The following is a 72,089-nucleotide window of genomic DNA, read 5'->3' as shown; positions in this document are numbered from 1 at the left end:
GCTCCAATCTCGATTTGCTGTTGTCCGGTACCCTGCTTAGACCTGGTCGAAAGAACAAATGTGGGAGATCATGACTTGCTGTGTCATCTTGCACAACATGAACATCGAGAGCGAGCAAGAAGACCCAGTGTTTGACACTGAACCATACTACAAGCAGGGTCCTCTAGCCGAAGTTGATCATCAACTACCGGCAACCTGGACTACCTACCTCAGTATGCGTCAGGAGATCCGAGACCCCCACGTGCATCATCAGCTGCAGCATGATCTGGTGGAGCACCTATGGAGGCTCAAGGGCGACGCCGGGCGCGACGTGTGATGAAATATGAGTTTTTATTTGTTGAACTATATAATTTGTATTGAACTATTTGTTGTTGTACTATTTTGTTGAACTATTTGATTTTTCTGTGATGAAAAATGTGATAAAAAAAATTTATGTCCATAATTCAACGCCGAGCCACGGCGAACCACGCCGAATATGGGCCTATTCTCGCCCATATGGGCCCTTTATTCGCCGAAAGGGGGTTGAAAAGTGGGCCAATATCGGCGCCTGGGGGCGACGGCTGGGTGTAAAACCGCCCCCACCGCCGATTGTATCGCCGGCTCGCCCCAGGGGGTGATTTTTATGCGTCCTGGGGGGCCAACGGCTGGAGATGCTCTAACTATCATAGCAGATCAACCCAAGCCACGATGTACCTTGTGGTAAGAAACAAAATCATCACGCATAGGGGAGGCACAATTGCAGAATTGGAAGGAGAGAAAGAAAGAAAACACTCCTTCAAATTGCAGCCATCACTAGCAACAATTCAAGAGAAAGGCACCAGCACCATCATCCACCTGCTACCTGGATGCGATTTTTTTGCTCCTGTTCAAGCTACAGCCAGCACCTGTACACGGTCACAAATAGAGTTCAGACATCGGAGCTGGGGCAGCTGTAGGATGCAGCGGGAGATAGCAGCAGGAAGGAGGTGCACCAGCAGCTAGCAGCAGGAGGTCGAGGCCATCCCGGATGCGGCCGGCGGGGAGATGCTGGAGAGGAAGAGGCCCACTGCGACGGCGTCGGGGCCAGCGACCCTGAATGAGGAGTGCGGGGGCGGTGTGCGCTCTCCTTCCTTGTGGAGATGGGTGCGCGCTCGCCTTCGGAGGACGCGAAGGCGACCAACACGGACACGGCCTTGTCGCGGGAGGAGGTCGCCGGAGTCGAGCATCGTGGCAACGACTGCGGCAGGGAGCTGACGGATTCGGCGAGCGAAAATCTGGGGCGGGGGAGCAACCTGTCAGATCCGTCACCTTGGCCCCCGACGTCGGCTGGGGAGACAAGCAAGCGCTTGCGGAGTGCGGCGCGGCGGCCGGCGCCACGGATCAGCGCAGCGGTGTATTTGGGAGAAGAAGATGTCGTGGCTTGTGGATGGGGGAGCGTGGGTTTGGGTGGGGCCCATTGCCTCTGTGACTGTGGAACACCTGGCAATCGGCATCCCGATCGGACGGCCTGGAAGGGCGTATGCTCAGGACCTATAAAATGTGCAGCTGCACTTTTAGAATTTAGTTTAGGCATATAAAATTACCAATTTAATCAAAGGCTATCAATTTATGCAAATTCCTCTCTCCCATTTATTAATTAATTCTACAATTGGCCAACCCTACCCGTCTATTTATTAATTCTAATTGGCCAGAAATAGGGTCTGGAGAATTAACTCTCTTCCGAAATTGGGTCTTTTCCTCCCATTAAATTCCACACAAATCCCAAAATCAAGATCTCTCTCGAATTAAGAGAAGAATATTGTTCTCCCCGGGCATATAAACGCCACTCTTTACCATCTCATTATTTTTCAAGGCGGCTTTCTGATTTTAACTCGCAAACGCAAGTTTATGGGATTGTACACAAAGCATGACGGAGTAATTTTGGACCTATCTTCACGCAAACAATAACAATGGCCCTGATCTCTCTAGGGACCAAGTAACACCAACACACACGATGACGATCTCGGCTAGTAGGACTCACGTGAACTGCGACAGAATCATCTCAACACCGCCTACTTGCGCGCCCGAACCTGCCGATGAAGACGTGCATGCAATTAAAAATTGATGTCAATGCCCAAGAAATTGCATCACTGACCAAATTGTTTGAAAGCATTAATCCCAGCAGTGAACTCTCGGCTGGACTGAACAAGGCTACCTCTCATGCAAGATCAACTAGTAGAGGAGAGCGCGTTACCAACAAGCGATGCAGGAAAGGACCAAAAGCATCGTCATACGTACAGGTAAAGCTCACACGGAGCGGCTGTTGAGGCGAGATCTCCCCATACGCGTGCACGGAGCCGAGCTGCCGCTATGTGGTATGGGGAGATCTCGTCTCAACGGCCGCCACAGGGAGCAAGCCGGGACAGAGTCGAGCTGCAGCTGTGTTGAGGAGGAGGGGGAGGGATAGATTGTAGGGGAAGAGCGGCGGTGTGGCGGCTGTGAAGGGAATCACGGAGGGTAGGGGCAATTTATAGAGCAGTATTAGGGCTTCGTTTTGGGTAATTAGGGTTTTCTTTTGGGCCACTGAAAACCAGTGATGGGCCACGATTAGGCATGTCAGTACATGGATTGGATTTATAAAGCCTAAAAAAAACAGTACGGGGGATTGGTAGCATCGCTCATATAGCAATTTCCCTTTTATATACAAAAAAACAAAAATTTGAAACTTGCAATCCAAACAAAAAGTTGCCATGCTTCACAAAAGTTGCCATCCTCTGGTAACTAAAGTTGCCATCAAGAAAAGGTCAGGGCGGAATTGCTTTGTGCCACATGTGTGACACTTATCAGGGTCCTAAATTTAAGCCCTTCGGTGGAGGGGTTCAACGAAAGTATGATTCTATCGTAGTGTATACATTGCACTACTGCCATTCCGGTCCTATAGTCACTTCCCCTCGATGTCCATCGGCCTTATCTTCTTGCATAGTTGGCGTACTTGCCTGTCTCCCTCCTCCGACCTAGAGATCCAGCAATCGGCAAATCCTGTATAAGCATGGTCATTATGTACTTGGTCTTGATTGGTAATAATAGGAGCAATGCAAATAATTTATGCAAGTTCAACTTCTCTTGGTCAACGAAATTTCATAAAAATAATAGCTAATTCCTCTATGTCTCACATGGGTTTCATAATAGTAGGAATTGGTTTCATAACCAACATTAGACTCAACGGAGCTATTTGACAAATATTATCCCATGGATTTATTGGTTCTACACTTTGTTTCTTGGCAGGAACCACTACTGATATAATGCATCAGGGAACTTTATTATCGCAACGTATGATTTTTTATTATTTAAAGTGATTTTGACAATACTTTTGTAAATATGTTAAAAATCATATATAAAATTAAAAAGATGAAAATTTATGAAGCTACTGGGTTGTTAGCCCATATACCTGCCTTTGGAGCGTTTGCCTGAGTATAAATCATAGAATAAGAGAACTTATTAAGGATGAAGAAAAGAGAGCATCGAGGAGGAGCACACATGTACTTTAAGTGGCTCTTATCATAGAGCTACCTCTAGGGGGGGCATATTGTGCTGGGCATTGCGCGGCCCCCTAACAGGTATTTTTATATTTTTATAACATAATCTAAAATGTGTGTTTCATCAGTTGATAAATCGCAAAAGTGTTGACTGCAGGGATTTGGGTTAATAATGCATAAATTTTATATGTGAAAATGAAAAGGCTTATGTAAACAAACACAATTTTTCATATATTTTATGGATATTTGTGGTACCTTCTGAAATTGTCCTAGCATACAAAAACAAATGATCATACATTTCCATAATTTAATACATTGGATACTACGTGTTCATGTAATTTTAAAAGTGTTTACATGCTCCCTAAAAGGTGAAATCTAATAAAATATTATAACAAAAAGAAATGTGTGGCCTTCCAATTGGACCTCAGCCACCCGATGTCGAGGCATGCTAACCCTCGAATTGAGTGGTATATAACATTTAGAGACCATGCGAGGAGGGCTCATAATCGGCACCCATTGCACCAGTTAAGAAACCGGCGCTCCACTCACGCGGGCTAGTCCAACACATGAGCTGCACGCTCGCTTGATCATCCCAGCATCCTTCGACTGGACGGTTCACTAGTCGACCACTAATCGGTGAACTGTCGATCATAGACTTTCGAGAGAAGGAAAGTAAATACAAAAATTTGCAGATTTTAAAATTGGTTGGTGGGTTTGAAAAAAATCACAAATTTGAAAAGGTTCATCCATTTGTAAAAATAATTGTGGATTTGAAGGAGAACATGGATTTAATTTTATTTACACAAAATTGAATAAAGCTCATGAATTTGGAAAAATTTCATAGATTTGAAGAACCTTCACGGATTAGAAAATATGTTCCCAAAATTTTAAAAAGTTCACGCAATGCAAATTGTTCATGAATTTGAAACTATTCATGTATTTTAAGAATATCCATGAAAATGAAAACAAAAAGGAGAAAAAAATAAAATACAAAAAAATTAGAAAAAGTCCCCGAAGGAAAACCAAGAGAAAACCGCCCAGAAAACAGTGGTTCAAACTGCTAGAAGGTACCCAATGGGCCAACCAGTTTTGAAAATATGGGAACTGCTGTGGGCATTGTGTACTCATACTACTTTACTTGTATATTAATTGGCGCAATATACAACTTTAGTGGCTCTTATGGGGGAGCAACTAGTTGACGAGGGCTCCTTCAGGAGCCTCGCAACGATCACTTGCGGATGGGCTGAGAACGCACCACGTGTCGCGCTCTGGGTTTCCCTCCGGATATTGCTTTTTCTTTTATTTTTCAGCACGTGTTTTTGGTTTTTTAATTCCGATTGTTTGGTTTTCCACTGGTCTTTCTTAGCTTTTCTTAGCTTTCGCGAGACGCACAGCCGTGCCTCTCAGAAATGAAAAAAAATGCATTTTCTGTTTTTTTTCCTTCCGTGAGATGCACGGTTTTGCTTCCGCGAGAGGCACGGTTGTGCTTTCATGAGAGGCGCGGCCGTGCCTCTCGGAAACGAGTGTTTTTATTTTTTTTTCCTTTCGCAAGAGGCACGGTTGTGCTTCCGCGAGAGGCACTGCGTGCCTCTTTCATAAAGGAAAAAATCCGCTCCCGGCACGATTTTTTTGTCCTGTTTTTTTCGTCCGTTGTTTTAGTGAAAAATAGTTCGTCAAAACCTATCAACACGGGATCAAGTTTTGAAGATCTCGACGCGGGGAATCCAACGGTGAAAATGGTTCGAGATTTGGACGCACGGTTTAAGAGGTAAAACGTTTTCAATAAACGGATCTACGAAAAATGTAAAAACTCCCAAATTGTGACAAGTGGCGCACATGCAGCGCGCCACTTGTCACAACCTGAGGAGGTGGGAGTGATCTTTCTATGAGTACTCCTCAATTAGTGATTTCGCTCTTATGGGAGCGCCCCATCAAGGGATGGATAATTGTCCGCTACTATGAAGCCCATGAACACGTATATTTTTAGTTGCTATATTCTAAAAATATTGATATTTATTTGCATTAATAATGGAGATGATTTGTATATGAAAGAAAATCAAGTATTATAAGCATAATCAACACACACAAATATAAATTTTTATTTGCAAACAAAGTATTATTTAGTATAATAACTCAATTAACTAAAAAATACAAAATTATTTAGCATTAAAAACTATTAGTGAAAACTTAATTTAATTTGATATTCTCATTATTTTATTTTATTCTTTTTTGCATGATCTTTTAAGGATGGAGAAACCAAGAAAACGACCGACTGTATGTGTAGTGGTTGTGTTAGTCCTACTTGACATATGTTGTTTCAGAAGTGGCTAAGTTAATTTACTTGATGTTTTTATTGCAAACTTATGGAATAAATTCCTATCCCATGCAGTTCCACCTGAAGGGAACATTTCTCTACGGCCACAAGGTTCCCATTAGATGCCACACAAGGCTAAACAAAGAACTACTGGTGGAGGTTTATCCTATAGCATCCCTAGCATAAGAACTCATCTAATAGATTCATAATACAAAAACCAAATGAAACACAAAACTACTTCATTTCACAAAATAATTTACATATGGCTTAACCTTTTGGGAGACCCCAAAGGGATTACATAGGAAATAAGAAGACTACATTATTCCTACATTTCACCACACAATGCATTTAGTATAAGACTTTATTACAAGTGGAGAAGGGATAACTACTACTTATGAGTGGGAGGCTGATGTCTACTACGCAACCTTCTTCTTGTAGACGTTGTTGGGCCTCCAAGTGCAGAGGTTTGTAGGATAGTAGCAAATTTCCCTCAAGTGGATGACCTAAGGTTTATCAATCCGTGGGAGGCGTAGGATGAAGATGGTCTCTCTCAAGAAACCCTGCAACCAAATAACAAAGAGTCTCTTGTGTCCCCAACACACCCAATACAATGATAAATTGTATAGGTGCACTAGTTCAGCGAAGAGATGGTGATACAAGTGCAATATGGATGGTAGATATAGGTTTTTGCAAACTGAAAATATAAAAACAACAAGGTAGCAAGTGGTAAAAGTGAGCGTAAACGGTATTGCAATGCTAGGAAACAAGGCCTAGGGTTCATACTTTCACTAGTGCAAGTTCTCTCAGCGATAATAACATAATTGGATCATATAACTATCCCTCAACATGCAACAAAGAGTCACTCCAAAGTCACTAATAGCGAAGAACAAACGAAGAGATTATGGTAGGGTACGAAACCACCTCAAAGTTATTCTTTCCAATCAATCCGTTGGGCTATTCCTACAAGTGTCACAAACAGCCCTAGAGTTCGTACTAGAATAACACCTTAAGACACAAATCAACCAAAACCCTAATGTCACCTAGATACTCCAATGTCACCTCAAGTATCCGTGGGTATGATTATACGATATGCATCACACATTCTCAGATTCATCTATGCAACCAACATAAAGTACTTCAAAGAGTGCCCCAAAGTTTATACCGGAGAGTCAAGACGAAAACGTGTGCCAACCCCTATGCATAGGTTCATGGGCGGAACCCGCAAGTTGATCACCAAAACATACATCAAGTGAGTCACGTGATATCCCATTGTCACCATAGATACGCACGACAAGACATACATCAAGTGTTCTCAAATCACTAAAGACTCAATCCGATAAGATAACTTCAAAGGGAAAACTCAATCCATTACAAGAGAGTAGAGGGGGAGAAACATCATAAGATCCAACTACAATAGCAAAGCTCGCGATACATCAAGATCGTATCACCTCAAGAACACGAGAGAGAGAGAGAGAGATCAAACACATAGCTACTGGTACATACCCTCAGCCCCGAGGGTGAACTACTCCCTCCTCATCATGGAGAGCGCCGGGATGATGAAGATGGCCACCGGTGAGGGTTCCCCCCTCCGGCAGGGTGCCGGAACAGGGTCCCAATTGGTTTTTGGTGGCTACAGAGGCTTGCGGCGGCGGAACTCCCGATCTATTCTGTTCCCCGATCATTTTAGGGTGTATGGATATATATAGGCGAAAGAAGTACGTCAGGGGAGCCACGAGGGGCCCACGAGGGTGGAGGGCGCGCCCAGGGGGGTGGGCGCGCCCCCCTGGCTCGTGCCTTCCTTGTTGCTTTCTTGACGTGGACTCCAAGTCTCCCGGGTTGCTTTCTTTCCAAAAATAAATTCTCCAGAAGGTTTCATTCCGTTTCGACTCCATTTGATATTCCTTTTCTTTGAAACACTGAAACAAGGGAAAAAACAGGAACTGGCATTGGGCTCTGGGTCAATAGGTTAGTCCCAAGCCCATAAAACATCCAAGATGGATAATATAATAGCATGAATACTTCATAAATTATAGATACGTTGGAGACGTATCAGCATCCCCAAGCTTAATTCCTGCTCGTCCTCGAGTAGGTAAATGATAAAAGAAATAATTTATGAAGTGTGAATGCTAGCAGGTGCATAAGTTTGATCAATGATAATTTCAATCACCTTTTCTAGCATCATTATATGTCATAACAGTAGCTCAACTCATAGAACTTTGCATGATCAAGTAACAAGCTATTCACATGTTAAAGTATAGATCATAAACTATCTTGAAAACTAACAAACCATGTTATTAGTCATCAAACAATTACAATTCATCTTATTTTCAGGAAGAGTCTATGTCAGAGCTTTGATTCAGCAAACTTCACATACTCAACTATCATTTAGTCTTCCATGGTTGCTACCACTCAAAGCATATTTTTAGAACAAATAGTATTCATCGAACACAGAGAAAGATAGGGCTTAATGTTTCGCCTCCCAACCTTTTACCTCAAGGGTAATGTCAACAGTAATAATTCATGCTCAAATATGTTTGAATGGCCATATATGCTTAGATCTTTCCATCATATGATGCTTGCCAACTAAAGAGTACGTTGGAATGAGAAGGAATACTACTGACTCTAGCATAAAAGTAAAAGATAGGCCCTTCGCAGAGGGAAGTAGGGATTTGCAGAGGTGCCAGAGCTCGGAGCAAAAACAGAGAAAAATTATTTTGAGAGGTATGCTTTCATTGTCAACATAACGACCAATAGTTCCCAATATCTTCCATACTACATACATTATAGGCGGTTCCCAAACAGAAAGGTAAAGATTTTTACTCCCCCTCCACCAACAATCATCAATCCATGGCTTGCCCGAAACAATGGGTGCCTCCAACTAACATTAATCCTGGGGGAGTTTTGTTTGCAATTATTTTTGATTTGATTTCGATCTTTTGATCATGGGACTGGGCATCCCAGTTACCATCCATTTTCTCGTGAATGATGAGCGGAGTCCACTCATCGTGAGAATAAGCCACCTAGCATGGAAGATACTGCTAACCCGTAGTCGCTACATGAGCGATTCGGGCATAGAAAACAGATTATTATTTGAAAGTTTAGAGTTGGGCACATGAAAATTTACTTGGAACGGCACGTAAATACCGCATATAGGTAGATATGGTGGACACTCATGGAAGAAACTTGGTTCAAGGATTTTGGATGCACAAGCAGTGTTCCTGCTTAGTACAGATATTTTGGCTAGCAAAGGATTCTAAATAGCAAGCACAACATGTTAGAGGATCCGTAACAATATAACTTCTATACAAATATACCCAAGCATAACTCATTATGTTGTCTTCCTTGTCCAACTTCAACTAATTTGCTCAGGTTTGAAAATAATTAATGGGGCTCACAATCATAGAAGATGTCCAAGATAGTATATTTATATGTGAAATCTCTCTTATTTCAATATTCTTTCATGAATTCTTCAAGTGACCAATACAATGTTTGCTAACCTTCAATAAATTTACCACCTCTACTTCTTATATGTGAAGGCATTACTCCCCATGGGAAAGGCATATGAAACATGTATAATTTCAGATTTATGATATTCAAATCATTCAACCGTTTACTCATAGGATATAAGTGAAGCACACGAGTAAATGACAAACTACTCCAAAAGGATATAAGTGAAGATCAATGAATAGTTAAATAATTATGTAGCTATGTGAAGACTCTCTCTCATTTAAGAATTTCAGATCTAATGTGTTTTATTCAAGCAGCAAGCAAAACAAAATAAAATGACATTTCAAGGATAGCACATATCATGTGAAGAAGCAAAAACTTAGGTTCAACCGATACTAACCAATAATTGTTGAAGAAGAAAGGTGGGATGCCTACCGGGGCATCCCCAAGCTTAGATGCTTGAGACTTCTTGAAATATTATCTTGGGGTGCCTTGGTCATCCCCAAGCTTGAGCTTTTGTGTCTCCTTAATTCCTCTCATATCACGGTTTCCTAAATCTCAAAAGCTTCATCCACACCAAACTCAACAAGAACTCGTGAGATAAGTTAGTATAAACCAATGCAAAAACCTTATCATACTATACTGTAGAAAATAACTAAAATTATTATTCAACATTGAATACTAAATCCCTCTGCATATTTAATAGTCCTATCCTCAAATAGAATCATTAAACAAGCAAACATATGCAAACAATGCAAACATAACAGCAATCTGCCTAAACAGGACAGTCTGTAAAGAATGCAGCAAGATCCATACTTCCCTAGCTCCAAAAATTATGAAATAAAATTCCCACTGTAGTAAATTTATCAGAGCATATTATTCAAAAGGTTTCAACATTTTATCACATTCTGACTTTTCTAGGGAATTTTTGCAACAGCGGTAAACTTTCTGTTTTCAAACAGCAACATGTATACTTGCAAAATAAGCATGGTAAAAGCTATCCTTGACATTTTTATTGAAACTAGAGATGCAAAACATTATTCTAAATGACAGCAAGCAAATACTAACAAAAGTAAATGACGCTCCAAGCAAAACACATATCATGTGGTGAATAAAAATATAGCTCCAAGTAAAGTTACCGATGAACGAAGACGAAAGAGGGGATGCCTTCCGGGGCATCCCCAAGCTTAGGCTCTTGGCTGTCCTTGAATATTACATCGGGGTGACTTGGGCATCCCCAAGCTTAGGCTCTTGCCACTCCTTATTCCATAGCCCATCGAATCTTTACCCAAAACATGAAAACTTCACAACACAAAACTTAACAGAAAATCTCGTGAGCTCCGTTTGCGAAAGAAAACAAAACACCACTTCAAGGTACTGTAATGAAATTATTCTTTATTTATATTGGTGTTAAACCTACTGTATTCTAACTTATCTATGATTTATAAACTATTTTACTAGCCATAGATTCATCAAAATAAGCAAACAACACACGAAAAACAGAATCTGTCAAAAACAGAACAGTCTATAGTAATCTGTATCAAACGTATACTTATGGAACTCCCAAAATTCTAAAATAAATTGGTGGACCTGAGGAATTTGTCTAGTAATCATCTGCAAAAAGAATCAACTAAATAGCTCTCTCCAGTAAAAAGTTGAAGCTGATCTCGTGAGCGCTAGAGTTTCTGTTTTTTTTACAGCATGATCATAAAGACTTCACCCAAGTCTTCCCAAAGGTTCTACTTGGCACAAACACTAATTAAAACACAAAACCACATCTAAACAGAAGCTAGATGGATTATTTATTGCTAAAAAGAACCAAAAAGCAAAGAACTAAAATAAAATTGGGTTGCCTCCCAACAAGCGCTAACGTTTAACGCCCCTAGCTAGGCATGATGATTTCAATGATGCTCACATAAAAGATAAGAATCGAAACATAAAGGGAGCATCATGAAGAATATGACTAGCACATTTAAGTCTAATCCACTTCCTATGCATAGGGATTTTGTGAGCAAACAACTTATGGGAACAATAATCAACTAGCATAGGAAGGCAAAACAAGCATAACTTCAAAACTTTAAGCGCATAGAGAGGAAACTTAATATTATTGCAATTCTTACAAGCATATATTCCTCCCTCATAATAATTTTCAGTAGCATCATGAATGAATTCAACAATAGAACCATCACATAAAGCATTCTTTTCATGATCTACAAGCATAGAAAATTTACTACTCTCCACATAAGCAAATTTATTCTCATCAACAATAGTGGGAGCAAACTCAACAAAATAACTATCATGTGATTGAAAATTAAGATCAAGATGACAAGTTTCATGGTTATCATTATTCTTTAAAGCATACGTGTCATCACAATAATCATCATAGATAGGAGGCATGCTTTCATCATAGTAAATTTGCTCATCAAAGCTTGGGGGACAAAAAATATAATCTTCATCAAACATAGCTTCCCCAAGATTGTGGCTTTGCATATCATTAGCATCATGGATATTCAAAGAATTCATACTAACAACATTGCAATCTTGCTCATCATACAAAGATTTAGTGCCAAACATTTTAATGCATTCTTCTTCTAACACTTTGGCACAATTTTCCTTTCCATCATACTCACGAAAGATATTAAAAAGATGAAGCGTACGAGACAAACTCAATTCCATTTTTTGTAATTTTATTTTATAAACTAAACTAGTGATAAAACAAGAAACAAAAAGATTCGATTGCAAGATCTAAAGATATACCTTCAAGCACTCAGCTCCCCGGCAACGGCGCCAGAAACTGCTTGATGTCTACTACGCAGCCTTCTTCTTGTAGACGTTGTTGGGCCTCCAAGTACAGAGGTTTGTAGGACAGTAGCAAATTTCCCTCAAGTGGATGACCTAAGGTTTATCAATCCGTGGGAGGCGTAGGATGAAGATGGTCTCTCTCAAGCAACCCTGCAACCAAATAACAAAGAGTCTCTTGTGTCCCCAACACACCCAATACAATGGTAAATTGTATAGGTGCACTAGTTCGGCGAAGAGATGGTGATACAAGTGCAATATGGATGGTAGATATAGGTTTTTGTAAACTAAAATATAAAAACAGCAAGGTAGCATGTGGTAAAAGTGAGCGTAAACGGTATTGCAATGCTAGGAAACAAGGCCTAGGGTTCATACTTTCACTAGTGCAAGTTCTCTCAACGATAATAACATAATTCGATCATATAACTATCCCTCAACATGCAACAAAGAGTCACTCCAAAGTCACTAATAGCGGAGAACAAACGAAGAGATTATGGTAGGGTATGAAACCACCTCAGAGTTATTCTTTCCAATCAATCCGTTGGGCTATTCCTATAAGTGTCACAAACAGCCCTAGAGTTCATACTAGAATAACACCTTAAGACACAAATCAACCAAAACCATAATGTCACCTAGATACTCCAATGTCACCTCAAGTATCTGTGGGTATGATTATACGATATGCATCACACAATCTCAGATTCATCTATTCAACCAACACAAAGTACTTCAAAGAGTGCCCCAAAGTTTATACCGGAGAGTCAAGACGAAAACGTGTGCCAACCCCTATGCATAGGTTCATGGGCGGAACCCGCAAGTTGATCACCAAAACATACATCAAGTGAGTCACGTGATATCCCATTGTCACCACAGATACGCACGGCAAGACATACATCAAGTGTTCTCAAATCATTAAAGACTCAATCCGATAAGATAACTTCAAAGGGAAAACTCAATCCATTACAAGAGAGTAGAGGGGGAGAAACATCATAAGATCCAACTACAATAGCAAAGCTCGCGATACATCAAGATCGTATCACCTCAAGAACACGAGAGAGAGAGAGAGAGAGATCAAACACATAGCTACTGGTACATACCCTCAGCCCCGAGGGTGAACTACTCCCTCCTCGTCATGGAGAGCGCCGGGATGATGAAGATGGCCACCGGTGAGGGTTCCCCCCTCCGGCAGGGTGCCGGAACAGGGCCCCGATTGGGTTTGGGTGGCTACAGAGGCTTGCGGCGGTGGAACTCCCGATCTATTCTGTTCCCCGGTCGTTTTAGGGTATATGGATATATATAGGTGGAAGAAGTACGTCAGGGGAGCCACGAGGGGCCCACGAGGGTGGAGGGCGCGCCCAGGGGGGGTGGGCGCGCCCCCCTGCCTCGTGCCTTCCTCGTTGCTTTCTTGACATGGACTCCAAGTCTCCCGGGTTGCTTTCTTTCCAAAAATAACTTCTCCAGAAGGTTTCATTCCGTTTCGACTCCATTTGATATTCCTTTTCTTCGAAACACTAAAACAAGGGAAAAAACAGGAACTGGCACTGGGCTCTGGGTCAATAGGTTAGTCCCAAAAATAATATAAAAGTGCATAGTAAAGCCCATAAAACATCCAAGATGGATAATATAATAGCATGAATACTTCATAAATTATAGATACGTTGGAGACGTATCAGAAGCTATGGTGCTCTTGCTCTACGGGTGTTGTGATTCTCTGGAATCTAGTGTTCTATGTCTTTCGTAGCTCTCAGTCCCCCTCCTTTTACAGTGCACGGACACCGTACGGTCCCTTCTTTATTCCTCTATTGCTGGTGCACTGCTACATGACTTGAGACAGTTTCATTGGTTGACACATCATGCATGATCCTCTGTGAAAGCCGATGAACCAATCCAATATTTTATCTACCTTGTATTCATTGTAGTCTACACAATCAAGACTCGTTTGTTGCATAGTCTGGCCATGCAAGATTTTGATGCGTGACTACATTTTTGTTTTGGTTAAAACTTTTGTTTAGACTGGGGATTTTGTCTAGGCTGAAGACCTTGTCCGGATAGAAGATTTTTTCCAATTGAAGACCTTGCCCTGATAGAGGATTTTATGCAAACTAAAGACGTTGTCCCGATCGCAGTTTTATATTCTGGGCCTCTTGTGCCCTTGATTTATTTCAAGACTTGCATGCACCGTTGCTTGCCATGAAGTATTATGTAAGTCAACCATGCATGGATGAACATTTTAGTTCGCATGCATGGCTTAGTATTCTAGCTTGAATGAAGGACTTTTGCTTGATTGAGGAGTTTAACTTAACTCATCTTCTTTCCCTTTCCTGGTACGAGCGTTGCTCCTTGTTGACCTCTAGTTGCAAAAATAATCATGCTGTAGAATTTTTAGGTAGGAGTCTTCCCAGCCCATATTATTGATAATACTTTACCAATATTTAGATTATATCAATATGCCGGTATAGATCCTCTGCGGCCGAATAATTGATAGTCACATCAATTCATATTCAAATATATTTGAGGATTATGCTTATGATCTTCTATGCGATTGGTTTGCTGTGTCCGGCATTATCCATATGATCTTCATCGGAAAGATTGGGGTGATATTTTTTTAATCATATTCTTTCTTTAGATTTCAAAATTTTCATTAATTTCTAATCATATTTCTTTTAAAATTTCTTCTTTTAGTTTTGTCATCACCGATTTCATTATCTCTTATTTTTTTTCATTTATCTTCATGTCTATGTATTTCTTTTTTGCGAGAAAACTTTCGATCTATTCATCTTCAATCATGGCAGTGCAATACACCAGAAATAACAAAAGTTACATATAGATCCGTAGAGCACCTAGCGACGACTATAAGCAATAAAGCGAGCCGAAGGCGCGCTGCTGTCATCGCCGGAGCTGGGCAAAACTTGTTGTATTAGATAGCCGGGAAGTTGTCGTGGTGAGGCCCCATAGGACCAACGCACCAGAACAACAACCGTTGTATTCACTATCCAAGAGATTTGTTCCTTTCACAAGGCATTCTTTGTATGTCTGATATTTAGGGGAATCTTCTTTATTAACCTTCTAGGAGCTTGATGCTTCTCTCTTTGTATTTTTAGGAAACGATGGAGTGGTCATATTGTTAGCTATGCCTCTGTGAGTTTGAATATATTCTCTACCTTTTGTGACTATGTAATAATTTTCCCCTATTAAAATTCTTGCACATTTTTAAGCTTCAATGATATCATCATATCTTTTCCATTTTAAATCTTCATTCTTTTGTCTTGCATCAAAATTTTCTTTTAGAACATCTTCCAAACTCATGTATATTCCCGGTTTATTCCCATCAAATATTATATATAATGTCTTTTCTTTTTACACTTTCTGTTTTGTAGCTTTGGGTGTGCCTTTGTTCAACATGTTAAAGTATTTTGATAGGCTACTAAGGATTGCCAACATCTACCAATTGTCTTCTCTTTTACTATTATATTGAAACCATAAATTATCTGGTATGCATTGCTGGATTTTATCAATATGGACATGGCTCTTTTGTTTGAGATTGAATGCACCCTTTGCGGATATATTGATTTTATTTTCTTCACCAAATAGAATGCTTCATTTCCATTAGGAAGCGATCTTCTCTTTATTCTTGTAAAATTGACGAGCGAGAGAATATTCAGGTAAGCTTTTATCCTTCCCTTTCATATATTCAAATACTACTCTATAACCATTCCCTACTATAATATCTTCAAGTAAGACCCATCTTCTAGTCGAACTTTTATTACTATCAATCTGATTATAATATCTACATATCGCTTCATAGTCTATTTGCACGTTAAATTCCTTAAATCCTAAGTATAACTTTAAAGCGTTTATTGCGTGAACTACCACTAAGACTTCTCTATCAGTATTATTGACTATTTTTAATTTATAGCTTCTTGAGCTGTATATGAATATTTTTCCTTTGCTTTTGGAGAATATTTGTTAAGTTTTTTGGCTTTAATATAGCATCCCAACCTACTTTAAAATGATAGATTTCAATTGTGAAGTAATATAATCTTCCAACAGTAGTTCTAGAGGCTTCGAATTCTTGGCATTGTCTTTAATGGTCCTTACTAATTTTTTATCTTTTGAGTTGAAATACTTTTGACCATTCTTTCTTAATTTAGCATATAAAGGTCAAGCAAGCTTTGCTAAGTTATCTATGTAATTCTTTGCATCGTTTGTAATCCCTAAAAATTGCTGGAAAATCAAAATTTCACAATTCCCTGATAATATGAATGATAAAAATATTTTGCAGCAATTTTTAGGGTTTGCGAACTATGCAAGGAATTACATAGATAATTTAGTGAAACTTGCTTGATCTTTATACGCTAAATTAAGAGAGAAGGGTCAAAAGTATTTCAACTCAAAAGATCTAAGATTAGTAAGGGCCATTAAAGACAAGGTCAAGAATCAGAAACCTATAGTATTATTGTTGTAAGATTATTACTTCATAATTGAGACCGATGCATCTAAAGTAGGCTGGGGCGCTATTTTGAAGCAAAAACCTGACAAAATTTCTCCAAAGCAGAAGAAAAATATGTAGATACGCCTGGAGAGGCTATAAATTAAAACAGTCAATAATATTGATACAGAAATCATTACGGTAGTGCACACAATAGACTGTTTCAGATTATACTTAGGATATAAGGAATTTACAGTGCGAATAGACTCTGAAGCGATATTTAGATATTATAATCATATTATTAGTAATAAAAGTTTGACTAGAAGAAGAGTCTTATTTGAAGATACTATTGTAGGGAATGGTTATGGAGTAGTATTTGAATATACTAAAGGGAAGGATAATAGCTTACCTGACGTATTCTCTCGCTCGGCAATTTTACAGAAATGAAGAGAGGACTGCTTCCTAGTGGAAATGAAGCATTCTATTTGGTGAAGAGAAAAATATGCTCACACATGGCGCATTCAATTTGAAACAAAAGAGCCATATCCATATTGATGAAATCCAGCAATGGACACACGATAATTTCTGGTTTAAATATAAATGTAAAAGAGAAGGAAAAAGGTACATGTTGGCAATTCTTAATAGACTATCAGAATACTTTAACATGTTGAAGAAAGGCACACCCAAAGCTGCAAAAGGGAAGGTGTAAAAAGAAAAGACACTATATATAATATTTGATTGGAACAAACCAGAAATATACATGAGTATTGAAGATGTTCTAAAAGAAAATTTTGATGCAAGACAAAACAATGAACATTTGTCATGGAAAAGATATGACGAAATCAATGAAGCTTAAAAATGCGCAAGAAGCTTAATAGGGGAAAATTATTACATCATAGATATCCGACATCCAAAGAATGCCTTCTCAAAGTAACCGATCTCTTGGATAGTGAATACATACACTTGAACATAAATGAAAAATATAAAGAGATCACAAAATCAGTGAAGGCAAAACTAGAAGAAGAAATTTTTAAAGAATTATGATTGGAAATGATGGAAATTTTGAAATCTAAAGAAAGAATATGATAGAAAATATTACCCCAATCTTTTCGATGAAGATCATATGGATATTGCCGGACACGGGAAACCAATCAATTAGAAGATCATAAGCATAATCCTCAAATATATCTGAACATGAATTGATATGACTATCAATTATTCGGGTGCAGAGGATCTATACCTGAATATTGATATAATCTGAATATTGATAAAGTATTATCAATAATATGGGCGGGGAAGACTCCTACCTAAAATATCTGTAGGATGAATATTTGTGCAAGTAGAGACCAACAAGGAGCATCACCCGTATCAGGAAAGGCAAATGAGAGGAGTTAAGCTAAACTCCTCAATCAAGATAAAGTCCTTCATTCAAGCTAGAATACTAAGCCATGCATGGATGGCTTACATAATACTTCATGGCATGCAACGACACATGGATGTCTTGAAATAAAATCATGGCACAAGAGGCCAAGAATATAAAAATATGATGGGGACAATGTCTTCAGTTTGGACAAAATCCTCTGTCAAGACAAGGTCTTCACTTTGGAAAAAAGATCCTCTGTAAGGACAGGGTCTTCAGTCTAGAAAAAATCCCCGATCTGGACAAAACTCCTAACCAAAACAAAAACACAGTCACTCATCGGAATCATGCATGGCCAGACTATGCAAACATCGATACTTTATTATGCAGACTACATGGAATACAAGGTATATAAAATATTGGGCTGGTTCATCAGCTCACACGAAGGAACATGCATGATTCGTCAACTAATGAAACTATGTCAAGGCATGTAGCAATACACTAGCAATAGAAGAAGGGACCACACGGTGTCCCTCATGCACTGTAAAAAAGAGGGGGACTGAGAGCTGCAAAAGACACAGAACACCAGATTCCAGAGAATCACAACATTCGTAGAGCAAGAGCACCACAACCGCCCACTCATTAGTAGTAGTAGTAGTTTTTGTGCCATCTCCACTTGTAGTAAAGCTTTATACTAACTGCATTGTATCATCAGGTGATAAAGGTAGGAACAAGGTCATACGTCTCCAACGTATCTATAATTTTTGATTGTTCCATGCTATATTATATTCTGTTTTGGATGTTTATTGGGCTTTATTATACACATTTATATTATTTTTGGGACTAACCTATTAACCGGAGGCCCAGCCCAAATTGCTGTTTTTTTGCCTATTTCAGTGTTTCAAAGGAAAAGGATATCAAACGGAGTCCAAACGGAATGAAACCTTCGGGAACGTGATTTTCGGAACGAACGTGATCCAGAGGACCTGGAGTCTATGTAAAGCAATCGACGAGGAGGGCACAAGGTAGGGGCACGCGCCCACCTCCCCCAGGCGCGCCCTCCACCCTCGTGTGCCCCTCGTTGCTCCACTGACGTACTTCTTCCTCCTATATATACCCATGTACCCTGGAAACATCATATACGGAGCCAAAACCCTATTTCCACCGCCGCAACCTTCTGTACCCGTGAGATCGCATCTTGGGGCCTTTTCCGGCGCTCCGCCGGAGGGGGCATTGATCACGGAGGGCTTCTACATCAACACCATAGCCTCTCCGATGATGTGTGAGTAGTTTACCTCAGACCTTCGGGTCCATAGTTATTAGCTAGATGGCTTCTTCTCTCTCTTTGGATCTCAAGACAAAGTTCTCCTCGATCTTCTTGGAGATCTATTTGATGTAACTCTTCTTTTGCGGTGTGTTTGTCGAGATCCGATGAATTGTGGTTTTATGATCAAGTTTATCTATGAACAATATTTGAATCTCCTCTGAATTCTTTTATGTATGATTGGTTATCTTTGCAAGTCTCTTCGAATTATCAGTTTGGTTTGGCCTACTAGATTGATCTTTCTTGCAATGGGAGAAGTGCTTAGCTTTGGGTTCAATCTTGCGGTGTCCTTTCCCAGTGACAGCAGGGGCAGCAAGGCACGTATTGTATTGTTGCCATCGAGGATAAAAAGATGGGGTTTATATCATATTGCATGAGTTTATCCCTCTACATCATGTCATCTTGCTTAAAGCATTACTCTGTTCTTATGAACTTAATACTCTAGATGCATGCTGGATAGCGGTCGATGTGTGGAGTAATAGTAGTAGATGCAGAATCGTTTCGGTCTACTTGTCGCGGACGTGATGCCTATATACATGATCATACCTAGATATTCTCATAACTATGCTCAATTCTATCAATTGCTCGACAGTAATTCGTTTACCCACCGTAATACTTATGCTATCTTGAGAGAAGCCACTAATGAAACCTATGGCCCCCGGGTCTATTTTCCATCATATTAATCTCCCAACAACAAGCTATTTCTATTGCCGTTTATTTTACTTTGCATCTTTATTTCTCTTTATCATAAAAATACCAAAAATATTATCTTATCATATCTGTTAGATCTCACTCTCGTAAATGAGCGTGAAGGGATTGACAACCCCTTTATCGCGTTGGTTGCGAGGTTCTTATTTGTTTGTGTAGGTGCGTGGGACTCGAGCGTGGTCTCCTACTGGATTGATACCTTGGTTCTCAAAAACTGAGGGAAATACTTACGCTACTTTACTGCATCACCCTTTCCTCTTCAAGGGAAACCAACGCAGTGCTCAAGAGGTAGCAAGAAGGATTTCTGGCGCCGTTGCCGGGGAGATCTACGCACAAGTCAAGACATACCAAGTACCCATCACAAACTCTTATCCCTCGCATTATATTATTTGCCATTTGCCTCTCGTTTTCCTCTCCCCCAGTTCACCCTTGCTGTTTTATTCGCCCTTTCTTTTCCCTTCGTCGCTTTCTTGCTTGCCTTGTCGTTATGGCTAGTCCATTATCTTCTTCGTTGTCTCCCAAGAATGAAGTTCTTAATTTTAAGCAAAGGGAGGGAGAAAATCTAAAGACGCTTGGTATAGAATTTGCAATGCTCAAAATAGATCTACCAGGAAGCAATCTACTTCCATTCTTCTTCGCAATTTTTATGTTGGCGTTACTCCTTGGTACAGATATATTCTTGATACCATTACCAGAGGGAATTTCTTGGGTAGCCATACTTTTGATTCTTATAATGCTATGATAGATTTGTTTGGCTCACCACCTCTTTTGGTTAATGGAACTATGTTAACTTTGGAACATGTGATGCAAAGGCTTGAAATTATTGAAGATAAAGTTGCTACTGTAGAGTTGATTGAGAATTTGGATAAAAAGATCCACAACCAAATTACCCAGTATGGATCTAAGGTGGGAGTTACTCTGAAAAGTTTTAAGGAAAAAGAATCCATAGTTAATGAAAGAATAGATCAAGATTCTACTAGAATCGATAAACTTGAGGGAATTATCACCAACATGGGGTCCACTTTTTCTTCCGTTAAAACTACTCCAAATCCTCCTACCAAAATTGCCAAGCTTGTTTATGTTCCTAAAAATAAGGGTGAATCCTCTAGTAAGGAAACTGCGGATTTAAAATCAATAAGTGTTCATCCCAATCTTTTTGCTATCATTAAGGAACCGTTTGCTACAAATGATTTTCTTGATTTTGTGCCTAGGAGTTTGATAATTAATAAAAATAAAGAAAATCCTAGGGGTTATAGGTGTCTTATTGAAGGATTGCCCACCAAAGATGGCAATACTTAGATCTATCCTTGCTTTTATGCCTAGCTAGGGGCGTTAAACGATAGCGCTTGTTGGGAGGCAACCCAATTTTATTTTAGTTTTTTTCTTTTTGCTTCTGTTTAGGAATAAATATTTGATCTAGCCTCTGGTTAGATTTGTTTTTATGTTTAATTAGTGTTTGTGCCAAGTTAAACCTATAGGAACTTCTTGGATGATAGTTATTTGATCTTGCTGAAAATTCCAGAAACGTTCTGTTCACGAAAACAATTGTTAAAAATCACCAGAACGTGATAAAATACTGATTCAAATTGCAGTAGATCAATAAACAAATTATCTAGGTCGTCCTATTTTGGTAGATATTTCTGAGTTCCAGAAGTTTGCGTTAGTTACAGATTACTACAGACTGTTCTGTTTTTGACAGATTCTGTTTTTCGTGTGTTGTTTGCTTATTTTGATGAATCTATGGCTAGTAAAATAGTTTATAAAGCATCGAGAAGTTGGAATACAGTATGTTTAACACCAATAGATTCTGTTTTTGACAGAAGTTTGTGTTGTGAAGTTTTCAAGTTTTGGGTAAAGATTTGATGGATTACGGAACAAGGAGTGGCAAGAGCCTAAGCTTGGGGATGCCCATGGCACCCCAAGGTAATCTAAGGACACCAAAAAGCCAAAGCTTGGGGATGCCCCGGAAGGCATCCCCTCTTTCATCTTCGTCCATCGGTAACTTTACTTGGAGCTATATTTTTATTCACCACATCATATGTGTTTTGCTTGGAGCGTCTTGTATGCTTTGAGTCTTTGCTTTTTAGTTTACCACAATCATCCGTGCTGTACACACCTTTTGAGAGAGACACACATGATTCAGAATTTATTAGAATACTCTATGTGCTTCACTTATATCTTTTGAGTTATATAGTTTTTGCTCTAGTGCTTCACTTATATCTTTTAGAGCACGGTGGTGGATTTGTTTTATAGAAACTATTGTTCTCTCATGCTTCACTTATATTATTTTGAGAGTCCTACAAAACAGCATGGTAATTTGCTTTAATTGTGAAATTAGTTCTAATATGCTAGGTATTCAAGATTTGTAAAAACTTTCTTATGAGTGTGTTGAATACTAAGAGAAGTTTGATGCTTGATGATTGTTTTGAGATATGGAGCTGGTGATATTAAAGTTGTGCTAGTTGAGTAGTTGTGAATTTGAGAAATACTTGTGTTGAAGTTTGCAAATCCCGTAGCATGCACGTATGGTAAACGTTGTGTAACAAATTTGAAACATGAGGTGTTCTTTGATTGTCCTCCTTATGAGTGGCGGTTGGGGACGAGCGATGGTCTTTTCCTACCAATCTATCCCCCTAGGAGCATGCACGTAGTGCTTGGTTTTTGATGACTTGTAGATTTTTGCAATAAGTATGTGAGTCCTTTATGACTAATGTTTAGTCCATGGATTATACGCACTCTTACCCTTCCATCGTTGCTAGCCTCTTCGGTACCGTGCATTGCCCTTTCTCACCTTGAGAGTTGGTGCAAACTTCGCCGGTGCATCCAAACCCCGTGATATGATACGCTCTATCACACATCAGCCTCCTTATATCTTCCTCAAAACAGCCACCATACCTACCTATTATGGCATTTCCATAGCCATTCCGAGATATATTGCCATGCAACTTTCCACCGTTCCGTTTATCATGACACGTTCATCATTGTCATATTGCCTTGCATGATCATGTAGTCGACATCGTATTTGTGGCAAAGCCAGCATGCATATTATTTCATACATGTCACTCTTGATTCATTGCCCTTCCCGGTACACCGCCGAAGGCATTCATATAGAGTCATACTTTGTTCTAGTATCGAGTTGTAATCATTGAGTTGTAAATAAATAGAAGTGTGATGATCATCATTCATAGAGCATTGTCCCAAAAAAAAGAGAAAGGCCAAACGAAAAAAAAGAAACCCCCCCCCCCCAAAAAAAAAGAAAAGAAAAGAAAAAGGCGCAATGCTACTATCTTTTCCATACTTGTGCTTCAAAGTAGCACCATGATCCTTATGATAGATAGTCTCTTGTTTTGTCACTTTCATATACTAGTGGGAATTTTTCGTTATAGAACTTGGCTTGTATATTCCAACAATGGGCTTCCTCAAATGCCCTAGGTCTTCGTGAGCAAGCAAGTTGGATGCACACCCACTTAGTTTCTTTTGTTGAGCTTTCATACATTTTTAGCTCTAGTGCATCCGTTGCATGGTAATCCCTACTCCTCACATTAACATCAATTGATGGGCATCTCCATAGCCCGTTGATTAGCCGCGTTGATGTGAGACTTTCTCCTTTTTTTCTTCTCCACATAACCCCCATCATTATATTCTATTCCACCCATAGTGCTATATCCATGGCTCACGCTCATGTATTGCGTGAAAGTTGAAAAAAGTTTGAGATTACTAAAGTATGAAACAATTACTTGGCTTGTCATCGGGGTTGTGCATGATGAGAGCATTCTTGTGTGATGAAAATGGAGCATGACCAAACTATATGATTTTGTAGGGATGAACTTTCTTTGGCCATGTTATTTTGAGAAGACATAATTGTTTAGTTAGTATGCTTGAAGTATTATTACTTTTATGTCAATATTAAACTTTTATCTTGAATCTTCCGGATCTGAATATTGATACCACAATTAGGAGGGTTACATTGAAAATTATGCTAAGGAGCATTCCACATCAAAAAAATCTGTTTTTATCATTTACCTACTCGAGGACGAGCAGGAATTAAGCTTGGGGATGCTTGATACGTCTCCAACGTATCTATAATTTTTGATTGTTCCATGCTATATTATATTCTGTTTTGGATGTTTATTGGGATTTATTATACACTTTTATATTATTTTTGGGACTAACCTATTAACCGGAGGCCCAACCCAAATTGCTGTTTTTTTGCCTATTTCAGTGGTTCGAAGGAAAAGGATATCAAACGGAGTCCAAACGGAATGAAACCTTCGGGAACGTGATTTTCGGAACGAACGTGATCCAGAGGACTTGGAGTCTACGTAAAGCAATCGACGAGGAGGGCACTAGGTAGGGGGCGCGCCCTCCACCCTCGTGGGCCCCTCGTTGCTCCACCGACGTACTTCTTCCTCCTATATATACCCATGTACCCTGGAAACAACATATATGGAGCCAAAACCCTATTTCCACTGCTGCAACCTTCTGTACCCGTGAGATCCCATCTTGGGGCCTTTTCCGGCGCTCCGCCAGAAGGGGCATTGATCACGGAGGGCTTCTACATCAACACCATAGCCTCTCCGAGGATGTGTGAGTAGTTTACCTCAGACCTTCGGGTCCATAGTTATTAGCTAGATGGCTTCTTCTCTCTCTTTGGATATCAATACAAAGTTCTCCTCGATCTTCTTCGAGATCTATTTGATGTAACTCTTCTTTTGCGGTGTGTTTGTCGAGATCCGATGAATTGTGGGTTTATGATCAAGTTTATCTATGAACAATATTTGAATCTCCTCTGAATTCTTTTATGTATGATTGGTTATCTTTGCAAGTCTCTTCGAATTATCAGTTTGGTTTGTCCTACTAGATTGATCTTTCTTGCAATGGGAGAAGTGCTTAGCTTTGGGTTCAATCTTGCGGTGTCCTTTCCCAGTGACAGCAGGGGCAGCAAGGCACGTATTGTATTGTTGCCATCGAGGATAAAAAGATGGGGTTTATATCATATTGCATGAGTTTATCCCTCTACATCATGTCATCTTGCTTAAAGCATTACTTTGTTTTTATGAACTTAATACTCTAGATGCATGCTGGATAGCGGTCGATGTGTGGAGTAATAGTAGTAGATGCAGAATCGTTTCGGTCTACTTGTCGCGGACGTGATGCCTATATACATGATCATACCTAGATATTCTCATAACTATGCTCAATTCTATCAATTGCTCGACAGTAATTCGTTTACCCACCGTAATACTTATGCTATCTTGAGAGAAGCCACTAGTGAAACCTATGGCCCCCGGGTCTATTTTCCATCATATTAATCTCCCAACAACAAGCTATTTCTATTGCCGTTTATTTTACTTTGCATCTTTATTTCTCTTTATCATAAAAATACCAAAAATATTATCTTATCATATCTATCAGATCTCACTCTCGTAAGTGACCGTGAAGGGATTGACAACCCCTTTATCGCGTTGGTTGTGAGGTTCTTATTTGTTTGTGTAGGTGCGTGGGACTCGAGCGTGGTCTCCTACTGGATTGATACCTTGGTTATCAAAAACTGAGGGAAATACTTACGCTACTTTACTGCATCACCCTTTCCTCTTCAAGGGAAAACCAACGCAGTGCTCAAGAGGTAGCACAAGGTACTCTTCTTATTTCTTGTGTAATCCCTTCAGGGTCTCCCAAAAGGTAAAACCATATGTAAATTATGTTGTGAGATGAAGTACTTTTGTGTTTTACTTGGTTATTGTATTATGCATTTATGAGATGAGTTCGTACACTAGGAATCCTATAGGAGAAATCTCTGTTGATAGTTCTTTGTTTAGCCTTGTGTGGCATCTGATTCAAACCATGTGGCCGTAGAGAAGTGTTTCCTTCGGGTGGAATTGCCTTGGAAGATAGTAGTAATTTATCCCATAAGTTTGCAATAAAAATATCAAGTGAACTTAGCTACTTCTGAAGCAACATACCGAGTAGGACTAACACAACCACTACACAGACCATCGGTCATTTTCTTGGTTTCTGCAGCCTTAAAAGGTCCTGCAAAAAACCAACACACAAGTATAAACATCATTTTGCAAGCAAAATATTATTTAGTATAAAAACTAGTTAATTAAAAAATCAAAATTATTTAGCATTAAAAACAGTTAGTGGAAATCTAATCTAATTAGATATTCTTATTATTATATTATATTTGTTTTTGGTATGATTTTTAAAGGTTGGGAAACTAAGAAAATGGTCGACCGTGTGTGCAGTGGTTGTGTTAATCCTACTCGGTACTCACCATATTTTCACCATGTTGCTTCAGAAGTAGCTAAGGTCATTCAATTGATGTTTTGTTTGCGAACTTATGGGATAAATTCCTACCGTCTTGCCAGGCAGTTCCATCTGAAGGGAACACTCTATGGCCACAAGGTTCTCATCAGACGCCACACAAGGGTAAACTCCCGACAGAGATTTCTCCTATAGGATCCCTAGCATAAGAACTCATCACATTAAGTAATAATAAGGAAACCAAGTGAAACACAAAACTACTGCATTTCAGAACATAATTTACATAAGATTTTTCCTTTCGGGAGACCCGAAGGAATTATACAGGAAATAAGAAGACTACCTTCTTCCTTCCAATCTTCGCTACCTGATGATACAATGCCTTCAACATAAGGCTTTATCACAAGTGGAGATGAAACATCTACAACTACTAATGACTGGGAGGCTGTGGTGCTCTTGCTCTAAGAGTGTTGATGCTGTGGAGTCTGGTGCTTTGTGTCTTTTGTAGCGCTTAGTCGTCATCCTTTTATAGTGTGCAAGGGACACCGTGCGATCCCTTCTTTATTCCTCTATAGCTTGTGCACTGTTGCATGCCTCGAGACAACTTCACTGGTTGAAACGTCATGCATGTTCCTTCGTGTGAGATGATGAACCACCCTAATATTTTATCTACCATGTATTCCTTGTAGTTTGCGCACTCAAGCATCGTTGTTTGCATAGTCTAGCCATGCATGATTCCAGTGCGTGACTATGTTTTTGTTTTCAAAGACTTTTGTCTAGATCGAGGATTCTGTCTAGACTGAAGACCTCGTCCCGATAGAGGATTTTGTCCAAACCGAAGATATGTCCAAAATGAAGACCTTGTCCCCATCGTAGTTTTATATTCTTGTCCTCTTGTTTGCCATGATATTTTATTTCAAGACTTGAGAGCACTAATGCATGCCTTGAAGTATTATATAAGCCATCCTTGCATGGCTAGATAGTTCAGTTCGCATGCATGGCTTAGTATTCTAGCTTGAATGAAGGACTTTGTCTTAATGAGGGAGTTTAGCTTAACTTCTCTCCTTTGCCTTTCCTGGTACGGGTGCTACTCCTTGTTGGCCTGTACGACTTGTACAAATATTCATGATGCAGGTTTTTTGAATTGTAATAATTATTATATATTTTTTACATTTTTTGCCACTTCCCTTCATCCACCCCTGAGTCGATCAGCTAAATTACTACCAATCATTCATTGCCCATTATGTATATTTAGTGGATTTCCCATAGGATACAGGACCAAGCCAGCAACCACTCAAGTTCTGTGTTTGCGCGGGCACGCGTTGGCTAACATTAAATGTGGCAAGTCCTGTCATGACTAGAGTTTGTTTCACATGGCATTAACTAAAATGTTACTAACTACTACATACATCTGCGTTTAAAAGGTCCGCGGGCTAGTACACGGAGAGCAAGAATGGTTAAATCTAATGGTGCGGGGTTAATGAGTCTGGCAACATTCACTACATCACATGCGGTGCACTTACCCCTATAAAACACAACAATTAATGTCATAAGCTCTCTTTCTACAAAAACGCCGTAATCTCTTCAGCCCTCTAGGCTAAGGCGCTTCCTAATCAGCCAGTCTAAGAGAAACTCACGTGCTTCCTACGCCATTTGGTAATCTTGCACGAACGGAGTACATATAAGTGGTATGCATGTTTCTCTGTTATTTCTAGTCAAAGTGGTGTTATTTCTAGCCTTCTAGGCAAAGGGAGACTCCCCGGACTCAACATGTTTTACCAACAACTAAGTAGGGCGGATCTAGTGAGGGCAACCCTCCTAAAATGCAAAAATAATTTATCCCAAATAATTAACACTAGTCCTCTGTTCTCCCCTGTGCCATAATATAGCGTGCATTGGTTTTTGTAAAAGTCAAGCTTCACAAACGTTCACCAAGTTTATAGAGAAATTTACCTATATTTACAATGCCAATCATATATTATATGAAAATATATTTCATCGTGAATCCAATGATGTTGATTTGGTATTCCGAATGTTCAGATTTTTTATGTAAAGTTGGTCAAAATTGACAAAGTTTGGCTTAAAAAAATCATACTAATATGCACATAGTTTGGGATAGTGGAGGAGGGTTCTCCTTCCTGTACACAACTAGATCTGAGCAGGCGGCACAAACGAGCTTTGCAGCTAGCTGGGGAGATAGGGATCCAAAAAACCATTCTCAAATTTGATCCTCAGTTGGTGGCGCAGAAGATTAGCGAAGGTACAGAAGATTTATAAGCAAATTCGTGGAGCAGGTGAAGAACTCCTTCATGGTTTTGAGGAGTTTAGGGTTAAGTAGGTGCGTCGGTCGATGAATAAGGCTACACACTCTTTCGCTAGGGAAGGCTGCTTAAATAAGCTTGGTAAGACTTGGATCTGGGTATCACCAGAGTTTGCTAACTCAGTGATAGCCTTGGAGTGTACCGCTACCTGATTTAATTAAAGCAGGAAGTTTCACTAAGAAAACCCACTACTACCTATTTTTCTTATCCATGCGCCTATGCCACATCATCAATTCATGCGTCTCAAATAAAATTATTATTAGGATACGGTTAGCTCTCAATCTAAACTAGAATTAGATAAGTCTCATCTAGGTGACTTGATCCATCAAAAGAAAAGGACGCCGATAACGTCCACACGTGTGGGCGTTAAGGGGTCTGCCCACATATTTTATGTGGTGTCTAAGAGGATCAGCCCACACGCTTACGTGTGGGTAAAACAAGTAATGCCCACACGCCTCTTTTTTTCCTCGCGGTCCCTCTTACACACCTACGTGTGGGCAAAATAGACAACGCCTACATGCCCGTACGTCAGGCCTCCAACCTTATGGTCCCGCATGTCCCGCGTGACAGTCACCACGCGCCCCGCAGTTGCCATGGTCCGGACCCTCTTTCATGTTCGTTTAACTGCAGATGCCATGTCGCTGAACTACAGTTGCCATGGTTCCTCAACTACAGTTGCCATCTTAGGTCAAGTGTCAGATGCCATTTTTGGACAACTGCAGCTGCTGCCATGTATGGTTTGGTTTACTATAGTTGGCAAGATTTGAAAACTTTAGGGGTTGCCACCTACTAACACTAGGCAGTTGCCATGTATGGTCCGGTTTACTACAGTTGTCATGATTTGAAAACTTTAGGAGTTGCCACCTACTAAGGCCAACTCCACTGCACGACCCCAAACAGACGTCCGTTTTGTCCGTTTGGGGTGGCAATGGGTGGCAAAATGGACATGCACGTCCGGGTATAGTTGGAGGCGCCCAACGCACCAACCAACCCCAAAATGTCCGTCTCGGCCGCGCGTCTCACCCGCCTGCGAGCTCGCACTCTCGCTCCGCCGATGCACTGCCAAGCTCGCCCGTGCCTGCTCACCCTCGCCCGCTCGCTGTCGCCGCCCAGCCGCGACCTACCGAGCTCCCCCACTCCGCCCCGCACCTACCCGGCCTCCGCCCCGCCCCGCACCTGCCCATTCCCCGTTGCGGTATGCCGGCCGGCGCGCACCGCGCCGCGCGCCCTGCCCGCCCGCCTCGCTCGCCGCCGGGCCGCGCCCCGACCACGTCCCGCGCCTGCGTCGCGACTGCTCCACACCCGCGCCACGCCCGTGTTGGAAATATGCCCTAGAGGCAATAATAAAATGGTTATTATTGTATTTCCTTGTTCATGATAATTGTCTGTTGTTCATGCTATAATTGTATTAACTGGAAACCGTAATACATGTGTGAATACATAGACCACAACATGTCCCTAGTAAGCCTCTAGTTGACTAGCTCGTTGATCAATAGATGGTTATGGTTTCCTGACCATGGACATTGGATGTCATTGATAACGGGATCACATCATTAGGAGAATGATGTGATGGACAAGACCCAATCCTAAGCATAGCACAAGATCGTGTAGTTCGTTTGCTAGAGCTTTTCTAATGTCAAGTTGTTGGGGAACGTAGTAATTTCAAAAAAAATCCTACGCACACGCAAGATCATGGTGATGCATAGCAACGAGAGGGGAGAGTGTTGTCCACATACCCTCGTAGACCGATAGCGGAAGCATTAACACAACGCGGTTGATGTAGTCGTACGTCTTCACGATCCGACCGATCAAGTACCGAACGCACGGCACCTCCGAGTTCAGCACACGTTCAGCTCGATGACGTCCCTCGAACTCCGATCCAGCCGAGTGTTGAGGGAGAGTTTCGTCAGCACGACGGCGTGGTGACGATGATGATGTTCTACCGACGCAGGGTTTCGCCTAAGCACTGCTACGATATTATCGAGGTGTAATATGGTGGAGGGGGGCACCGCACACGGCTAAACGATCGTTGATCAATTGTGTGTAGAGGTGCCCCCCTGCCCCCGTATATAAAGGTGCAAGGGGGAGGCCGCCGGCCAAGGGAGGAGAGGCGCGCCAGGAGGAGTCCTACTCCTACCAGGAGTAGGACTCCCCCCTTTCCATGTTGGACTAGGAGAGGAAGGGGGAAAAGGTGGAGGGGAGGAAGGAAGGGGGGGCGCCGCCCCCCTCTCCTTGTCCTATTCGGACTGGGGGGGAGGGGCGCGCGGCCCTGCCCTGGCCTCCTCTCCTCTCTTCCACCTAGGCCCAATAAGGCCCATTAAGTTACCGGGGGGTTCCGGTAACCTCCCGGTACTCCGGAAAAATCCCGATTTCACCCGGAACACTTCCGATGTCCAAACATAGGCTTCCAATATATCAATCTTTATGTCTCGACCATTTCGAGACTCCTCGTCATGTCCGTGATCACATCCGGGACTCTGAACAACCTTCGGTACATCAAAACATATAAACTCATAATATAACTGTCATCGTAACGTTAAGCGTGCGGACCCTACGGGTTCGAGAACTATGTAGACATGACCGAGACACCTCTCCGGTCAATAACCAATAGCGGAACCTGGATGCTCATATTGGTTCCCACATATTCTACGAAGATCTTTATCGGTCAGACCGCATAACAACATACGTTGTTCCCTTTGTCATCGGTATGTTACTTGCCCGAGATTCGATCGTCGGTATCTCGATACCTAGTTCAATCTCGTTACCGGCAAGTCTCTTTACTCGTTCCGTAATACATCATCCCGCAACTAACTCATTAGTCACAATGCTTGCAAGGCTTATAGTGATGTGTATTACTGAGTGGGCCCAGAGATACCTCTCCGACAATCGGAGTGACAAATCCTAATCTCGAAATACGCCAACCCAACAAGTACCTTCGGAGACACCTGTAGAGCACCTTTATAATCACCCAGTTACGTTGTGACGTTTGGTAGCACACAAAGTGTTCCTCCGGTAAACGGGAGTTGCATAATCTCATAGTCATAGGAACATGTATAAGTCATGAAGAAAGCAATAGCAACATACTAAACGATCGAGTGCTAAGCTAACGGAATGGGTCAAGTCAATCACATCATTCTCCTAATGATGTGATCCCGTTAATCAAATGACAACTCATGTCTATGGCTAGGAAACATAACCATCTTTGATCAACGAGCTAGCAAGTAGAGGCATACTAGTGACACTCTGTTTGTCTATGTATTCACACATGTATTATGTTTCCGGTTAATACAATTCTAGCATGAATAATAAACATTTATCATGATATAAGGAAATAAATAATAACTTTATTATTGCCTCTAGGGCATATTTCCTTCAGTGTCCCACTTGCACTAGAGTCAATAATCTAGATTACACAGTAATGATTCTTACACCCATGGAGTCTTGGTGCTGATCAATTTTTGCTCGTGGAAGAGGCTTAGTCAACGGGTCTGCAACATTCAGATCCGTATGTATCTTGCAAATTTCTATGTCTCCCACCTGGACTAAATCCCGGATGGAATTGAAGCGTCTTTTGATGTGCTTGGTTCTCTTGTGAAATCTGGATTCCTTTGCTAAGGCAATTGCACCAGTATTGTCACAAAAGATTTTCATTGGTCCCGATGCACTAGGTATGACACCTAGATCGGATATGAACTCCTTCATCCAGACTCCTTCATTTGCTGCTTCCGAAGCAGCTATGTACTGCGCTTCACACGTAGATCCCGCCACGACACTTTTCTTAGAACTGCACCAACTGACAGCTCCACCGTTCAATGTAAATACGTATCCGGTTTGCGATTTAGAATCGTCCGGATCAGTGTCAAAGCTTGCATCAACGTAACCATTTACGATGAGCTCTTTGTCACCTCCATAAACGAGAAACATATCCTTAGTCATTTTCAGGTATTTCAGGGTGTTCTTGACCGCTGTCCAGTGATCCACTCCTGGATTACTTTGGTACCTCCCTGCTAAACTTATAGCAAGGCAGACATCAGGTCTGGTACACAGCATTGCATACATGATAGAGCCTATGGCTGAAGCATAGGGAACATCTTTCATCTTCTCTCTATCTTCTGCAGTGGTCGGGCATTGAGTCTTACTCAATCTCACACCTTGTAGTACAGGCAAGAACCCTTTCTTTGCTTGATCCATTTTGAACTTCTTCAAAACTTTGTCATGGTATGTGCTTTGTGAAAGTCCAATTAAGCGTCTTGATCTATCTCTATAGATCTTGATGCCCAATATATATGCAGCTTCACTGAGGTCTTTCATTGAAAAAATCTTATTCAAGTATCCCTTTATGCTATCCAGAAATTCTATATCATTTCCAATCAGCAATATGTCATCCACATATAATATCAGAAATGCTACTGAGCTCCCACTCAATTTCTTGTAAATACAGGCTTCTCCAATAGTCTGTATAAAACCAAATGCTTTGATCACACTATCAAAGCGTTTATTCCAAATCCGAGAGGCTTGCACCAGTCCATAAATGGATCGCTGGAGCTTGCACACTTTGTTAGCTCCCTTTGGATCGACAAAACCTTCCGGTTGCATCATATACAACTCTTCTTCCAGAAATCCATTCAGGAATGCAGTTTTGACATCCATTTGCCAAATTTCATAATCATAAAATGCGGCAATTGCTAACATGATTTGGACAGACTTAAGCATCGCTACGGGTGAGAAGGTCTCATCGTAGTCAATCCCTTGAACTTGTCGAAAACCTTTCGCAACAAGTCGAGCTTTATAGACAGTAACATTACCGTCAGCGTCAGTCTTCTTCTTGAAGATCCATTTATTTTCAATGGCTTGCCGACCATCGGGCAAGTCAACCAAAGTCCATACTTTGTTCTCATACATGGATCCCATCTCGGATTTCATGGCCTCAAGCCATTTTGCGGAATCTGGGCTCACCATCGCTTCTTCATAGTTCATAGGTTCGTCATGGTCTAGTAACATAACCTCCAGAACAGGATTACCGTACCACTCTGGTGCGGATCTTAATCTGGTTGACCTACGAGGTTCAGTAATAACTTGATCTGAAGTTTCATGATCATTATCATTAACTTCCTCACTAATTGGTGTAGGTGTCGTAGAAACTGATTTCTCTGATGATCTACTTTCCAATAAGGGAGCAGGTACAGTTACCTCATCAAGTTCTACTTTCCTCCCACTCACTTCTTTCGAGAGAAACTCCTTCTCTAGAAAGGATCCATTCTTAGCAACGAATGTCTTGCCTTCGGATCTGTGATAGAAGGTGTACCCAACAGTCTCCTTTGGGTATCCTATGAAGACACATTTCTCCAATTTAGGTTCGAGCTTATCAGGTTGAAGTTTCTTCACATAAGCATCACAACCCCAAACTTTAAGATATGACAACTTTGGTTTCTTGCCAAACCATAGTTCATAAGGTGTCATTTCAACGGATTTTGATGGTGCCCTATTTAGAGTGAATGCAGCCGTCTCTAAAGCATAACCCCAAAATGATAGCGGTAAATCAGTAAGAGACATCATAGATTGCACCATATCTAATAAAGTACGATTACGACGTTCAGACACACCATTACGTTGTGGTGTTCCGGGTGGCGTTAGTTGCGAAACTATTCCGCATTGTTTCAAATGAAGACCAAACTCATAACTCAAATATTCTCCTCCACGATCAGATCGTAGAAATTTTATTTTCTTGTTACGATGATTTTCAACTTCACTTTGAAATTCTTTGAACTTTTCAAATGTTTCAGACTTATGTTTCATTAAGTAGATATACCCATATCTTCTCAAATCATCTGTGAAGGTGAGAAAATAACGATATCCGCCACGAGCCTCAATATTCATCGGACCACATACATCTGTATGTATGATTTCCAATAAATCTATTGCTCTCTCCATAGTTCCGGAGAACGGTGTTTTAGTCATCTTGCCCATGAGGCACGGTTCGCAAGTACCAAGTGATTCATAATCAAGTGATTCCAAAAGTCCATCATTATGGAGTTTCTTCATGCGCTTTACACCGATATTCCCTAAACGGCAGTGCCACAAATAAGTTGCACTATCATTATCAACTCTGCATCTTTTGGCTTCAATATTATGAATATGTTTATCACTACTATCGAGATTCAACAAAATAGACCACTCTTCAAGGGTGCATGACCATAAAAGATATTATTCATATAAATAGAACAACCATTATTCTCTGATTTAAATGAATAACCGTCTCGCATTAAACAAGATCCAGATATAATGTTCATGCTTAACGCTGGCACCAAATAACAATTATTTAGGTCTAAAACTAATCCCGAAGGTAGATGTAGAGGTAGCGTGTCGACCGCGATCACATCGACTTTGGAACCATTTCCCACGCGCATCGTCACCTCGTCCTTAGCCAATCTTCGCTTAATCCGTAGCCCCTGTTTCGAGTTGCAAATATTAGCAACAGAACCAGTATCAAATACCCAGGTGCTACTGCGAGCATTAGTAAGGTACACATCAATAACATGTATATCACATATACCTTTGTTAACCTTGCCATCCTTCTTATCCGCCAAATACTTGGGGCAGTTCCGCTTCCAGTGACCAGTCTGCTTGTAGTAGAAGCACTCAGTTTCAGGCTTAGGTCCAGACTTGGGTTTCTTCTCCTGAACAGCAACTTGCTTGCTGTTCTTCTTGAAGTTCCACTTCTTCTTCCCTTTGCCCTTTTTCTTGAAACTAGTGGTCTTATTGACCATCAACACTTGATGCTCCTTTTTGATTTCTACCTCCGCTGCCTTTAGCATTGCGAAGAGCTCGGGAATTGTCTTATTCATCCCTTGCATGTTATAGTTCATCACGAAGCTCTTGTAGCTTGGTGGCAGTGATTGAAGAATTCTGTCAATGACGCTATCATCCGGAAGATTAACTCCCAGTTGAATCAAGTGATTGTTATACCCAGACATTTTGAGTATATGCTCACTGACAGAACTATTCTCTTCCATCTTGCAGCTGTAGAACTTATTGGAGACTTCATATCTCTCAATCCGGGCATTTGCTTGAAATATTAACTTCAACTCCTGGAACATCTCATATGCTCCATGACGTTCAAAACATCGTTGAAGACCCGGTTCTAAGCCGTAAAGCATGGCACACTGAACTATTGAGTAGTCATCAGCTTTGCTCTGCCAGACGTTTATAACTTCTGGTGTTGCTCTTGCAGCAGGCCTGGTACCCAGCGGTGCTTCCAGGACGTAATTCTTCTGTGCAGCAATGAGGATAATCCTCAAGTTACGGACCCAGTCCGTGTAATTGCTACCATCATCTTTCAACTTTGCTTTCTCAAGGAACGCATTAAAATTCAACGGAACAACAGCACGGGCCATCTATCTACAATTAACATAGACAAGCAAGATACTATCAGGTGCTAAGTTCATGATAAATTCAAGTTCAATTAATCATATTACTTTAAGAACTCCAACTTAGATAGACATCCCTCTAATCGTCTAAGTGATCACGTGATCCATATCAACTAAACCATGTCCGATCATCACGTGAGATGGAGTAGTTTCAATGGTGAACATCACTATGTTGATCATATCTACTATATGATTCACGCTCGACCTTTCGGTCTCCGTGTTCCGAGGCCATATCTGCATATGCTAGGCTCGTCAAGTTTAACCTGAGTATTCCGCGTGTGCAACTGTTTTGCACCCATTGTATTTGAACGTAGAGCCTATCACACCCGATCATCACGTGGTGTCTCAGCACGAAGAACTTTCGCAACGGTGCATACTCAGGGAGAACACTTTTATCTTGAAATTTTAGTGAGAGATCATCTTATAATGCTACCGTCAATCAAAGCAAGATAAGATGCATAAAAGATAAACATCACATGCAATCAATATAAGTGATATGATATGGCCATCATCATCTTGTGCTTGTGATCTCCATCTCCGAAGCACTGTCATGATCACCATCGTCACCGGCGCGACACCTTGATCTCCATCATAGCATCGTTGTCGTCTCGCCAACTATTGCTTTTACGACTATCGCTACCGCATAGTGATAAAGTAAAACAATTACATGGCGATTGCATTGCATACAATAAAGCGACAACCATATGGCTCCTGCCAGTTGCCGATAACTCGGTTACAAAACATGATCATCTCATACAGTAAAATATAGCATCATGTCTTGACCATATCACATCACAACATGCCCTGCAAAAACAAGTTAGACGTCCTCTACTTTGTTGTTGCAAGTTTTACGTGGTTGCTACGGGCTTAGCAAGAACCGTTCTTACCTACGCATCAAAACCACAACGATAGTTTGTCAAGTTGGTGCTGTTTTAACCTTCGCAAGGACCGGGCGTAGCCACACTCGGTTCAACTAAAGTGAGAGAGACAGACACCCGCCAGTCACCTTTAAGCAACGAGTGCTCGCAACGGTGAAACCAGTCTCGCGTAAGCGTACGCGTAATGTCGGTCCGGGCCGCTTCATCTCACGATACCGCCGAACCAAAGTATGACATGCTGGTAAGCAGTATGACTTATATCGCCCACAACTCACTTGTGTTCTACTCGTGCATAACATCAACGCATAAAACCAGGCTCGGATGCCACTGTTGGGGAACGTAGTAATTTCAAAAAATTTCCTACGCACACGCAAGATCATGGTGATGCATAGCAACGAGAGGGGAGAGTGTTGTCCACGTACCCTCGTAGACCGATAGCGGAAGCGTTAACACAACGCGGTTGATGTAGTCGTACGTCTTCACGATCCGACCGATCAAGTACCGAACGCACGGCACCTTTGAGTTCAGCACACGTTCAGCTCGATGACGTCCCTCGAACTCCGATCCAGCCGAGTGTTGAGGGAGAGTTTCGTCAGCACGACGGCGTGGTGACGATGATGATGTTCTACCGACGCAGGGCTTCGCCTAAGCAATGCTACGATATTATCGAGGTGTAATATGGTGGAGGGGGGCACCGCACACGGCTAAATGATCGTTGATCAATTGTGTGTAGAGGTGCCCCCTGCCCCCGTATATAAAGGTGCAAGGGGGAGGCCGCCGGCCAAGGGAGGAGAGGCGCGCCAGGAGGAGTCCTACTCCTACCAGGAGTAGGACTCCCCCCTTTCCATGTTGGACTAGGAGAGGAAGGGGGAAAAGGTGGAGGGGAGGAAGGAAGGGGGGGCGCCGCCCCCCTCTCCTTGTCCTATTCGGACTGGGGGGGGGGGGGGGGGGAGGGGCGCGCGGCCCTGCCCTGGCCTCCTCTCCTCTCTTCCACCTAGGCCCAATAAGGCCCATTAAGTTACCAGGGGGTTCCGGTAACCTCCCGGTACTCCGAAAAAATCCCGATTTCACCCGGAACACTTCCGATGTCCAAACATAGGCTTCTAATATATCAATCTTTATGTCTCGACCATTTCGAGACTCCTCGTCATGTCCGTGATCACATCCGGGACTCCGAACAACCTTCGGTACATCAAAACATATAAACTCATAATATAACTGTCATCGTAACGTTAAGCGTGCGGAACCTACGGGTTCGAGAACTATGTAGACATGACCGAGACACCTCTCCGGTCAATAACCAATAGCGGAACCTGGATGCTCATATTGGTTCCCACATATTCTACGAAGATCTTTATCGGTCAGACCGCATAACAACATACGTTGTTCCCTTTGTCATCGGTATGTTACTTGCCCGAGATTCGATCGTCGGTATCTCGATACCTAGTTCAATCTCGTTACCGGCAAGTCTCTTTACTCGTTCCGTAATACATCATCCCGCAACTAACTCATTAGTCACAATGCTTGCAAGGCTTATAGTGATGTGTATTACTGAGTGGGCCCAGAGATACCTCTCCGACAATCGGAGTGACAAATCCTAATCTCGAAATACGCCAACCCAACAAGTACCTTTGGAGACACCTGTAGAGCACCTTTATAATCACCCAGTTACGTTGTGACGTTTGGTAGCACACAAAGTGTTCCTCCGGTAAACGGGAGTTGCATAATCTCAGTCATAGGAACATGTATAAGTCGTGAAGAAAGCAATAGTAACATACTAAACGATCGAGTGCTAAGCTAACGGAATGGGTCAAGTCAATCACATCATTCTCCTAATGATGTGATCCCGTTAATCAAATGACAACTCATGTCTATGGCTAGGAAACATAACCATCTTTGATAAACGAGCTAGTCAAGTAGAGGCATACTAGTGACACTCTGTTTGTCTATGTATTCATACATGTATTATGTTTCCCGTTAATACAATTCTAGCATGAATAATAAACATTTATCATGATATAAGGAAATAAATAATAACTTTATTATTGCCTCTAGGGCATATTTCCTTCACAAGTATCATCTCCTTAGACCATGAGATTGTGCAACTCCCGGATACCGTAGGAATGCTTTGGGTGTACCAAACGTCACAACGTAACTGGGTGGCTATAAAGGTGCACTACAGGTATCTCCGAAAGTGTCTGTTGGGTTGGCACGAATCGAGACTGGGATTTGTCACTCCGTATGACGGAGAGGTATCTCTGGGTCCACTCGGTAATGCATCATCATAATGAGCTCAATGTGACTAAGGAGTTAGCCATGGGATCATGTGTTACGGTACGAGTAAAGTGACTTGCCGGTAATGAGATTGAACAAGGTATTGGGATACCGACGATCGAATCTCGGGCAAGTAACGTACCGATTGACAAAGGGAATTGTATACGGGATTGATTGAATCCTCGACATCGTGGTTCATCCGATGAGATCATCGTGGAACATGTGGGAGCCAACATGGGTATCTAGATCCCACTGTTGGTTATTGACCGGAGAGTCGTCTCGGTCATGTCTGCATGTCTCCCGAACCCGTAGGGTCTACACACTTAAGGTTCGGTGACGCTAGAGTTGTAGAGATATTAGTATGCGGTTAACCGAAAGTTTTTCAGAGTCCCGGATGAGATCCCGGACGTCACGAGGAGTTCCGGAATGGTCCGGAGGTAAAGATTTATATATGGGAAGTCCTATTTTGGCCACCGGAAAATGTTCGGGATTTTTCGGTATTGTACCGGGAAGGTTCTAGAAGGTTCCGAAGTGGGGCCCACCTGCATGGGGGGACCCACATGAACGTGGGTAGTGGGGGCAAGGCCCCACACCCCTGGTCAAGGCGCACCAAGATCCCACCTTAGAAGGAATAAGATCATATCCCGAAGGGATAAGATCAAGATCCCTAAAAAAGGGGGATAACAATCGGCGGGGAAGGGAAATGATGGGATTTCTTTCCCCCACCTTTGCCAACGCCCCAATGGACTTGGAGGGCAAGAAACCAGTCCCCTCCACCCCTATATATAGTGGGGAGGCGCATGGGAGCAGCACCCCAAGCCCTGGCGCCTCCCTCCCTCGCGTGACACCTCTTCCTCCCCGCTTGCGCTTGGCGAAGCCCTGCCGGGATCCCGCTACTTCCACCACCACGCCGTCGTGCTGCTGGATCTCCATCAACTTCTCCTCCCCCCTTGCTGGATCAAGAAGGAGGAGACGTCCTCGCTCCGTACGTGTGTTGAACGCGGAGGTGCCGTCCGTTCGGCGCTAGGATCATCGGTGATTTGGATCACGACGAGTACGACTCCATCAACCCGGTTCTCTTGAACGCTTCCGCGCGCGATCTACAAGGGTATGTAGATGCACTCCCCTCTCTCTCGTTGCTAGATGACTCCATAGATTGATCTTGGTGATACGTAGAAAATTTTAAATTTCTGCTACGTTCCCCAACAGTGGTATCATGAGCCAGGTTTATGCATAGATTCTATGCACGAGTAGAACACAAAGTAGTTGTGGGCGACGATTTGTTCAATTTGCTTACCGTTACTAGTCTTATCTTGATTCGGCGGCATTGTGGGATGAAGCGGCCCGGACCGACCTTACACGTACTCTTACGTGAGACAGGTTCCACCGACTGACATGCACTTGATGCATAAGGTGGCTAGCGGGTGTCTGTCTCTCCCACTTTAGTCGGATCGGATTCGATGAAAAGGGTCCTTATGAAGGGTAAATAGAAATTGGCATATCACGTTGTGGCTTTTGCGTAGGTAAGAAACGATCTTGCTAGAAACCCATAGCAGCCACGTAAAACATGCAACAACAATTAGAGGACGTCTAACTTGTTTTTGCAGGGTATGCTATGTGATGTGATATGGCCAAAAGGATGTGATGAATGATATATGTGATGTATGAGATTGATCATGTTCTTGTAATAGGAATCACGACTTGCATGTCGATGAGTATGACAACCGGCAGGAGCCATAGGAGTTGTCTTAATTTATTGTATGACCTGCATGTCAATGAAAACGCCATGTAATTACTTTACTTTATTGCTAACCGTCAGCCATAGTAGTAGAAGTAATAGTTGGCGAGACAACTTCATGAAGACACGATGATGGAGATCATGATGATGGAGATCATGGTGTCATGCCGGTGACGAAGGTGATCATGCCGCGCCTCGAAGATGGAGATTAAAAGGCGCAAGATGATATTGGCCATATCATGTCACTTTATGATTTGCATGTGATGTTTGTCATGTTTACATCTTATTTGCTTAGAACGACGGTAGCATAAATAAGATGATCCCTCACTAAAATTTCAAGAGATGTGTTCCCCCTAACTGTGCACCGTTGCGAAGGTTCGTTGTTTCGAAGCACCACGTGATGATCGGGTGTGATAGATTCTAACGTTCGCATACAACGGGTGTTGACGAGCCTAGCATGTACAGACATGGCCTCGGAACACAAGCAAAACACTTAGGTTGACTTGACGAGCCTAGCATGTACAGACATGGCCTCGGAACACAAGAGACCGAAAGGTCGAACATGAGTCGTATAGTAGATACGATCAACATGGAGATGTTCACCGATGATGACTAGTCCGTCTCACGTGATGATCGGACACGGCCTAGTCGATTCGGATCATGTATCACTTAGATGACTAGAGGGATGTCTATCTAAGTGGGAGTTCATTAAATAATCAGATGAACTTAATTATCATGAACATAGTCAAAAGGTCTTTGCAAATAATGTCGTAGCTTACGCTTTAGTTCTACTAAGATATGTTCCTAGAAAAAATTTAGTTGAAAGTTGATAGTAGCAATTATGCGGACTGGGTCCGTAAACTGAGGATTGTCCTCATTGCTGCACATAAGGCTTATGTCCTTAATGCACCGCTCGGTGTGCTGAACCTCGAGCGTCGTCTGTAGATGTTACGAAACATCTGACATACACGTTTTGATGACTACGTGATAGTTCAGTGTGTGATGCTAACGGTTTAAAATTGTGGCACCAAAGACGGTTTTGAAACGTTGCAGAACATATGAGATGTTCCAAAGACTGAAATTGGGATTTCAGACTAATGCCCACGTCAAGAGGTATGAGACCTCTGACAAGTTTCTTAAGCCTGCAAACTAAGGGAGAAAAGCTCAATCGTTGAGCATGTGCTCAGATTGTCTGAGTACTACAATCACTTGAATCGAGTGGGAGTTAATCTTCCAGATGAGATAGTGATGGTTCTCCATAGTCACTGCCACCAAGCTATTAGAGCTTCGTGATGAACTATAACATATCAGGGATAGACATGATGATCCTTGAGCAACTCGCGATGTTTGACACCGCGAAAGTAGAAATCAAGAAGGAGCATCAATTGTTGATGGTTTGTAAAACCACTAGTTTCTAGAAGGGCAAGGGCAAGAAGGGATACTTCATGAAACGGCAAATCAGTTGCTGCTCTAGTGAAGAAACCCAAGGTTGAACCCAAACCCGAGACTAAGTGCTTCTGAAATGAGGGGAACGGTCACTGAAGCAGAACTACCCTAGATACTTCGTAGATGAGAAGGCTGGCAAGGTCGACAGAAGTATATTGGATATACATTATATTAATGTGTACTTTACTAGTACTCCTAGTAGCACCAGGGTATTAGATACCGGTTCGGTTGCTAAGTGTTAGCAACTCAAAATAAAAGCTGCGGAATAAACGGAGACTAGCTAAAGGTGAGATGACGATATGTGTTGGAAGTGTTTCCAAGGTTGATGTGATCAAGCATCGCATGCTCCCTCTACCATCGAGATTGGGGTTAAACCTGAATAATTATTATTTGGTGTTTGCGTTGAGCATAGACATGATTGGATTATGTTTATCGCAATACGGTTATTCATTAAAGGAGAATAATGGTTACTCTGTCTATTTGAATAATACCTTCAATGGTCTTGCACCTAAAATGAATGGTTTATTGAATCTCGATCGTAGTGATACACATGTTCATGCCCTAAGATATAAGATAGTAATGATATTACCACATACTTGTGGCACTGCCACTTGAGTCATATTGGTATAAAACGCATGAAGAAGCTCCATGTTGATGGATCTTTGGACTCACTCGTTTTTGAAAAGATTGAGACATGCAAACCATGTCTATTAGTATATATGCATGAAGAAAGTCCATACAGATGGATCATTTGGACTCACTTGATTTTGAATCACTTGAGACATGCAAATCATACCACATGGGCAAGATGACTGAAAGGCCTCGTTTTCAGTAAGATGGAACAAGAGAGCAACTTGTTGGAAGTAATACATTTGATGTGTGCAGTCCAATGAGTGCTGAGGCACGCAGTGGAGATCGTTATGTTCTTACTTCACAGATGATTTGAGTAGATGCTGAGAATATTTACTTGATGAAACACAAGTCTGAATTATTGAAAGGTTCAAGTAATTTCAGAATGAAGTTGAAGATCGTCGTGACAAGAGGATAAAATGTCTGTGATATGATCATAGAGATGAATATCTGAGTTACGAGTTTGGCACACAATTAAGAAATTGTGGAAATTGTTTCACGACTAATACCGCCTGGAACACCATATTGTGATGGTGTGTCCGAACATCATAACTGCACCCTATTGGATATGGTGCATACCATGATGTCTCTTATCGAATTACAACTATCGTTTATGGGTTAGGCATTAGAGACAACCGCATTCACTTTAAATAGGGCACCACGCAATTCCGTTGAGACGACACCGTATGAACTATGGTTTAGAGAAACCTAAGCTGTCGTTTCTTAAAAGTTTGGGGCTGCGACGCTTATGTGAAAAAGTTTCAGGCTGATAAGCTCGAACCCAAAGCGGATAAATGCATCTACATAGAATACCCAAAACAGTTGGGTATACCTCCTATTTCAGATCTGGAAGCAAAAGTGATTGTTTCTAGAAACGGGTCCTTTCTCGAGGAAAAGTTTCTCTTGAAAGAATTGAGTGGGAGGATGGTGGAGACTTGATGAGGTCATTGAACCGTCACTTCAACTAATGTGTAGCAGGGCACAGGAAGTTGTTCCTGTGGCACCTACACCAATTGAAGTGGAAGCTTATGATAGTGATCATGAAACTTCAGATCAAGTCACTACCAAACCTCATAGGACGACAAGGATGCGTACTACTTCAGAGTGGTACGTAATCCTGTCTTGGAAGTCATGTTGCTAGACAACAATGAACCTACGAGCTATGGAGAAGCGATGGTGGGCCCGGATTCCGACGAATGGCTCGAGGCCATAAAATCTGAGAGGATCCATGTATGAAAACAAAGTATAGACTTTGAAAGAACTACTTGATGGTCGTAAGGCTGTTGGGTACAGATGGATTTTAAAGGGAAGACAGACAATGATGGTAAGTGTCACCATTAAGAAAGCTCGACTTGTCGTTAAGATGTTTTCCGGCAAGTTCAAGGAGTTGACTGCGATGAGACTTTCTCACTCGTAGCGATGCTAAGAGTCTGTTAGAATTATATTAGCAGTTACTGCATTATTTATGAAATCTTGCAGATAGGATGTCAAAACATTGTTTCCTCGACGATTTTCTTGAGGAAAGGTTGTATGTGATACAACCAGAAGGTTTTGTCAATCCTGAAAGATGCTAACAAGTATGCAAAGCTCCAGCAATCCTTCTAAGGATTGGAGTAAGCATCTCGGAGTTGGAATGAACGCTTTGATGAGATGATCAAAGATTTTGGGTTTATACAAAGTTCATGAGAAACTTATATTTCCAAAGAAGTGAGTGGGAGCACTATAGAATTTTTGATGAGTATATGTTGTTAACATATTGTTGATCAGAAATGATGTAGAATTTCTGGAAAGCATCCAGGGTTATTTGAAAAGTGTTTTTAATGGAAAACCTGGATTAAGCTACTTGAACATTGAGCATCAAGATCTATAAGGATAGATCAAAAACGCTTAATAGTACTTTCAAATGAATACATACCGTGACAAGATTTTGAAGGAGTTCAAAATAGATCAGCAAAGAAGGAGTTCTCGGCTGTGTTACAAGGTGTGAGTATTGAGTAAGACTCAAGACCTGACCACGGCAGAGGAAAGAGAAAGGACGAAGGTCGTCCCCTATGCTTTAGACGTAGGCTCTACAATATGCTATGCTGTGTACCGCACCTGAAGTGTGCCTTGCCATGAGTTAGTCAAGGGGTACAATAGTGATCCAGGAAGGGATCACATGACAGCGGTCGAACTTATCCTTAGTATCTAGTGGACTAACGAATTTTCTCGATTATGGAGGTGGAATGGGGGTTCGTCGTAAAGGGTTACGTCGATGCAAACTTTGACACTAATCCGGATGACTATGAGTAGTGAACCGGATTCGTATAGTAGAGCAGTTATTTGGAATAGCTCCAAGTAGCGCGTGGTAGCTGCATCTACAAGATGACATAGAGATTTGTAAAGCACACACGGATCTGAATGTTGCAGACCCGTTGACTAAAACCACTCTCGTAAGCATAACATGATCAAACCCTAGAACTCATTGAGTGTTAATCACATGGTGATGTGAACTACATTATTGACTCTAGTAAACTCTTGGGTATTAGTCACATGGCGATGTGAACTTTGAGTGTTAATCACATGGTGATGTGAACTAGATTATTGACTCTAGTGCAAGTGGGAGACTGTTGGAAATATGCCCTAGAGGCAATAATAAAATGGTTATTATTGTATTTCCTTGTTCATGATAATTGTCTGTTGTTCATGCTATAATTGTATTAACTGGAAACCGTAATACATGTGTGAATACATAGACCACAACATGTCCCTAGTAAGCCACTAGTTGACTAGCTCGTTGATCAATAGATGGTTAAGGTTTCCTGACCATGGACATTGGATGTCATTGATAACGGGATCACATCATTAGGAGAATGATGTGATGGACAAGACCCAATCCTAAGCATAGCACAAGATCGTGTAGTTCGTTTGCTAGAGCTTTTCTAATGTCAAGTATCATTTCCTTAGACCATGAGATTGTGCAACTCCCGGATACCGTAGGAATGCTTTGGGTGTACCAAACGTCACAACGTAACTGGGTGGCTATAAAGGTGCACTACAGGTATCTCCGAAAGTGTCTGTTGGGTTGGCACGAATCGAGACTGGGATTTGTCACTCCGTATGACGGAGAGGTATCTCTGGGCCCACTCGGTAATGCATCATCATAATGAGCTCAATGTGACTAAGGAGTTAGCCACGGGATCATGCGTTACGGTACGAGTAAAGTGACTTGCCGGTAACGAGATTGAACAAGGTATTGGGATACCGACGATCGAATCTCGGGCATGTAACGTACCGATTGACAAAGGGAATTGTATACGGGATTGATTGAATCCTCGACATCGTGGTTCATCCGATGAGATCATCGTGGAACATGTGGGAGCCAACATGGGTATCCAGATCCCGCTGTTGGTTATTGACCGGAGAGTCGTCTCGGTCATGCCTGCATGTCTCCCGAACCCGTAGGGTCTACACACTTAAGGTTCGGTGACGCTAGAGTTGTAGAGATATTAGTATGCGGTTAACCGAAAGTTGTTCGGTGTCCCGGATGAGATCCCGGACGTCACGAGGAGTTCCGGAATGGTCCGGAGGTAAAGATTTATATATGGGAAGTCCTATTTTGGCCACCTGAAAATGTTCGGGATTTTTCGGTATTGTACCGGGAAGGTTCTAGAAGGTTCCGAAGTGGGGCCCACCTGCATGGGGGGACCCACATGAACGTGGGTAGTGGGGGCAAGGCCCCACACCCCTGGTCAAGGCGCACCAAGATCCCACCTTAGAAGGAATAAGATCATATCCCGAAGGGATAAGATCAAGATCCCTAAAAAAGGGGGATAACAATCAGTGGGGAAGGGAAATGATGGGATTTCTTTCCCCCACCTTTGCCAACGCCCCAATGAACTTGGAGGGCAAGAAACCAGCCCCCTCCACCCCTATATATAGTGGGGAGGCGCATGGGAGCAGCACCCCAAGCCCTGGCGCCTCCCTCCCTCGCGTGACACCTCTTCCTCCTCACTTGCGCTTGGCGAAGCCCTGCTGGGATCCCGCTACTTCCACCACCACGCCGTCGTGCTGCTGGATCTCCATCAACTTCTCCTCCCCCCTTGCTGGATCAAGAAGGAGGAGACGTCCTCGCTCCGTACGTGTGTTGAACGCGGAGGTGCCGTCCGTTCGGCGCTAGGATCATCGGTGATTTGGATCACAACGATTACGACTCCATCAACCCCGTTCTCTTGAACGCTTCCGCGCGCAATCTACAAGGGTATGTAGATGCACTCCCCTCTCTCTCGTTGCTAGATGACTCCATAGATTGATCTTGGTGATACGTAGAAAATTTGAAATTTCTGCTACGTTCCCCAACAGCCCGCGCCGCGCCCGCCCTCCCGCGCGCCCTGCCCGCCCGCCGCGCTCATCGCCGGGCTGCGCCCCGACCGCGTCCCGCGCTTGCTCCGTGCTGCTGCTGCAGTAGCCGCGCCTCGCCCCGAGCGCGGCCGCCTCACCGCGCTCGGCGCCGCATGCCGCCGCGTGCGCTCGGTCCAGCCGTCGCGCCCGCCCGCACTGCGCCGCACCCGCCGGCGCCACGCCCGCGCCATGCCGGCCTGCGCCACGCGCGCGCCGCACCGCGCCCGCCTGCGCCACGCGCGCGCCCTTGACCCACGCCCGCAAGCGGCAAGACTACCTCGGGGTAGAGCCGATGCAGCTCGGCCTGCCCTGCAGCGCCTCGGCCTCGGTGTCGCTGGAGCCTAGGATAGCGCAGGCCGCCGGCTAGTCGCGGCTGCCGGGCTCGCGCGCTAGCGCGGTGGGAAGCGAAAAGGAGGAGAGAGAGGGGGGGGGATGGATGGTGGGTGGGCCCCTTTGTTTCAATGATTAGCGGGCCAGGCCTCACATGCAAAGGGATAGGGGCGGACGAGGACCACGCAAAAAACGTCCGGGCGTGTCCGTTTCAGACGCAAAACCAGACCAAGTTTGCGCCCAGGATGGGGCGAGACGGACCAGAAACGGACGCTTTTTATGGATGGGGTTGCGCGTTGGGTCGTCTCATTTGTCCGTTTAACCCCAAACGGACAGACCTGGACGTTTTGGGGTCGCGCGGTGGAGATGGCCTAACACTAGGCAGTTGCCGTGTGGTGCTACAAAGAGACATGACAAAATAACATGTTCAGGTAAAGAGAGAGCTGCCATCTGGTTACAAGCACACTACGGCACTTGCCATGTACCCTGCAAAACACATGACAACTGACATGTTCGGGTAAAAGAGAGAGTTGTCATCTTCTTAAAAGCACACTAGGGCAGTTGCCATGTACCTGCAAAACACATGGCGACTGGCAGCTTTGGATGTGGGAGAGGAGACGGGCATGTGGGCGAACTGATAAATTCCCACAGACCAGCCCCTGTGTGTGAGTGAAAACTGAGAACTGCTAAACACCCCTACACCGGTCCCCCGTGTGGTGAAAACGGACGTGTGGACGACCGGATGAATGCCCACACACCAGCCTAGTCCTACGTGGCACCGCAAACATATCAAGATTCATGCAACCACAAACGGATGTGGATCCACGCGTGCGGGCGAGATGCAAACCCCCACACGTATGGGCGTTAGTATTTCCGAAAGGAAAAGGCACGAAAAATAAAAAAAATCGCACAAATGCTGCAGACACAAAATTACAGCCATGTATTCCTGTAGATCAGAGTGTCGTGTGATTTTCGTCCAGCAACCATCATGCGCACAGTAATTCCGCACTAAAATAGATGAGAAAAAGGCAAGTACCCTCAACCAAGAGAAGAAAACAATAAATGGTTACGACATTTTTTTAGAAATAGGCCCAAAATGAGCCCAGCTTCGAATAAACTAAGCCATCAACTAGCCAGGAATTACATGGCCTGATTACAAAGATAGCTCCTTCGATGTTCTCTGAAAAGCCAATCATATACAGGCCATTTCATCCATATCTTTACGGTGAGGACAAGCTAACTTACAAAAGTATATGTTCTTTAGCAAAGCTGCAATATAACATAAAAACTCTCTGCCATAGTGTCAGTCCCAATCGAATCATATTTAACAATAATAGGTTAAATTCTGCCATAGTGTACTGGCATAATATAAGAACTCAAGTATTGAGCGAGCTAGGAACATGGTTGGTACACTATACTGATAAGACACCCAAAACAACCAGCGCCTCCTCCAGATCTGATACACAGGCAGCTGCTTCGTCTCGTATACAGCGAGATGAAGAAGACAGATCTGCTCTACAGGCAGCTGTTTAGTCTGAAGACCAACACTGCCTGTTCAAAAGCTTCCTGCCTTGTTGAGTTCAAGAAGACAGATCTGCCGACGAAGACTAAAAAATTATGTCAATAACCAAGAAATTGCACCACTAACCTTGTTGTCTGAAAGCTTTAATTAATCCCTGCGGTCAACTTTCTTGAGATTTAACAAACACCAAGGAAAAGCTCACATGGAGCGGCTGTTGAGTTGAGATTACCCCATACGCGTGTACGGCGTCGAGCTGACGCTCTCTGCAGGTTATGGGGTAATCTCATCTCAACCGCTGCTACCGAGAGCAAAAATAGGGACGGAGCCGAGCTTGCTGGCCTGCCGCCGTGTGGAGGTGGAGGATAGATGCGAGATGTGCTCGGATGGGGTTCTGTGGCGGCTGAGATGGGTACTGTGAGGGCAGGGGATTGGGGACCTTATATAGCAATTTCGATTAGGGTTTCGTTTCGGGTAATTAGGGTTTTATTTTGGGCCACGGATCAACTAGTGATGGGCCTATATTAGGCCTATCACTAGCAAAAATGCCCGTGCGTTGCAACAGGAGAAAAAAAAATACATGTTTCTTACTTGTGTCATTAATTATCATCGTGCTCAACTTGCTGATATAACACCACCAAAAAACATAGGCGAGCTAGTTATTCGAGTATTGGTTCAGCAAAGCAAAATTTTTGGGGCAGATGCACAACTATTGAAACTAAATATTTACATCACAAATAAGATATATGCTACTTTTATCGTAGTCAATTTGAGGATTGAGTTTCATGTGACACAACTTATGAAACCAGATTTTTTTGTTGTTGATAAAGAGAGTTTCCTCTCCAATTTCTATTATTAGAAATCACCAAGTCTTACAGCCAGACCGACTTACAGATAAGATTTTGCCAACATGCATCACATTGCCATATCCTACGATGCGACCCCTCGAAGATGATGAAGGAACACCCCCTGCTAGCTCCTTAGGTGTGCAAACCTACCAGCCGCAAAAAGGACTAAGTCTGAAACCAGAGAATTTAATTAAAATAAATTCAAATCATATGAAACCAGGGAATTTAATTAAAAGAAACTCAAATCCAGCATCAAATATTTTCAGAGCAGCGGTTGGCACATTGAATAGTCGATGTTGCAAAGTTCCATAGAGATTGAATACAAAAGGACATGTTGGAGTTTAATAAGGGGCGTATACCAGTAGGAGGCGCCCGCAAAAAAATATACCAGTTGGGTCAACTCAACATGCAAGACCAAATGTTAAACTGAAGGAGGCAGGCACAAAAATCGACGTGCAGCATGGCTAACAATCCACTGACCAAAACAGCGTGTTAGCTAGGAGGTTCGCTTGGCTGTGTGCATTTTACCTATGCAGAGGCCGGGTGTATGCTCGTAGTGTTTGTATCCTCTTGATGCTTCATTTTGAGACAATAAAAATCCATTCTTTATCAAAAAAAAAAAACACAAGTAGGGTCGCGAGCACCCTTGCTGTCTGGTTGCGGGGCGCCTCACATAATGTTGTCAATCAGCCGATACACCACAATGGCCACACGTCGAGCGCCACTGACAGTGTGGCTACACGCAGCTCGAACGTTGACCACACATCCTGGTTGGCGCAAGACATGACGGACCATGATGACTTGCAGGGCACCCCCCGCTAATACTTTTATTGCCAACCTCTCTCCTTCAGAATCCCCCGATTCAACCAACTGCCGAGCACCTCCACACACGCTGTATCCCCGAGGTGTGCGCGAGCACGCTCGAGCAGTGTCGAGACTCTCTCTCCGCCTCCTCCTAGTGTTCCCCGCCGCCGACGCCCATAGACGCCGCCGGAGCAGCAGCTTTGATCCCGCACCGCAGCTCCGTCCATCTCCTCCTATCTTCTCCTTCTCTCTCCCTCTCTCAATGTTCACAGGACGAAGACCGAGGAGGTCGCTATCGCCTTTGCCCTGGCCATGACGACGGACAGCCTGGAGATACGTCGGGCACCTCGGTTGGGTGCTAGAATAAGGGAAGTCACGTTGTGCAGGCCGTTCGGGAACGTAGTAATTTCAAAAAATTTCCTACGCACACGAACGATCCATCTAGGTGATGCATAGCAACGAGCGAGGAGAGTGTGTCCACGTATCCTCGTAGACCGAAAGCGAAAGCGTTATGACAACGTGGTTGATGTAGTTGTACGTCTTCACGATCCGACCGATCCTAGCACCGAAGGTACGGCACCTCCGCGACCTGCAGACGTTCAGCTCGGTGACGTCCCACGAACTCTAGATCCAGCTGAGGTCGAGGGAGAGTTTCGTCAGCACGACGGCGTAATGACGGTGATGATGAAACTACCGGCGCAGGGCTTCGCCTATGCACAGCAACGATATGACCGAGGTGGAAATCTGTGAAGGGGGGCACCACACACGGCTAAATAATCAACTTGTGTGTCTATGGGGTGCCCCCTCCCCCGTATATAAAGGAGTGCAGGAGGGGGAGGGCCGGCCCTCTATGGCATGCCCAAGGGGGGAAGTCTTACTCCCGGTGGGAGTAGGATTTCCCCTTTCCCTTGTTGGAGTAGGAGAAGAGGGAAGGAGGAGAGAGGGGCAAGGAAAGGGGGGCGCCGCCCCGCCTTCCCTAGTCCAATTCGTACCCAAGGGGGAGGGGGCGCGCGGCCTGCCCTAGCCGCCCCTCTCTCTCTCCACTAAAGCCCATTAGGGCCCAATGACTCCCCGGGGGGTTCCGATAACCCCCGGTACTCCGATAAATGTCCGAACTCATTCGAAACCCTTCCGATGTCCAAACATAGCATTCCAATATATCGATCTTTATGTCTCAACCATTTCGAGACTCCTCGTCATGTCCGTGATCATATCCGGGACTCTGAACTACCTTCGGTACATCAAAACAAATAAACTCGTAATACTGATCGTCACTGAACGTTAAGCGTGCGGACCCTACGGGTTCGAGAACTATGTAGACATGACCGAGACTCATCTCTGGTCAATAACCAATAGCGGAACCTGAATGCTCATATTGGTTCCTACATATTCTACGAAGATCTTTATCGGTCAAACCGCATAACAACATACATTGTTTCCTTTGTCATCGGTATGTTACTTGCCCGAGATTCGATCGTCGATATCTCACTACCTAGTTCAATCTCGTTACCGGAAGTCTCTTTACTCGTTCCGTAATGCATCATCCCGCAACTAACTCATTAGTCACATTGCTTGCAAGGCTTATAGTGATGTGCATTACCGAGAGGGCCCAGAGATACCTCTCCGACAATCGGAGTGACAAATCCTAATCTCGATCTATGCCAACTCAACAAACACCATCGGAGGCACCTGTAGAGCATCTTTATAGTCACCCAGTTACGTTGTGACGTTTGATAGCACACTAAGTGTTCCTCCGGTATTCGGGAGTTGCATAATCTCATAGTCATAGGAACATGTATAAGTTATGAAGAAAGCAATAGCAATAAACTAAGTGATCATAGTGCTAAGCTAACGGATGGGTCAAGTCAATCACATCATTCTCTAATGATGTGATCCCGTTCATCAAATGACAACTCTTTGTCCATGGCTAAGAAACTTAACCATCTTTGATTAACGAGCTAGTCAAGTAGAGGCATACTAGTGACACTCTGTTTGTCTATGTATTCACACATGTACTAAGTTTCCGGTTAATACAATTCTAGCATGAATAATAAACATTTATCATGATATAAGGAAATATAAATAACAACTTTATTATTGCCTCTAGGGCAATTTCCTTCACATGCCACACTCCGGGATGTCGCCGCCGGCTCCTAGCTCAAGAGATGGTAGGTACAATGGCTGCGTCTCGCGGGATCAAGGGACTTTCCGATCCCCGATCCCCGCCGGCCAAACCTCCCTGTCCTCCGCCGCTAGAAAGGGGGTGGATAAGATACAGAATATGGAGAGGAAGGAGCACCACGGGTTGAATATACCGAATGGCAGGGGGTTTTGTGCCAGAACAAATCATTTTTTAGATATCCACTTAAAAGGGGACTGCGGGTTTAATTACCGAAAAACACAAGGGATTTTTTGTAAAAAGTGCGTGACGGTTAACGGACAGAAGCACTGCATGCTTTATTATTATGTAAAGATTGGAAAGTAAGTCGTTGTTGTGTGCTCCTATACTCAGCATCGAAGGATTGCATCAAGTCGCTCAAAAAAAAAGGATTGCCTCAATCTTCTCAAAAAAAAGGACAGCCTCGAAAGAAAGAACTCTCCTGAAAAGGAAAACTATTTTTGGTAGTAATTTCCCATGATGAAAATGCAGAAGAATCATCGCTAATGTCAACTTCTTTTTCTTGTCAGCGGTGACGACACTTGTGCTGGTTCATTTAAGCCCAACAATGAAGGGGTACAATAAAGTGTGATCAAGCTGTGGTGTATATTTATACGCCGCCATTCCAAACTTTGCAGTCACTTCCCTCACTTAATGCGCATCGGCCATCTCTTTTTGCCCTACTTTTCCTCGCTTCACCCCTTCTTCCCGCCTCTGCTGTTCCGCCGTCCTCCATATTATTATCGCCGCTCCTAACGCATCGCAGTCATTTTCTCCACCTGGACTTGATGGTCTTTGGACGGTTCCACACCGATTGCGTTGGGATCATTGAGGTGTGTTTTACCTTATCCCCGCATCCAATCTACTCCTCTCACCAATATTCGTCACTCTTATCTATTTTGGCGTTATATTTTTCTAGCCTCTTAGTTCTAGAAATATAAAGGTTTGTAGCCAAGTGCCTCTTCAGAGTTATACATAAGTAAATCCATGCTGAGATGAACCAACTAAAATGAGAAATAGTTGGACAAATCGTTCAGCTAAACCATGGCTATATGTCATTTTTATTCATGTCGGGATTGGCAACAACCTACCAACACACAACAAAAAACATTAAAAATACACAATTTTGTTAAAAATGAACATTTTTACATCGCACATGCTCGTTTCTTTTGTATATGTGCAAAAGAAATGACCCATTTTGTCTCTAAGAGAGAAAAAAAATAGAAGTCGTGCTCTGAAAAGGTGAATTTTTGATATTGTCCATGCATCATGGATCTCAAGGGAGCGGAATTTGTATACTATGGTGTAGAGACATGGGTTGGTAAAAACATTGCGCAATTGTTTTTGAAAATAATAAAAAATTAGGTGAGGAATTCTAAAAATGGTGACAAAGACGAAATTAATAATGGAGAAATGCACATGTGAAATTAAAAGTGAGATATATATTTAACAATTATTCATGTCATATTAAATAAATGCCCCTCCAATGGAAATAAATATTCATCCGTTTTAAAGAAAAGGTCATACAATTGAGAAGAGGTTTTCATCTGTACTAATCATTGAGATATATGTTTATCAATTTTAGAAGCATTTACATATTCATCCAAAAATAGAAACTAAGTCCAAAAAATTAAGGGAAAAACTAAAAGAAATATCAAAACTCAATAAAATAACAAAAATAAAGAGAACATAAAAGACAACTGAAAAACAATGTGGCCCGCATAATGGCCGTGAGACCAACCATTGGGCATTTTCGTTGAAGGCGTGCTAACTCCGACATTGAGTGGTTTATAGGATTACATGTTCATAGCGACATATATGCACTAGTAGAAAACTGGGCTTTGGTCAAAGGGCAATATCCACATTAGTCCCGGTTCAGTCACGAACCGGGACTAATGTGAGCATTGGTCCCGGTTCGTGCGGCCAGGGGCCTGCCGGGCCTCGTGGGGGCATTGGTCCCGGTTCGTCCGGCCCCTTTGGTCCCGGTTGGTGGGACAAACCGGGACCAATAGGCCTCGCTCCTGGCCCACCACCATTGGTCCTGGTTGGTGGCTTGAACCGGGACCAGAGGCTCACCCTTTAGTCACGGTTCATACCACAAACCGGGACTAAAGGTTTGGTCCTAGTAGCAGTCAGAGTTTAGTCCCACCTCGCCAACCGAAGGGCGCTCACACCGGTTTATAAGCCCGTCCCTCTCTGCCTTGTTGAGCTCCTCTCAAAGTGAAAATAGATGCCCTTATATAGGGAATTTGACCTAAATTCAGAGTAAATTTCTTTGAATTTCATAGAAATTTATTATGAATTTAGGTTGAATTTTCTCTATAGGCGCATCTATGTTCATTTTTTATAGTAAATAAAATAAATAAACCTTAATAAAATAAATAAAAATAAATAAACCTTAATAAAATAAAATAAAATAAACTATAGTAAATAAAATAAATAAACCTTAATAAAATAAATAAAAATAGCAGTAGTAAAATAAATAAAAATAAAATAAATAAAGTAAAATACATAAGTAATTAGAAACAAAATGTAATAAAATAAATAAGTTTTTTGTTGTAAGTAGAAACAAAACAAAATAAATAAAGCAAAAGAGAAAACAAAAAACAGGGAAAAAAATTATGCCACCTACTGGGCCACCACGGCCTGAATACGACTTGAAACCCATCCATGGGCCAGGATTCAGGCCCGCAGAAGGCCCAGTAGGCCCCACAGGCAAAGAGAATGGTTAGACCCGAAAGCCTGCAGTTGAGAGGAGCTCGAGAGGGTGGGCGCAGCAGCGCTTATAAACCACTCTCGAGCTCTCTCAACTAGCGAGGTGGGACTAAACTTTTGACGCGGGGCAGCACAAGGCCTTTGGTCCTGGTTGGTGCCACCAATCGAGACTAAAGGGGGGCATGCGTACCGGTTCGTGGCACCAACCGGGACCAATGCCCCCCCTTTAGTCCCGGTTGGTGCCACGAACCGGGACCAATGAGTTGCCTATATATACCCCATCGCCACAGCAGAGCACTCCACAGTGCTCTGTTTTTTCTGGCCGGCGAGGGGAGGGCATTTGGGTGCTCTAGCTCACCTCCTATGCACATGAGGTGTTCGATGAAATGTCTGAGCCACACTAGTTAATCTTTCTCCTCCCGAAACTCGACCTCCGAGCTCCATTTTCCCCGAGATTTGTCTAGGTTTAGCGGTCCGGCACGTCCCGTCCCCGTCTTCACCGCCGTCGATCGCCCGCGCCGATCTCGTCGCCAGCACCACCGTGGTGAGCCTCTTGTTCTTATCTTCTTTCTGAAAGAAAAAAATTCTTACTTTAGATAGATACTTGTCTAATTTTGTTATTTTTATTATTCCTTCTTATTACATAGTGCGATGGTTTTGGTATCCGCCCCCGTCGGCCCTCGTCCTGTCTATGATTCGGATGTGGTATATATTATCTTTTTATAACTATTTGGTTCATTTATTGTTTATGACAAATATGCCGACCAAGGTGACATAGATTTTATTTATCCAGGAGGTGGTTGAACCGGAAATTTCAACCGACCCTATTGTCGAGAGGTTAAATTTAGTTGAAGAAGAAAACAATTACTTGAAGGAAAAAATAAAAAAAATTGAGGAGGAGAAGATGATATTGGAGTTGCATGTTGCGGATGTCGTCGATGATCACAAGATCAAGATGGATGCAATGCGCTTGAAGATTAGAAAGATTAGAAAATATGCCATTCATACCGAGGCTTGGTATCATTATGCCGTTGGATCAATTGTTACCTTGGTTGCGATTATGATCGCATTTGTTTTCGCATTGAAATGTTTTAGATAGTTTTAATGTATGGTATTAAATCAAAACAAAGATATAATACTCTTTCCTTACAACTTCAAGTGAGTGTTACTGTCTTGTGCATATTCGGTTTCCCTTATTAGTCCAGGTTATGGTAATGTAATTGATGACTTATGCATGCATGCGCAGCTTTCACTATATTCTCCTAGAGATTAAGCTTGAGCAGGGAGTAGTAACCGTCTTAGACTCGAGACGAAAAGATCCCCAGGACTATGCGGACATGACTCAAATGCTCGAGAAGTAAGTTAAATCGATCATTATCCACCATATCAGCAACTTTGTTCATTTCCTGATATCAAGTAATTGTTTTCTTTGTCTGGCAGGGTTTGGAGAAAATTCACCACAAAAGCTCCGGGACTGCCGAAGAAGCTGCAATTTAGACACCCGAAAGTAAGTACTATAGTAGCATGTTCCGCACATCTCCTAGTGATTCAAGCGCTAGTTTCATCAATACCATTTAGCATGCTTGCTTATCAGTTAGATTGACCTCTATTTCTTGTAAAGTGGTTGTGGCAGGAACAAGGGAATGATTTCTGTGGATACTATGTTTGCGAGTCTATCCGCCACACGACCTGTGAGCGGGGCTACTCTGACGAACAATATGAAGTGCGTAAGCAATAATATTCACAATTTTATTTTATTACCATCATTTGTGTCGAGTTTCATTTATTCATATATATATATATGTATTGACCCCCTTCTTCAAATTAGATGTTTCGGATGCGGGATGAACTCCTAGCACCAGATCGTATGCGAGCAATTCAAGAGGAATTGGCGGCATTCTTCCTTGACCACGTGATCGCTGAAAACGGAGAATACTATGTGGACACTGTGTTCTTACAATTTAATTAGGAGATTATATTGTAAGAGATAATTGTTGTATATATGTAGCCGGTAGTGTCAGATAGATATACGAGAACTTGTTGTTCGACCAATCTCTCGGAGAAGGAGAGGTGGTCGATATCACTTCTCTCTGTATGCATATGTTCATGACGATCTTCTGTTTCCTTCATTTGCTTACTAGCTAGCGTGTCTAGTCCTCTCCATACGTATATAGTAGGTAGCGTCGACCAAGCACGGAGATAAGAGAGGACACTTCTCTCTATTAATTAGCTAGCTAACACAATATATGAAACACCTAAATTAACCCCCCCAAACCCCCCAACCCTCCCCCTTTCAAAAAAAACAAAAACCCCAGCCCCTGAAATGCTGACGCGTGGATGCCTGTTGGTCCCGGTTGGTGACACCAACCGGGACAAAAGGCCCTGCCTATTGGTCCCGGTTGGTGGCACCAACCGGGACCAAAGGCCCCCCTGCCTGGGCTGGCAGCAGCGGCCACGTGGAGGACCTTCTGTCCCGGTTCGTGTAAGAACCGGGACTAAAGGGTTAGGGCTTTAGTAACGACCCTTTAGTCCCGGTTCGAAAACCGGGACAAAAGGCCTTTACCAACCGGGGTAAAAGCCCCTTTTTCTACTAGTGATGGTAGCTTCGGATGAAGATCTTACCTGCTGGGCTGGAATCAATAGGTGGGACGGGGGGGGGGGGCACAATATGCAAACAATTTTAAAAAATGAACCTATATTCTAACATGTGATAAATATTTCTCTTAATACGAGATGAACAATAAGTTTTAGGCACATGAATACTTTTAAATTTTCATGTATATATAGGTAAATTATCTGGGACACCTAGGTGCTCGGGCACCTTGCTTGTTTTAGGTAGGTATCGCTGCACAATGATTGTTTGATTTCTTTCCTAACTATTCTTCATGCAAGGCTTTCCATTCTTACATTTTGTTTCCATTTTTAAATATTAGGCATGCAAGACTTGCCATACAATAAATCATATTATTGTTTATTTTTTCTGACCTACTATGGGTATCTAATATATGTATTTTTCTCTCCTAACTATCTAGTACGGGTATCAAATACTTACTAACGAAATTATGCACATAAGCGGGTATTATATACCCAATAAATTATTTTATGAACTACTATGTTCTTTTTTTGTTTCCTAACAATTCAATATGAGTATCTAATACGCGGGTATGTATATAATAAATTATTCTATGTTCTAGCTAGTAACGAAATTATATACATACGCGGGTATGCATATACCTACTAACAAAATTATATACGTACGTGGGTATGCATATACCTACTAAAAAATTTATTTACATACGTGGGTATGCATATACCAAGTAACGAAATTATGTATGTATGTGGTTACCATGCAAAAAAGTATATGTACGAGTATGTATATACCCAATTATGTGGTGTGTATGTCTATGCCTACTACTGAAATTACGTAAAATACACGAGTATTTACATACCTAGTGACTTATTCTACGAAACAATAAGTGCTAATTTTTATTCAGTATGGTATTTTAATCTCCTTCCTTTTCTATGAGGTGACATGCATGCATGGATGGTTAAAGAATTAAAGCCTGCCAAATTAACTAGTAATTAAGGCATTTACATTTGTTGCCAAATCAGTCGCCAAATCAGTCGCTGAACACGATCCAACGACGGATAGGCAAGGTGCCTGGGCACCTAGGTGTCCCAAACTATCGTCCTATATATCTCTCGCCAACTCATTCATCCACCCCTAAGGTTAGTTGCTGAATTACTACCAAGCAATTCACTATCCATTATGTATATTTAGTGTGTTTTCCACAAGAAAATATGTGCTCCCGCTAGTGAACTGACGCCAAAAGTAACCCATAGATGTCCCTCGCAAGGGGTAAACTCCAGTTAGTTGCTCCCGCTAGTCAGCGCCTTAGCACCGGATTTGAATTTTGTTCACGATTTGGAGAAGATGTTACGAGCTTACAAAGTTTTAAATTTGAAAATGGTCGTGGATTTCAAAAATATGAAAAACACAAAAGGAGATAATGAAAGATGGAAAAATAAAAAAGAGGAAAAAATAAACATAAAAAGGTAGAAAAATCCCGGCATAGAACATAGAAAAAATCCTAACCCAGAAGCTTCCCAAATGCGGACATTGGGACAGCCCAATAGTGTACACGTGTGAGCATGGCCAACCAATAACCAAGGAACGGCGTGTTAGGACATACAATCTGGGTGCTAGGAATTAAATCCCGACTGTTTGGCATTTTTGCTTCTTTCCCGGCTATTTTTTCTTGCATTGACACATAAGGGGAGTCAGGCACTTAAAAAACATAAACAAAATGCATCTGCTAGCGCCAAACGCTTTATGCATATTGATTTGCTCAAGATTTTAAGCGCCCAAGCGTTGGAGATGGCCTTAAACCCTGAAACAAGAGTTCACTTGAGTGCTTCTACTATCTTTTTAGGATAAAATGGATCAACTTTATTCAGTGTTCAAAATGTTCATGTGAATACAATGTAAATTAGGAGGCTGTAGAAGACATAAATGACGACCTTGAGACACCCATAGCGTGTCTAAGGTGGCTACACATCTCGATGTTGGACTCCCTACTTTCGAAGATGAAAGAATAGGATCCAAAAAGAGCAACCGTAGCTCTAATCTCCTTAATGATGTTTCCATGCAAGCTGCCAGTATCATTGTTGATGTCTTCAAAAACCATCCTGCAGTCAGAAGCAATGACCAGATGACAAATATTCATATCAGAAGCTAGAGTGAGCTCCTCGCAACATGCAATTACTTCTAGACATGCAGGGTCACTAACACCTAGGAGTTTCACGGAAGATGACTCAACATATAATTCCCTGATGAATCCCTACAAATGACAAAAGAAGATCCAAAGGAAAACTAGGACCATAGCAAATAGCCATGGGGGTGAGAATCCATGAGTATAAAAATCCATCATCTTGCGTCATGTTCCATATTTGCCATCAAAACATCAAGCAAGTATGGGTCCTCGGGCTCCCAAACACAACATGAAATGTTGAGTTCCAAGAGCAGTGTCTCCATGAACCATCCCTCCCACAAATACCGCAGCCACATGTGACGCATGTCTATGTTAAAGCAGGTCGGATGTTGGTAAATATTGTTGGGCTAGTCACAAAGAAAGATCTTCAGTTTCGATGGTTCCTAAACTTTGACAAGTCAGTCCAAGTCCACTTCTGAGTTTGATGTATTGCACGTTCATCAAGCCAAGCCTCACAAAGCGTCTTGGTAGAACAAGCATTCGGTAGGCCCACCGGACAGACTATTAACCAATTTTTTACATAAAGATAATAAACTATACTAATATGTAGATTATATTCATGACAAATAAAAATGAGTTAATGGCCATCAAAGTTATCGGCGCATTGCGATGACAAGCTCCACCCAGAGGTATTCCTCCTCCGTTCTCGCCATTTCCCTTCATGCACCCCTGGGGTGAGCTGCTAAATTACTATGAATCAATTCACCATCCATTATGTATATTTTGTGGGTTTTCCATAAGATTTTGAGCCAAGTGAGCAACCACTCAAGTCCAGTGTTTCTACGGGGACACATTGGCAAATACTAAATGTGTCAAGTCCTGTCATGACTAGAGTTTGATTCACATGGTATTAACTAAAATGTTAACTACTACCTATGTCTGCATTTAAAAGGTTGGCAGGCTAGTACACCGACACCAAGGCATGATTAAATAATGGTGCGGGGTTAATGAGCGTGGCAACATTCAATGAGCTTCGTATAGTTATGGCTATATTGCATCACATGCAGTGTGCTTACCCCTACAAAAACAGAACAATTAATCTCATCAGCTCTCTTTCTACAAAACGCCCATATTCTCTTCAGCCCTCTAGGCTAAGGTGCTTCCTAATCAACCAGTCTAAGAGAAACTCACGTGCTTCCTACACCATCTGGGCTTTTAATCTCGCATGAACGGAGTACATATAAGTGGCACGCATGTTTCTCTGTTATTTTCTGGTCAAAGTGGTGTTATTTCTGGCCTTCTAGGCAAAGTGGGACTCGCCGGACTCAACATGTTTTACCAACAACTAAGCAGGGTGGATCTAGTGAGGGCAACCCCTCCTAATATGCAAAAATAATTTATCCCAAATAATTAACACTACTCCTCTATTCTCCCCTTGGCCCATAATATATTGTGCATTGGTTTTTGTAAAAGTCAAGCTTCGCAAACGTTCACCAAGTTTGTAAAGAAATTTCCCAAATTTATAATGCCAATTATATATTATATGAAAATATATTTCATGGTGAATCTAATTATGCTGATTTGGTATCTCGAATGTTTAGAATTTTTTGTGTAAACTTCGTCAAAATTGACAAAGTTTGGCTTAAAAAATCCTAATATGAACATAGTTTGGGATGGATGGAGTGGAGGAGCAGTTCTCTAGGACCACCATGGCTGTTTCTGAGCGGGGACGTGTCATTTTTCCGTCCACAACGGAACCTAAGCAGGCGGTGCAAACGAGCTTTGCAGCTAGCTAGGGAAATGGGGATCCAAAATATCATTCTCAAATCCAATTTTCAGTTGGTGGTGCAGAAGATTAGCCAAGATGAAAGATCCATCAGCAAACAAGCCGTTCGTGGAGAAGGTGAAAGAACTCCATGGTTTTGAGGAGTTTATCGTAAAGTGGGTGCGTCAGTAGGTGAATAAGGCCGCTTAAATATACTTCGTAAGACTGGATCTGGGTATCACCAGAGTTTGCGAACTCGGTGATAGCCGCAAAGTGTACCACTACCTGATTTAATTGAAGTAGCAAGTTCCGCTAAAAAACCCACTACCTATGTTTCTTATCTATGCACCTATGCCACATCATCAATTCCTGTGTGTCAAGTAAAATTATTATTAGGAGAGCGTAAGTTGCGGCGTTTTTCTGGATTTTTTTTGGTGCGCTCTTCCTTTTTTTGGATAGAAAGAAGGGTGTGGCTAGGTCTCGGTCGACTGAGATATAACCAAGTCTCAATCAAGTGACATACTTAGCAAGATTGTATTAGGATATGTTTAGCTCTCATAAAACGAGAATTACGCAAGTCTCATCTAGGTGACTTAATCAAGCAAACAGAAAAAGGCAAAAGGAAAACTAAAAAAATTCAGACAAATCTCCATGTAATAAAATCAAATGGCATGAGTTTGATGATATATATTCTGTTGTCTTGGATGTTATATATTTTGAATGCTTGGAGCATACTATTAATTCCAAACAATTTTTTTTCTGCTACATGCTTCATACGAGAACACTCTTGCATTTGATTTTACATTAGCTTTAATTGTTTATCTTATATGTGTCAAATTTTTGGCGAGGTTCATGCTGTAACAGAATTAGTTTTCTTAATTATAATGTATGTCTTTGTGACTATTGGTTAAACTTATATCAAATTTTACAATCTTGTAGTCTACTTTTTGTGCTAAAATTATGTTGTATATATATTATACTGTACATGTATAATCTTTGTCACCGGTCTGCAACTGCAGCTAAGCCACTAAAATAGATGAGAAAAAGGCGAGTACCCTCACCCAAGAGAAGAAAACAGTACCATCTAATAACAAAAACATGTAGAAGAGATTACTTACAAAAGTATGTTCGTCAACAAAGCATATCAAATAGTTTACTGACATAAGAACTCAACTATTGAGCGAGCAGGAACATTCATACAATCACTCTTTACATCTCGTGCCATGCAGGGCGAAACACTGTTAATAAATATACAATAACAATACTAAACTTTGCAATCTCATGCGCCACTATATTCAGTTTCCTGTTAATCTGGAGATTTTTAAACTTAAGAGGCCGAGCTCCATGCAGGCCTCCATTTGCAAAATTCAAATTTCATATTTCTACATTTGAAAAAATTCTGAAAAAATCAGATATACATGGACTAGTTCAGTATATTTGTACCGTACATAAAATGATAAGACTACTTCATCTATAGTTTCGGCTGCAGTTTGTGTCCTCCTCGGAAGACCCAAAACAACCAGTTCCTCTTCCAGACCCGATCCATGGGCAACTGCTACATGGACTATATTATGCAACCGATTCACCACGCATGACACAAAATTAAAGCCATGTATCCATGTAGATCAGAGCGTCATGTGATTTTTGTCCAGCAACCATCGTGTGCACAGTATTTCCACACAAAAATAGATGAGAAAAAGGCGAGTACCCTCACCCAAGAAATAGGCTCAAAAAATGAGACCCGTTCTGAATTAACTTAGCCATCAACCAGCCAGGAATTACATGGCCTGATTACAAAGATACCAAAGCTGCACTATAACATAATTACCTTCTGCCATAGTGTCATTACCAATCAAATCATATTTAACAATAGATTACTTTCTTCCATAGTGTACTGGCATAAGAACTCAAGTATTGAGCGAGCTAGGAACATGAAATGTACACTATAATGATAAGACTAGTTCATCTATCAATCTGTATCCTCCTCACGAGGCACAAAACAACCAGCTCCTCCTCCAGATCTGATACACAGGCAGCTGCTAAGTCTCCAGATCTGCTCTATAGGCAGCTGTTTCATCTGAAGACCAACACTGCCTCTTCAAAAGCTTCCTGCGCAGAACCTGCCGACGAAGACTAAAAAATTCTGACAATAACCAAGAAATTGCACCACTAACCTTGTCCTCTGAAAGCATTAATTTATCCCAGCGGTCAACTTTCTTGGGATTTAACAAACACAAGGAAAACCTCACAGGGAGCGGCTGTTGAGTTGAGATTACCCCATACGCGTGTACGGCGTCGAGCTGACGCTCTCTGCAGGGTATGGGGTAATCTCATCTCAACAGCTGCTACCGAGAGCAAAAGTAGGGACGGAGTCGAGCTTGCTGGCCTGCCGCCGTGTGGAGGTGGAGGATAGATGCGAGATGTGCTCGGATGGGGTTCTGTGGCGGCTGAGATGGGTACTGTGAGGGCAGGGGATTGGGGACCTTATATAGCAATTTCGATTAGGGTTTCGTTTCGGGTAATTAGGGTTTTATTTTGGGCCACGGATCAACTAGTGATGGGCCTATATTAGGCCTATCACTAGCAAAAATGCCCGTGCGTTGCAACAGGAGAAAAAAAAATACATGTTTCTTACTTGTGTCATTAATTATCATCGTGCTCAACTTGCTGATATAACACCACCAAAAAACATAGGCGAGCTAGTTATTCGAGTATTGGTTCAGCAAAGCAAAAATTTTGGGGCAGATGCACAACTATTGAAACTAAATATTTACATCACAAATAAGATATATGCTACTTTTATCGTAGTCAATTTGAGGATTGAGTTTCATGTGACACAACTTATGAAACCAGATTTTTTTGTTGTTGATAAAGAGAGTTTCCTCTCCAATTTCTATTATTAGAAATCACCAAGTCTTACAGCCAGACCGACTTACAGATAAGATTTTGCCAACATGCATCACATTGCCATATCCTACGATGCGACCCCTCGAAGATGATGAAGGAACACCCCCTGCTAGCTCCTTAGGTGTGCAAACCTACCAGCCGCAAAAAGGACTAAGTCTGAAACCAGAGAATTTAATTAAAATAAATTCAAATCATATGAAACCAGGGAATTTAATTAAAAGAAACTCAAATCCAGCATCAAATATTTTCAGAGCAGCGGTTGGCACATTGAATAGTCGATGTTGCAAAGTTCCATAGAGATTGAATACAAAAGGACATGTTGGAGTTTAATAAGGGGCGTATACCAGTAGGAGGCGCCCGCAAAAAAATATACCAGTTGGGTCAACTCAACATGCAAGACCAAATGTTAAACTGAAGGAGGCAGGCACAAAAATCGACGTGCAGCATGGCTAACAATCCACTGACCAAAACAGCGTGTTAGCTAGGAGGTTCGCTTGGCTGTGTGCATTTTACCTATGCAGAGGCCGGGTGTATGCTCGTAGTGTTTGTATCCTCTTGATGCTTCATTTTGAGACAATAAAAATCCATTCTTTATCAAAAAAAAAAAACACAAGTAGGGTCGCGAGCACCCTTGCTGTCTGGTTGCGGGGCGCCTCACATAATGTTGTCAATCAGCCGATACACCACAATGGCCACACGTCGAGCGCCACTGACAGTGTGGCTACACGCAGCTCGAACGTTGACCACACATCCTGGTTGGCGCAAGACATGACGGACCATGATGACTTGCAGGGCACCCCCCGCTAATACTTTTATTGCCAACCTCTCTCCTTCAGAATCCCCCGATTCAACCAACTGCCGAGCACCTCCACACACGCTGTATCCCCGAGGTGTGCGCGAGCACGCTCGAGCAGTGTCGAGACTCTCTCTCCGCCTCCTCCTAGTGTTCCCCGCCGCCGACGCCCATAGACGCCGCCGGAGCAGCAGCTTTGATCCCGCACCGCAGCTCCGTCCATCTCCTCCTATCTTCTCCTTCTCTCTCCCTCTCTCAATGTTCACAGGACGAAGACCGAGGAGGTCGCTATCGCCTTTGCCCTGGCCATGACGACGGACAGCCTGGAGATACGTCGGGCACCTCGGTTGGGTGCTAGAATAAGGGAAGTCACGTTGTGCAGGCCGTTCGGGAACGTAGTAATTTCAAAAAATTTCCTACGCACACGAACGATCCATCTAGGTGATGCATAGCAACGAGCGAGGAGAGTGTGTCCACGTATCCTCGTAGACCGAAAGCGAAAGCGTTATGACAACGTGGTTGATGTAGTTGTACGTCTTCACGATCCGACCGATCCTAGCACCGAAGGTACGGCACCTCCGCGACCTGCAGACGTTCAGCTCGGTGACGTCCCACGAACTCTAGATCCAGCTGAGGTCGAGGGAGAGTTTCGTCAGCACGACGGCGTAATGACGGTGATGATGAAACTACCGGCGCAGGGCTTCGCCTATGCACAGCAACGATATGACCGAGGTGGAAATCTGTGAAGGGGGGCACCACACACGGCTAAATAATCAACTTGTGTGTCTATGGGGTGCCCCCTCCCCCGTATATAAAGGAGTGCAGGAGGGGGAGGGCCGGCCCTCTATGGCATGCCCAAGGGGGGAAGTCTTACTCCCGGTGGGAGTAGGATTTCCCCTTTCCCTTGTTGGAGTAGGAGAAGAGGGAAGGAGGAGAGAGGGGCAAGGAAAGGGGGGCGCCGCCCCGCCTTCCCTAGTCCAATTCGTACCCAAGGGGGAGGGGGCGCGCGGCCTGCCCTAGCCGCCCCTCTCTCTCTCCACTAAAGCCCATTAGGGCCCAATGACTCCCCGGGGGGTTCCGATAACCCCCGGTACTCCGATAAATGTCCGAACTCATTCGAAACCCTTCCGATGTCCAAACATAGCATTCCAATATATCGATCTTTATGTCTCAACCATTTCGAGACTCCTCGTCATGTCCGTGATCATATCCGGGACTCTGAACTACCTTCGGTACATCAAAACAAATAAACTCGTAATACTGATCGTCACTGAACGTTAAGCGTGCGGACCCTACGGGTTCGAGAACTATGTAGACATGACCGAGACTCATCTCTGGTCAATAACCAATAGCGGAACCTGAATGCTCATATTGGTTCCTACATATTCTACGAAGATCTTTATCGGTCAAACCGCATAACAACATACATTGTTTCCTTTGTCATCGGTATGTTACTTGCCCGAGATTCGATCGTCGATATCTCACTACCTAGTTCAATCTCGTTACCGGAAGTCTCTTTACTCGTTCCGTAATGCATCATCCCGCAACTAACTCATTAGTCACATTGCTTGCAAGGCTTATAGTGATGTGCATTACCGAGAGGGCCCAGAGATACCTCTCCGACAATCGGAGTGACAAATCCTAATCTCGATCTATGCCAACTCAACAAACACCATCGGAGGCACCTGTAGAGCATCTTTATAGTCACCCAGTTACGTTGTGACGTTTGATAGCACACTAAGTGTTCCTCCGGTATTCGGGAGTTGCATAATCTCATAGTCATAGGAACATGTATAAGTTATGAAGAAAGCAATAGCAATAAACTAAGTGATCATAGTGCTAAGCTAACGGATGGGTCAAGTCAATCACATCATTCTCTAATGATGTGATCCCGTTCATCAAATGACAACTCTTTGTCCATGGCTAAGAAACTTAACCATCTTTGATTAACGAGCTAGTCAAGTAGAGGCATACTAGTGACACTCTGTTTGTCTATGTATTCACACATGTACTAAGTTTCCGGTTAATACAATTCTAGCATGAATAATAAACATTTATCATGATATAAGGAAATATAAATAACAACTTTATTATTGCCTCTAGGGCAATTTCCTTCACATGCCACACTCCGGGATGTCGCCGCCGGCTCCTAGCTCAAGAGATGGTAGGTACAATGGCTGCGTCTCGCGGGATCAAGGGACTTTCCGATCCCCGATCCCCGCCGGCCAAACCTCCCTGTCCTCCGCCGCTAGAAAGGGGGTGGATAAGATACAGAATATGGAGAGGAAGGAGCACCACGGGTTGAATATACCGAATGGCAGGGGGTTTTGTGCCAGAACAAATCATTTTTTAGATATCCACTTAAAAGGGGACTGCGGGTTTAATTACCGAAAAACACAAGGGATTTTTTGTAAAAAGTGCGTGACGGTTAACGGACAGAAGCACTGCATGCTTTATTATTATGTAAAGATTGGAAAGTAAGTCGTTGTTGTGTGCTCCTATACTCAGCATCGAAGGATTGCATCAAGTCGCTCAAAAAAAAAGGATTGCCTCAATCTTCTCAAAAAAAAGGACAGCCTCGAAAGAAAGAACTCTCCTGAAAAGGAAAACTATTTTTGGTAGTAATTTCCCATGATGAAAATGCAGAAGAATCATCGCTAATGTCAACTTCTTTTTCTTGTCAGCGGTGACGACACTTGTGCTGGTTCATTTAAGCCCAACAATGAAGGGGTACAATAAAGTGTGATCAAGCTGTGGTGTATATTTATACGCCGCCATTCCAAACTTTGCAGTCACTTCCCTCACTTAATGCGCATCGGCCATCTCTTTTTGCCCTACTTTTCCTCGCTTCACCCCTTCTTCCCGCCTCTGCTGTTCCGCCGTCCTCCATATTATTATCGCCGCTCCTAACGCATCGCAGTCATTTTCTCCACCTGGACTTGATGGTCTTTGGACGGTTCCACACCGATTGCGTTGGGATCATTGAGGTGTGTTTTACCTTATCCCCGCATCCAATCTACTCCTCTCACCAATATTCGTCACTCTTATCTATTTTGGCGTTATATTTTTCTAGCCTCTTAGTTCTAGAAATATAAAGGTTTGTAGCCAAGTGCCTCTTCAGAGTTATACATAAGTAAATCCATGCTGAGATGAACCAACTAAAATGAGAAATAGTTGGACAAATCGTTCAGCTAAACCATGGCTATATGTCATTTTTATTCATGTCGGGATTGGCAACAACCTACCAACACACAACAAAAAACATTAAAAATACACAATTTTGTTAAAAATGAACATTTTTACATCGCACATGCTCGTTTCTTTTGTATATGTGCAAAAGAAATGACCCATTTTGTCTCTAAGAGAGAAAAAAAAATAGAAGTCGTGCTCTGAAAAGGTGAATTTTTGATATTGTCCATGCATCATGGATCTCAAGGGAGCGGAATTTGTATACTATGGTGTAGAGACATGGGTTGGTAAAAACATTGCGCAATTGTTTTTGAAAATAATAAAAAATTAGGTGAGGAATTCTAAAAATGGTGACAAAGACGAAATTAATAATGGAGAAATGCACATGTGAAATTAAAAGTGAGATATATATTTAACAATTATTCATGTCATATTAAATAAATGCCCCTCCAATGGAAATAAATATTCATCCGTTTTAAAGAAAAGGTCATACAATTGAGAAGAGGTTTTCATCTGTACTAATCATTGAGATATATGTTTATCAATTTTAGAAGCATTTACATATTCATCCAAAAATAGAAACTAAGTCCAAAAAATTAAGGGAAAAACTAAAAGAAATATCAAAACTCAATAAAATAACAAAAATAAAGAGAACATAAAAGACAACTGAAAAACAATGTGGCCCGCATAATGGCCGTGAGACCAACCATTGGGCATTTTCGTTGAAGGCGTGCTAACTCCGACATTGAGTGGTTTATAGGATTACATGTTCATAGCGACATATATGCACTAGTAGAAAACTGGGCTTTGGTCAAAGGGCAATATCCACATTAGTCCCGGTTCAGTCACGAACCGGGACTAATGTGAGCATTGGTCCCGGTTCGTGCGGCCAGGGGCCTGCCGGGCCTCGTGGGGGCATTGGTCCCGGTTCGTCCGGCCCCTTTGGTCCCGGTTGGTGGGACAAACCGGGACCAATAGGCCTCGCTCCTGGCCCACCACCATTGGTCCTGGTTGGTGGCTTGAACCGGGACCAGAGGCTCACCCTTTAGTCACGGTTCATACCACAAACCGGGACTAAAGGTTTGGTCCTAGTAGCAGTCAGAGTTTAGTCCCACCTCGCCAACCGAAGGGCGCTCACACCGGTTTATAAGCCCGTCCCTCTCTGCCTTGTTGAGCTCCTCTCAAAGTGAAAATAGATGCCCTTATATAGGGAATTTGACCTAAATTCAGAGTAAATTTCTTTGAATTTCATAGAAATTTATTATGAATTTAGGTTGAATTTTCTCTATAGGCGCATCTATGTTCATTTTTTATAGTAAATAAAATAAATAAACCTTAATAAAATAAATAAAAATAAATAAACCTTAATAAAATAAAATAAAATAAACTATAGTAAATAAAATAAATAAACCTTAATAAAATAAATAAAAATAGCAGCAATAAAATAAATAAAAATAGCAGTAGTAAAATAAATAAAAATAAAATAAATAAAGTAAAATACATAAGTAATTAGAAACAAAATGTAATAAAATAAATAAGTTTTTTGTTGTAAGTAGAAACAAAACAAAATAAATAAAGCAAAAGAGAAAACAAAAAACAGGGAAAAAAATTATGCCACCTACTGGGCCACCACGGCCTGAATACGACTTGAAACCCATCCATGGGCCAGGATTCAGGCCCGCAGAAGGCCCAGTAGGCCCCACAGGCAAAGAGAATGGTTAGACCCGAAAGCCTGCAGTTGAGAGGAGCTCGAGAGGGTGGGCGCAGCAGCGCTTATAAACCACTCTCGAGCTCTCTCAACTAGCGAGGTGGGACTAAACTTTTGACGCGGGGCAGCACAAGGCCTTTGGTCCTGGTTGGTGCCACCAATCGAGACTAAAGGGGGGCATGCGTACCGGTTCGTGGCACCAACCGGGACCAATGCCCCCCCTTTAGTCCCGGTTGGTGCCACGAACCGGGACCAATGAGTTGCCTATATATACCCCATCGCCACAGCAGAGCACTCCACAGTGCTCTGTTTTTTCTGGCCGGCGAGGGGAGGGCATTTGGGTGCTCTAGCTCACCTCCTATGCACATGAGGTGTTCGATGAAATGTCTGAGCCACACTAGTTAATCTTTCTCCTCCCGAAACTCGACCTCCGAGCTCCATTTTCCCCGAGATTTGTCTAGGTTTAGCGGTCCGGCACGTCCCGTCCCCGTCTTCACCGCCGTCGATCGCCCGCGCCGATCTCGTCGCCAGCACCACCGTGGTGAGCCTCTTGTTCTTATCTTCTTTCTGAAAGAAAAAAATTCTTACTTTAGATAGATACTTGTCTAATTTTGTTATTTTTATTATTCCTTCTTATTACATAGTGCGATGGTTTTGGTATCCGCCCCCGTCGGCCCTCGTCCTGTCTATGATTCGGATGTGGTATATATTATCTTTTTATAACTATTTGGTTCATTTATTGTTTATGACAAATATGCCGACCAAGGTGACATAGATTTTATTTATCCAGGAGGTGGTTGAACCGGAAATTTCAACCGACCCTATTGTCGAGAGGTTAAATTTAGTTGAAGAAGAAAACAATTACTTGAAGGAAAAAATAAAAAAAATTGAGGAGGAGAAGATGATATTGGAGTTGCATGTTGCGGATGTCGTCGATGATCACAAGATCAAGATGGATGCAATGCGCTTGAAGATTAGAAAGATTAGAAAATATGCCATTCATACCGAGGCTTGGTATCATTATGCCGTTGGATCAATTGTTACCTTGGTTGCGATTATGATCGCATTTGTTTTCGCATTGAAATGTTTTAGATAGTTTTAATGTATGGTATTAAATCAAAACAAAGATATAATACTCTTTCCTTACAACTTCAAGTGAGTGTTACTGTCTTGTGCATATTCGGTTTCCCTTATTAGTCCAGGTTATGGTAATGTAATTGATGACTTATGCATGCATGCGCAGCTTTCACTATATTCTCCTAGAGATTAAGCTTGAGCAGGGAGTAGTAACCGTCTTAGACTCGAGACGAAAAGATCCCCAGGACTATGCGGACATGACTCAAATGCTCGAGAAGTAAGTTAAATCGATCATTATCCACCATATCAGCAACTTTGTTCATTTCCTGAT

General features: G+C 42.4%; 2 long non-coding RNA genes across 3 annotated transcripts; both read right to left on the bottom strand.

Moving 5' to 3' along the window:
- Positions 1–672: 672 nt before the first annotated feature.
- LOC109762727 (uncharacterized) lies at positions 673–1,542 on the bottom strand. Its single transcript, XR_012183810.1, has 2 exons — positions 972–1,542; positions 673–884 (listed from the first exon to the last, which is right to left on the bottom strand). It is a non-coding gene; the product is annotated as an uncharacterized lncRNA (long non-coding RNA).
- Positions 1,543–12,963: 11,421 nt separating this feature from the next.
- Positions 12,964–26,645, bottom strand: LOC120965472 (uncharacterized). 2 transcript variants are annotated; one of them, XR_005758493.3, is made up of 5 exons: positions 26,483–26,645; positions 26,236–26,342; positions 25,839–25,908; positions 17,791–18,154; positions 12,964–17,671 (listed from the first exon to the last, which is right to left on the bottom strand). It is a non-coding gene; the product is annotated as an uncharacterized lncRNA (long non-coding RNA). The 2 variants fall into 2 exon arrangements; XR_005758492.2 differs by having other exon boundaries at positions 17,656–18,154; positions 26,483–26,643.
- Between the last annotated feature and the right edge of the window lie 45,444 nt (positions 26,646–72,089).

Source organism: Aegilops tauschii, chromosome 5 (assembly GCF_002575655.3).
Source record: "Aegilops tauschii subsp. strangulata cultivar AL8/78 chromosome 5, Aet v6.0, whole genome shotgun sequence".
NCBI lineage: Eukaryota > Viridiplantae > Streptophyta > Magnoliopsida > Poales > Poaceae > Aegilops > Aegilops tauschii.
This window is presented reverse-complemented; position numbering and strand designations above follow the sequence as displayed.